Source organism: Musca vetustissima, unplaced genomic scaffold (genome assembly GCF_032173495.1).
Source record: "Musca vetustissima isolate MV318-11 ecotype Yass unplaced genomic scaffold, APGP_CSIRO_Mvet_v1 utg2026, whole genome shotgun sequence".
Lineage (NCBI taxonomy): Eukaryota > Metazoa > Arthropoda > Insecta > Diptera > Muscidae > Musca > Musca vetustissima.
In genome coordinates, this window is record NW_026882717.1 from 246447 (window position 1) to 310725 (window position 64279).

Below are 64279 nucleotides of genomic sequence, written 5' to 3' on the forward strand. Positions count from 1 at the left end.
TTGACTTCGCTCTAAAATTAACAAAATGGCGGACCTCTGAAAAAATATTTTTGAAAAATCGCCGAATTTTGACCAAAAACCAAGTTAAAAAATAAGGAAGATCTTCACCGATTGGCTTTATCCTAGTTCATACGATAGCTATACACTCACAGAGAAATGTGTACAAATTTGAAATCGATTGGGTTATTAGTTTTTGAGTTATCATGCCCGCCATTCGCAAAAGAGAAAAACGCGATTAAAGTTTGAGAAGCCCTTTAGCCGTCACTTGATGCTGACACAATAAATCGGCTATATCTTCAAGAGTTCTTGAGATTTTTACTTGAAATTTTTTTGAGACATTCTTGAATTAGTGTAGAATCAAATTAAATTAAAAAAAAATGACCCCGAGAATGGGGGGTCCCCTTAAACGTAGACCTAATATATACATTTTTGCATTTGGACATTTGGTACCCAAAGAGAAAACTCTGTGCCAAATTACAGCCATTTTGACCGTAAAATGTGTCCAATAGACAAAAAATAACTTAAATCGGGAGATACTGTTATATGGGGGCTATATCAAAACATTTTCCATTTCAATATTTGCTTTGACATTAAAGCCTATGTCAAGTGGTTCTGCAGTTAATGAGTTTATAACCAATTTTTTAAGTAAATACTCGGGTATTTACCCACGTCTTTAAAGTATCGTAAAACTATCCATTTTAAATCGATTTGATAATAGAAATCCGGAAATAGGGTGTAAGATGTTGTATTACCTATTTAATACAGTAAATACCACAATTGGGTATTTACCCAATTTACCGGGTATTTATCAAATTTACCGGGTATTTACCCACTGCCCATCTCTACTTACGGTGGAAGGTATAGAAACATCGGCAGATTATTACTGCTTTTACTGACATTATTTAATTCAATCGCAAAATATCCCTATTTCCATGATAAATTATTATTTCTGGTAACGCTGCATGCATCACACAATCCGAGAGATAGAAGTTCATTCCTAACATCATTATCGTCATCACACAACATAATTATGATGTTTTAGAGTATTGCTCTTATGTTCATCATGTTGCATACAACATTATATATATGTATGTATTGCTATCAGACCGGATGCAAATGTTTGATAAAACAAACTCACACACTTATGCCTCACAATGTTATTGGTTGAGTTTAAACGTGCTCACTCACTCACACCCACCCACTCACTCAAACAAAACACCACATTTTGATACCCTTATTCGTATACAACTTGTTCTTTCATGTTCTTCCTTTTTGTTCCTATTTCCATTTCTGCTGCTTCTGATGCTGTTCAGTTTATATCAGCAACAGTTCTTCTGCATTTGGTTTCAGTTGTTGCGGTAATGTGTGTTTATTCTTCTGCCAGTGGTGCTGATTAGCCGCATATGTGAAGAAATTATTTGTTTTTTTTTGATAAAGAAATAACATTTAAAACTACAGTTCGCTAATCCGGATAATTGATTGACACCAATCCGGATTACCGAGATTTCCGGATTTCGAGTTTTATGAATTGGTTTAAATTTATAATAATTTGATGATAATTTAAGTATTTTTGTTTTTATTAAAAATGAAAATTATTCATTTCAAAAATATGAACTTTGAATATAATAGGTACCATTTTCAATTAAATTTGCAACGATTTTTTTATTAAAATAAAAAGTAACGTATCTTTACAATCCGGATTTTTGAGTCAAATAGGTATCAATCCGGATTATAGGATACGCAATGGGTTGTGAAATTCCGGATTAATAATCCGGATTGTTGAGGTCCATTATCAAGTTTATACTGTATTAGGAAATATGTACGATACATATGTATAAGAAATTGCATTATGGAGAGTACAAAAGCAGTACGAGACAGACTAGATGGTACTTTTTATTACTTTGGGTATAAAGTACATAAGATTCGCCGATTTAAATCAAACATTACAACTGTCATCTCTAATGATTTTAAAAAAATCCATACACATGTTATTCTGCTATCTATACAAAATGTCATGGCATGAACAGTCGATTCTTTCGGGGCAATTTTCAATCATTTTGTTTAACACATATTGGAAAGGTATACAAGCCAAAATTTTAAGAATGTTGTATAGATCGCCCGACGAAAAACTTCGCGCCCTGGAATTGTCTCTTACAATAAAGTCATATTCGCTCGAGTTGTGTGGCAACCTGTTGAAACCACATATTCTCCAAGTCAGTCAAAATAAGTCGTTTAGCATATGACCATAAAGCTCCGAATTGACGGTGTCGGTCATTTTCGAAGAATTAAGGTCCAATCACACCCTCGGAGCAAAGAACGATCATACCTTTTGCAAAATCTCGAAATAAGTACCGAAGACCAAATGATCCAACAAAATATATATACTTTCGATCAGAATAAAATTCTATGTCGATTTAGGAATGTTCGTCTGTCTATCAGTCTGTTGAAACCACAATACCTTAATATAGAGCTCTGAAATTTTGCACAGATAAACGTACCCCAATATTCGGTATTTTGGGAATTTTGGAAAGGGGTATCAACCAATAGGCTGTAATTTGGCATTTGGGTACTCTATGTGTTACACATCTGCGAAGAAAAATAATTACTATTGACCCAAGGTTCATAGTAACCCCCAATATCTTGTACTTTGCAGATTTTGTACCGGGCTTTCAACCACATTGGCTGTAATTTCTTCGATTAAGGTTATAATTGTGGCCACTAAATATAAACCAGTCACTACCAAAACCAATAATAGTCGACTTAGGCCAGAACCGAATATACATACGAAATTTCCAGAATTTCAACCACATTGGCTGTAATTTCTTCGATTAAGGTTATAATTGTGGCCACTAAATATAAACCAGTCACTACCAAAACCAATAGAAGTCGACTTAGGCCAGAACCGAATATACATACAAAATTTCCAGAATTCATTAATGGAAATTATTGAAAGATGAAATTGGGAAAAATCGGTTCAGATTTTGATATAGCTCCCATATATATTTTCGTCCGATTTAAGGTAAATGGTGCACCAGAGTCCCTATATACCTTTCGAATTGCACGAAATTTGGCACAGCGTAATGAATAAGGTCAAGAATGATGTGTGCAAAGTTTCGCGAAAATCGGTTCAGATTTAGATATAGCTCCCATATATATCTTCGTCCGATTTAAAGTAAATGGTGCGCCAAAATCCCTATATATCTTTCGATTTGCACGAAATTTGGCACAACATACTAAATTAAGTCTAGAAGGATATGTGAAAAGTTTCGTGAAAATCGGTTCAGATTTAGATATAGCTCCCATATATAGCATCGCCCGATTTTAGGTAAATAGTCCACTAAAGTCCCTGGAAATCTTTTGATTTGCACGAATTTTGACATAGTGTACTGAATTAAGTCTAGAATGATGTGTGAAAAGTTTCATGAAAATCGGTTCAGATTTAGATATAGCTCCCATGTATAGCTTCGCCCGATTTTAGGTAAATAGTCCACGAAAGTCCCTGGAAATCTTTTGATGTGCACGAAATGTGGCACAGAGTTATGAATAAGATCGAGAATGAAGTCTGCCAAGTTTCGTGAAAATCGGTTCAGGTTTAGATATAGCTCCCATATGTATTTTCATCCGATTTAAGATAATTGGTGCACCAAAGACCCTATATATCATTCGATTTGCACGAAGTTTGGTATAGGGTACTGAATTAAGTCTAGAATGATGTTGCTAAGCTTCGTGGAAAGATCCATATCTAGACCGATTGACACAACGTACTGATGTTATATAAATTAGTGTCTGGCTGGTTTTTACAATGAAAGCACGCATTTCTAATTTTAATTTGATTAATATATAAAGGTGGACCGATATTAATATTTTTCGGGAGAGGGATTTGATACTCAATGAGTACATAACTATATATTTGCATCTGTTGTTTGTCCATTGTACACATTTTAACACGCCATACACCCAATAGAAAACAACAACAAACGCTTATCGCATTAAGGCTTCATTATTTAAATAATTATACAGTAGAACACATTACGGCGAAAGAACAACTGATTAAGAAAGAGGGATTTTAAGAAAGAAGGTTTTACATCGGAAGGTTAAATAAGAAGAGGTTGCAAGACTTAAGATTTTTTTATTATTGTTGTGTTTTTGGCAATATTTATTACCAAAATCTTAACTCCTAATCGATTTATTAAAGCCTTCTTTGAAGTGCTCTTCAAGTTATACTTCTTTACTACATGTCAAATATTCTACAAAAAAAAATCGAAAATTAACATAAACGTCTAGTATTTTGGACAACAAAATTATTTTTTTTTTTTTTTTTTTTTTTTTTTGTTAATAATAACGCCCATAACAATCTGTTGTTCTTTGACAATAATTTTCGAAGAAAAAAGCTCGCCAGTGTAATCATTTCTATTCAGAATAACTCCCTGTGATATCGCATGACACTATTATATGTGGGCCAAAGGAGATAACAGAATAAAATTCTCAAACATTTGTTTGTAAACCAAATGTGAAATAAAAATAAGAAACAAAAAGTGCGACATAAACCTTTTTTTTCGTAAAACTGATTGTCAGATGGAAAGTTAAACGAATAAAAAATCGTTTTCGATGCTTCGATGATTGTTTTTTGCTTTATTGATTTTTGTGCGCTATGCTTGTGATGTAATTAAGTTTGTAACATCACGATATATTGTTTCTAGACCGGTAATGGTGTTATGTATTACAAAGGATATTCTACGAATTACAAATGAAATGTTATGTGTTGCAATTTAAATATTTGGAAATTTAAATGGAATTCTTCATGGCTTTGACGTTTCTAGACCGGTAATGGTGTTATGTATTACAAAGGATATTCTACGAATTACAAATGAAATGTTATGTGTTGCAATTTAAATATTTGGAAATTTAAATGGAATTCTTCATGGCTTAATTATACAAGGTAGTCTTATGCAGTCATATGTTTTCAATTTTTTCATAAATTTGCCTTTAAATGAAAAAATCGTCATTTGAAATGTACACATATCATGTGTTCAGTGCAAAAATTGCTAAATAATTTATATGTATTTATAAATATTTTGATGTTCCCTGCCTCTAAACCTTATAAATATTAGATGTAACCAACCATGGTTAAATCTTGAGAGCAATGATAAAATTTTATGGAATTTATTTTTCATATTATTTAATATTGATATATGAATTCCATATTAAACAGGGTTGCCATCATAAAATTTTCAAATTATAAATTATAGTAATTATGCCATATGAATTCTTACCTAAAATGCAACTAGCTCGTTCGACGTTTTCCACCACAAGGTGGCTTGTTCAATCAAATCAAAATACATATTTTGTGTATGTGTGTGTGTTGTTTTGAATACAATGTCAAATAAATTCAAAATAAATTGAAATATATTATGGTATTCCCTACTGGATTTTGGGAAGAAATCGTAACCTTTCATTCATTTTTCGCGTTTTTAGTTTTGTGTTGAAAAAATGTCAAATAAACACAAACACTTGTTGCGTATATTTATTTTATTTTTGGCAGAAGAAGCCACACGTGCATAGTTGCTTTTTTGTTAATCACCTCAAGCTGCCCTACCTTTTATTATTGTACCATGGAATACATGTATTTATATGAATGTTACCGGAATACGCCGAACGTACAAAATTTCAATTTGAACAATTTCAACTTTGACAGAACGTATTTTTCATTTTTTCTTTTGTTGAATATAAAAACAAAACATTGAGGAAATATGAAATTTCGAATGTAAACATAAAGTATTTGGTTTAATTTAATAAATTTTCAATTTTTTTTTGCGGTTTGTATTATTCGCTTGAAGATATGTATTCGACGTATTTGGGTATTGCGGCCGTACACAGCATTTTGCCATTTTGCCAAAGTGGGGAAGTTGAATATTTTTTGTACGCTTCGTCGGATAATAGGTAACGTTGTTAAATTTATTGAAAATATGCCAAATGACATACCATGGCATAACGACAGAAGGTAATTTGGAACTCATCTATCCTTTCTAATTTGGAACTCATCTATCAATTTTAAATAAAATGATAATAAATTCCATACTATTCTATGTATGGCGATTGACATATTTTCAATAAGTTAAACAATATATATTTTCTGAAGCTGAACATTGCTCTCAAGATTTAGAAATATTTATAAATATACACCTAAGTCTGTTTTTACACGGTATATTGGTTCCAGAAGAAGCCGTGTAAAAGAAGACATTGATCTTATACATAAAGGGAATTTTCATAAATTAGTGATATTCACATTTGCTTTGACCAGTAAAAATATTTTGTACGCGCTAAAGGGGAATTCACTTAAATCTTTTAGCTAGTGTTCGCAAACTATCGATACTATCGATGGTTTCAGACTTTTTTCTTTCATAAATACTTTTTTGTGATATGAACATACTTCGCCAAATATAATTTTGACAAAAAAAAATTATGTACATAAAATTTCAAATCGTGCTAAATCGAATAAAATCGTCTAAAAAAAATAAAAATATTCAATTTTTTAACCGTGTACAAAAAGATCGTGTAAAAACAGACTTAGGTGTAAATTATTTAGCAATTTTTGCCACTGAACACATGATATGCGTACATTTCGAAGGAAATTTTTTTCATTAAAAATTTCGTAAGCTGATTATTGTCAAAGGCAAATTTATGAAAAAATTGGAAAAATATGAAAGCAGGAGATTACCTTGTATAGTTATCCCATGTTGACATACATAACATTTTATAAAAATTATTTTTCATTTTATTTGAAATTGATATTTGCATTACACATTAAAAATTGTTGACATTATCAATTTCTCAAATGACACTACCTTCCAAAATTATGCCACGACAACACCAAACCTTACAAATGTTATGGAAAGTTTAAATTACATTTGTAAGAAGATTTCATTTCCTAATACACTATCTTTTTGCATTTTTCTACCCTTCACCACTCTGTGGTACAGGGTATTATGTCTTTGTGCATATGTTTGTAACAGGCAAAAGGAAACGAGATAGACACATGGTTCCTTTTGAGAATATGCATAGAATCACTTTTTAAGTCGATTTATGCATGTCCGTCAGTCCGTCCGTCTGTCTGTCCATGTTAAATTGTAAACAAAGTACAGGTCGCATTTTTGATTCGAATTGGATGAAATTTGGCACAGCTCATTTATTTGACCCAAGGACGAACCCTATTGAAATTGGGAAAAATCGGTTCAGATTTCGATATAGCTCCCATATATATTTTCGTCCGATTTAAAGTAAATGGTGCACCAAAGTCCCTAAATATGCTTCGATTTGCACGAAATTTGGCATAGCCTAGTGAACTAAGTCTAGAAAGATGTGTGTTAAATTTCGTAAAAATCGGTTCAGATTTAGATATAGCTCCCATATATAGTTTCGCCCAATTTTAGGTAAATGATGCGCCAAAGTCCCTATATATCCTTCGATTTGCACGAAATTTGGCGTAGCGTAGTGAACTAAGGCTAGAAAGATGTGTGTTAAATTTCGTGAAAATCGGTTCAGATCTAAATATAGCTCCCATATATATTATCGGCCGATTTTATGTAAATGGTACACCAAAGTCCCTCAATATGCTTCGATTTGCAAGAAATTTGGATTTATAAGTAAATGAAGAACTCTAAATGTAGCCCAATGCACAAAACATACTGAAATATGTGTAACCTAACATGTGACAAGTTACTATGAAATCGGTTTAGATTTCGATATTTTGCTTCAAATTTATTTATATAATTTTGTCCCATTGTAAGTAGCAACTCTATATCTGACCAAAGATTAGTATAGATTGCAGAATGACATGTTAATGATCCTTCAAAAATGCGACGTCTGTTAGGATTCCATCTGTTAAATATACCCAAAGTGGTGAAGGGTATCTTATAGTCGGCCCCGTCCGACTTTACTACTTTCCTTACTGGTTTTAACTTCGTTCTTTGACTAGACAGAGTACAAAATATGCCTGGAAATCACGTAGGAATTTCATGTAATTTCTCTCCTCGATTTGGAATGCATTTAGTTTTTGCTTATACATACAGGTGTGTTCATAAAAATATTAGTGATCAAAGTGAATATTACAGCCTGTTTTTGTAAAATTCGAAACGAACGAATTCGAGTGACTTACGACCAAACACCTTAGTTTTGAAAAATATGTCATTTATTTTTGTTTTGAATCAAGACAAATTTTTTTACATAAATAAAGGTTTGGTAGTAATTCGTCCGAATTGTTTCGTTTCGAATTTTACAAAAACAGGCTGTAAATAAAACAAAAAATAAAGACAAAGATAAGCAAAAGTAGCTGTTTTATAAACAAGAACTATACTGTGATTTGATATTTAAATTAATTACCATTAATTTAGTTAATGATATTAATTTTTAGTGGGAAGAGGAAAACCTTGCACGGCAAAATGATTTTAATAAAGCTAAGAAATGAAGTATGACATAATTACAGAAGGTAGTCTCATTTGAGAATATGATAATAATATGAAAAATAAAATAATAAATAAAATTGCAGCAAAAAATTAAAAAATTCGCTGTTGCAAACATAAATTTACTGTGAAAAAAATTAATTTCATTTAAATTTTGAAAGCTGAATACTGTCATAGGCAAATTTATGAAAAATTGGAAACATATGACTGCATGAGACTACCTTGTATAATTATGCCATGGAAATGAAGTAAAAACGTACAAAGAAATGGAAAATATCGTTCGATGCAGTGCTACAATGGTATTTAAAAATAAGAAAAAGACTGAGCAAGATGGCCGTGGACGTAGCACTACAATTTTGGAGGATAGGTGTATGGTGCGGCACAGTAGGATGAAGGTTTCATCCTCGGAAATGATAAAAACTAATTTAAATCTACAAATCAACTCTATGACAGTACGCCGGAGGTTAATAGAAAATAATCTATATGCCGGGTACATTTATACCTTTTTTTGAATAAAAATGCTGTAAAGTTTTCAATAATGGAGATATTTGGATCAAATTTTGAGGAATCATGATAACCAATTTTTAAATAGAAACATGGTACAATAATACAAGGTAGGGCAGCTTGAGGTGAATAGCAAAAAAGCAACTATGCACGTGTGGCTTCTTCTGTGAAAAATAAAATAAATATTCGCAACAAGTGTTTTTGTGTTTATTTGACATTTTTTCCACACAAAATATAAAACGCAAAAAATGAATGAAAGATTTTGATTTCTTCCAAAAATCCAGTAGGGAATACCATAAAATGTTTGTTTCATCTATATATATAACATAGAAAAAAATTTGTTTGTTTGTTTGTATGTTACCGATAGACGCAAAAACCGCCGAACAGATGTTAATGAAATTTACACTGTATGTCATGACATGGCCTGAAAGTAACATAGGCTACATAAACTTCTAAAATTCCGCGTGGATCCAAAGTTATAGCATCAATACTAAACATACCTTAGTATTTCTGAACATGTAATATGCGTATATCTTAAGAACGGTTGCAGATATCATCTTCAAAATTTGTCTGAATAATGTAGGTATAAATACACATCATGCACAAAAATGGGCGTGGTACGATTAGGAATAAACGCACTCCCCTTTGCACTTAAATAATTTACATGTAGGAAATAAAAAATGTTTGGTCTCTAGACTCAAAACCGTTAAAGAGATTTTACTGAGATTTTCACCGCATGTCTTGCCATCCGAGTGAAATAACATAGGCTATATAAACTTCTAGAATTTCGCGTGGATGTGGAGTTATGGCATAGAAAGTAATTATATCTCCGAAGTAACATTCTACTCTTATATCTTAAGAAGGTTTACAGATTCCCACTTCAGAATTTGTCTGAGTAACATGGTTTCAAATAAACATCATATCTACACAATTTAGCGTGGTACAATGGGAGAAATGTTCTCCCCATTGCATTTAATTAATCTACATACAGAAAATGGAAATTCTTTTTGCTGTAGACACAAAAACCGCTGAATAGATTTTACTGAAATTTTCGCAGTAAGTAATGCCATCCCATCGATAGACAAACTAGATAAACTCCAAAGTTCCGAATTGATGCGTAGTTTTATCATCAAAAGTAATCATACCTCTGAAGTAATATCTATTTTCTATACATATGTATGTATATCTGAATATCTTGAATAAATCAATTTATAAAAATATGTATGATATTCAGATAATCCACCTTAAATGACCAAGATTTAAAAAATTGTTCCAAACCAGGAATTGTGGACTTATAACTTTTGTTCCTTTTATCATTATCAGCAATGATAATTACCACCAGTTCAGTAATTCCGCTAATGTTTGATATTTTTCATTTCTCCATTATTATCACATATTGGAATAAAATTTGTGTAAAATGAAAAATTATTGACATAATAATTTTTTTACATTTTGTCAGTTTGTGAAAAAATAACATTTCTATTTTGAAACTATTTTTAATTTCAAACATTCTACCACTATTGAAGAAACCGACTATGAATTGAACAAACGTATGCAATAGAATGATAAGTACGAAATCTGTAGTGGATTGTCATCATAGATGACATAAAAGAAAATGTGGCTATTACTTGAGAAATTATGTTTAGTTGATCAAACGGATATGGCTTGAACTAATATTTCGATGATATATAAAGGAAACGACTATCTCAGTTGCCACAAATTCTATCTTTCTAAGGTATGTGTAATTCTAAGGTATGTGCAATTAAGACAAATGCTAAATTTAGGTTCTGTAAAAATGTTATAATGTGATAATGCAGTCCTTTGAAAACTTTTTTGGGCAATGAAATAAAATACAAAATTCAATCATAGTAAGGATTATATAGCAGGGATTTAAAGGATATTAATCGGAGCGTGGAAGGGATCCCAGCCATATAACGGGGAATCAGATGAGAATACAGACATAAAGGTTGGTGGTAATGGGAATGAATGATTTTTGATCGATTAATGAAAAACATGTGAATATTGGAGAAAATAGATTAGTGTATAATCCTACTGAGACAAGTCATAATATCATCATTATTTAAAAATGTATTTCTATTGAATCGAATCAAATAAATTATACATTAACCAGCTGTTACAATATTATTACTGGTATTACACTATCTATACGAACAGTAATGTTCGAATTTGTTGCTACTAAAATACCTATGTATATCGTGCATATTTATAAATATTAGCTATTAAACTGCATACATATATTTTTCCTATGGTAATCACCATGGTATAATAATAGAAGGTAACAGCAAGTGTTGTTGTACAAAAAACGATACAACAACCACATGGAAATTTGTTGTTGTAAGTTCTACTAGTGTCAACTCATTTGACAGAAAAATGTAAACAAACAAACAAATTATCATCAAATTATTATTTTTTTTTTTTTTTTTTTTTTGAAAATGAAATATTTTCGAATCCTCAAAATAAAAATTGAAAAACATGAATGAAAATCTTTCAAATTTATATTTCTATCGCGTCCACATCTGTCCTTTAATTGTGCAATTGCCACATATATGTATAACACATATGAAAATGCTGGGAATAGCGAGTTATTCCTTGAAGAAAGATTTGCTTCCTGAAACTTTCCCAGCAGGCAGATTGAGTAAATTGAAAACGGGAGCACATTTAATAAAGAACAATTTCAAATTGTATGCGTTCCCAATTTTCCTGTTGGGTGATTTTTAAAAACATAATTTGTCAAATTCATATTGACACTAGTATTACGTTGGAATCAAATCAGCTGGGATTTGCTGTTACCTTTTATAATTGTACCATGGGTAATCACTTTAGTAGGGGCAGCGAAGCGCCACGGGTCCAGCTATTTATAATAAAGTAATTACTTCCAGACGAACGTGTTAAAAACATCGTTTTCATTTCAATTAAAATTGAATATATTTCAATTTATTTTGAATTTATTTGACATAGTATTCAAAACAATACACAAACATACACAAATTATGTATTTTGATTATAGGGAACAAGCCACCTTGAGAAAAAATTGTAATCAGTTGGTAGCTGTGTCCTACCTTGTAATAATTATACCATGAATAGAAACAATGTAAAAAATGTGAATCTATAATTAACAAATTTTAATATATAAAAATCCTTTAAACAGTGACCATGTCAACCAGTTTAAATTTCTGTCGTCTATTTTCATAAAATTTTATACCTACGAATTCGATATAAAATATGAATTATTTATATTTCTAAAACTTAAAAATTTTCGCTTATGAGAAGTTCGGAGAACTGAAATTATTTTCAGTTAACCGAACTCCGCTTAAGTGAAAACATCGGATAACTGAAACAAACATCCAAATTTTTTTTCCATCTCAGTAAAGCGGAGTCGACTGTAGCAAAAAATGATGTAAAATATTATGGACAGATGATACCAAAATTATGTTATAAGGCGGAACAGACAGTATGTTCGGCATCACCTAAACACTGAATACCAATCTCAGTACAAAGTCAAAACATGTAGGGTTGAATATTATGGCTTAGAACCAATCCCAATGATTAATGGTATATTGGTTAGAACAGTATACTTTGGTATCCATATGCCTGTTATTAAATGTCCATTAAATTGGCAGGATAACGGTCCTAAACATACCAGCAAACACGCAAAGGACTAATTTGTATCCGAAAGGAATGACGTAATGTCACGGCCTACGCAGTCACCAGATCTTAATCCTATAGAAAAATTGTTGATAGATCTAAAACGATGTGTGACCAATGCCAAATCAACAACAAAAGCCGAACTATGGGATGTAGGTCAGCCCGTTTGCTGGGCTGTAATTTAAAATAAAGGATTTACAAAAAAATACTAAATAAGTCATTGCTTTTATCCAAAATTGTTTGTATTATTTTCGTTTTTAATTACTTGTTCGTTTTTTTTAATAGAACAAAATATTTTTTCCCGGAATAAATGTGATGAAAATAATAAAAAGAAGTAAAACTAATTATTTGCGCAATTAAATTAGAAAAAAAAATTGTTTCTGAACAATTTTACAGTTTAGTATTTACAACCCAACTGCACAACTATTTTAATGAACAGCTATGTAAGAACACCGAAATTCCGTTTTCATGAAACTTAATACATTGGCAAATTTGCGAGTAATGCTATCAACGGCCGTTGTCAGGACCAAATTAAAGACTCACAAAAATTTACGTAGTACAAAAGTGGTCATGTATGTGTGTGTTGAGGTTTATTCTTGAAATCACCAGCATTATTATGCCCCAAAGAGGAGATGCGTTTTATGTTCAATATATCTCTGTGTTACACAGTATTATGTGTTTGTACTTAGAATCCACACAATTAGAGATCCCGTTTATTACATTTTTAAATATAGCTAATATTTATACCCTTCACCACACTGTGGTACAGAGTATTATGTCTTTGCGCCTGTTACAGCAAAAGGAATAGAGATAGACCAATGGTTCCTTTTGAGAATATGCATAGAATCACTTTCTGTGTCGATTTATGTATGTCCGTCCGTCCATGTATTTTTGTGAACAAAGTACAGGACGCATTTATGATCCGATTTGGATGAAATTTGGCACATGTCACTTATTTGGCCCAAGGACGAACCCTATTGAAATTGGAGAAAATCTGTTCAAATTTAGATATAGCTCCCATATATAGATTCGTCCCATTTTAGATAAATGGAGCACCAAACTCCCAATTTTTGTCCGATTGAGAGAAAATTTTGCACAGAGTACTGAATTAGGTCTAGATTGATATATGCCAAGTTTGTTTGAAATCGGTTCAGATTTAGATATAGCTCCAAACTCCCAATATGTGTCCGATTGAGAGAAAATTATATGCCAAGTTTGTTTGAAATCGGTTCAGATTTATATATAGCTGTCATATATAGTTTCGTCCGATTTTAGGTAAATGGTGCACGAAACACCCAATATTTGCCCGATTGGGACAAAATTTTGCACAGAATACTGAGTTAGGTCCAGACTGATGACTGCGAAGTTTTGTTAAAATCAGTTCGGATTTAGATATAGTTCCCATATATAGCTTCGTCCGATTTTTTGTGAATTTCGCATAGCGAATGCAATTAAGGAAAAAAATTATGTGTGATAAGGTTTATTGAAATCGGTTCAGATTTTGATATAGGTTTTATATATTTTTTCGTTCGATTTTATGTAAAGGTTGCACCGAAGGGCCTATGTTCAATTGGTTCAAACATCTATCTAGATAGTACATTTAATTCAGCTCGATTCCATTTCAATGGTCTGTTCTATCTACAGGATATTGTAGATATTAACATCTCCTGTATGTACCCAATTGTGAAAGGTAGCATATAGTCGGCCCCGTCCGACTTTTGAGCATTCCTTATACACGAAGTGTAGGAAATTTTGGCAGGCCGTCTTGTTTAAACATTTACATTATTACCGACCTTCTTTTTAAAGGAATATGGACTGATGATTGATCCGACCTGCAGGCATTGGCAGTTTTTGAATCTCCTTAGATTACACGCTGAACAAAATTCGCTTCCAAAACGTCAAATCTTTATGCAGTTTTTATTTTTATTTTTTCCTATAGCATACAAATGGTTATCCCACATGACATTTTTTATACTAAAAGAAAAGTTTCAAAAAACATGTGTATAGAGTTTAAAATTTAAATTGTCAATATCCCAAAGTTGTCCACGCAGTTTCCTTTGCACATTTTTCCACACAAATGCTTACCGTTAATCAAATGGAAATATTTCCTACTTTCCTTCCAAAATATTTGTTGAAGTTGTTTCCATTACGTTTTATTTATCTTTTGCAAATATGTGTCTATGCTAAGAAGATCTGGGATAGCGACCCAAAACCATTGGATATATGTATACCATTACAATGTTGCATGTATGTACATGTACGTATACGCTATGTGGCGCTGTTGATAAGAAACGGAATCAAATTTAAAAACTATCAATGTAATCACGCAAATGTGCAACATAAAATTGCACTCATATCACAAAAAAAATGAATAAAAATTGTAAGAAACTGTGAAGTGGTGTGAGGGGAGAATCAAAGCAAACAACATACCAACATAACAAAATCAATGCCACACATGTTCTTTGAAGATATTACAAACTATACATACACCAGTGTTGCCAAAACTTCGTTGGGGAAAAATGCTAGATTTTGTTGAAAAAAATGCTAGAAAGTGCTAAAATTGTTAAAAAAGTGCCAGAAAAAAGTGCTAAAAATTTCTAGAACAAAATTGTTAATATTTAATAATGAAATATTAATCAGAAACCCCATTTATTCTTAACGGTTATTCGTTGTCGATTTAACCATGTTCGTCCGATTGAGGTCGCAATATTTAAGTCAGAGCTTTGGAATTTTGCACATACGTTGGCACTACTGCTATGAGATTTGATATTGGAAATGGAATATATCGGTCGTTTTTGGGTACACCATACCCCAATATTTGTTTTTTAAGCTTTTAGGCACATTTTTATACCCTTCACCACACTGTGGTACAGGGTATTATGCCTTTGTGCATATGTTTGTAACAGGCAGAAATAATCGAGATAGACCTATGGTTCCTTTTGAGAATATGCATAGAATCACTTTCTGAGTCGATTTAAGCATGTCCGTCCGTCCGTCTGCCCGTCTACCCATGTTAAATTGTAAACAAAGATTTTAGGTAAATAGCCCACTAAAGTTCCTATGTATCTTTCGAATTGCACGAAAGTTGGCACAGCGTAATTAATAAAGTCTAGAATGATGTGTGAAAATCGGTCGGCTCCCATATATAGCTTCGTCCCATTTAAGGTAAATTGTGTACCATCTATCTTTCGATTTGCACGAAATTGGCATAGCGTACTGAATTAAGTCTAGAATGATGTGTGCTAAGTTTCGTGAAAATCGGTTCACATTTAGATATATCTCCCATATATATATATATATATATATATATTATATTTTATATATATTATATTTTGTATATTGTGTTCTACCTGGATATATAGTCTTTTTACTAGAACTTATCAGTATTGGTCCACTCTTAAGGGTAGCCCTCATCAATTGCTTAATTTGATTGTTTAAATTTTGTTTTTTTTTTTCTATTTTTTGTTTTAATGGGATTTGAAGTCTTCCTACTAAAATATAAATGCTAATAATGTCCAAATTTGGTTAAGGTAAATAGCTGTAATTTTACATTGCGTACAAATATGAATACAATTATCAATTTTCGTCCCATTTGCGTACTTTTAAGGGCTTATAATCTCATTCCCAACAGCGACTTTAATATAAAAAAATATGTTTGTCGGAATTTTTCTATTTGGTATTTATAAAGGGGTACGCTCGCCTTTTCGGTAATCTAAAGTGGTTATAACTTGGCATTCGGGATTCCCGCTGAATAAAAACCTTAAAAAAAAATTCGTAACAAATTAAAAAATGCTAAAAAAAGTGCTAGGTGCTAGATCAATTTTTTTGGTGCTAAACGAGTTCAAAAAGTGCTAAATCTAGCACTAAAAGTGCTAAATTGGCAACACTGACATACACATACATCAATCAACATTCGCGTTCTATACCAAAACGAGGAAAAGAAAAAAATATTTCAAAATCGCTCTCAGTGTACAAATAGTAGAAAAAGTTCAAGAATAATCCAAAATTAGCTAAATATTGGAGTAAAAGTTTGTTTTCGTATCTGACAAACATATCCGGTTAAAAAAAGATTGGAACTGATAAATTAATTTAATTTTGTAATTTCAATCATAACTGAACAGTTACCAGTCGTAAACCTATTCATTTTTTTAAGAGGAATATTGCAATCACATCAATATTGAAGTTGTTGTAACTATAATAGGAGCTATATCTATATCTGAATAGATTTCAACTAAACTTGCCACGCGTTATGTTATAGTAACATCAGTACGTTGTGCAAAATGTTGTGCCAATCGGACCCACCTGGGGAGGCTGTACTAACTTCAGTACGTTGTGCAAAATTTTGTGTCAATCACCCTAGATTTGGGATTTTGGTGCTCTATTTACCTAAAATCGGACGAGAATATAAATGTAGAAGCTATATCTAAATCTGAACCGATTTCAACGAGACTTACCAGAGATTAATTTAGATTAACTATAGTTTATTGTACAAATTTGTGTGGCAATCGGACAAACATTGTGTCTTTAGTGCACAATTTACATAAAATCGGACGAAAATATATAGGAGCTATATCTAAATCTGAGCCGATTTTCACGAATTTTTACGCCATGCCAAAATTCGTGCAAATCGAAAGATTTGCAGGGACTTTGTCGCACCATTTACTTAAAATAAGGCGAAGCTATATATGGGAGCTATATCTAAATCTGAACCGATTTTTACGGATCTTAAATGCGACCTGTACTTTGTTTACAATTTAACATGGACAGACAGACGGACGGACGGACGGACTTGCATAAATCGACTTTGAAAGTTATTCTATGCATATTCTCAAAAGGAACAATGTGTCTATATCGTTTCCTCTAGCCCGTTACAAACATATGCACAAAGACATAATACCCGTACCACAGTGTGGTGAAATTAATTTTAAACACGTAGCAAACATTTGAAGAAGATCTATTCCAAGGCGTATTTAATATGGTGTATGTGACAATCATATGGTTTCAAACTTTTTTCTTATTGTTTGTAAAGTAAATTGTCAAAAACATTTTCAATATTACATTTCGATTTCAAAAATGGTCTTTAAATGTAGTATTTTTTAATAATAACAATTAAAGAAATACATTCATAGAGGCGGACGGAAAGGAAACATATGCTTAAATCAGTTATAACCCCGTTCGCCGATTGGTCCACATATTTAATGTTATGTGTTGAAATCTGTCCATAAATCCCAGCTACTCATGAAATCGAGGAGATTATGTTAGCCTATATTGGAATCGGCCCCTTGGTGCTTGTCACAATCCTTGTCGGAGGTTAAATACGCACAATTCCCATGATTCCCATGATAGTCTTTGGCCGGGGACTGAAATTGAAGGACATACAATTTTCTTTAAGAAGGCAAAATTTGGCTCCATAGAAAAAATAGATTGTAATTCACAATTGGTCTGTTCCCGTACTGCAAAAAATTCGGTCTGACGGGAGGTGGCCTTGTTTCTAAACTGCTTACTTAGACCATAGTAGCATCTGTTGGCCATCACAATCCTTCTCCGAATTTCTAAACTGACGTCATTCGTATTATTTATGGCGGTACCAAGGTATATAAAGTCTTTAACTACCTCGAAGCTGTTGTTCTCAAGTTCCACAGTTGGTCTGAGTTGCGCGTTGATACCATCAGCTTGGTCTTCTCGCCGTTTACTGCCAGACCCACTTTAGCAGACTCCTTTCAATTTGTTCAAAGGTGGCTGTTACCACTCGGAATGTTCGACCCATTATATAGATGTCATCGGCGTAGGCGAGTAACATGTGTTGTTTGGTGTACAGAGTGCCATTTCTGTTCACCTTTGCGTCTCGTATGACCTTTTCCAGCAGGATGTTAAAAAGATCACACGACAAACTGTCACCTTGTCTGAATCCTCGTTCGGTACTGAAGGACTCCGATAGGTCCTTTCCTACTTTAACTGCTGACCTTGTGCCACTTAAAGTTATCCTGTATAGCCGTATTAATTTAGCAGGAATGCTGAACGCAGACATGACTTTAAACACCTCTGAACGGATAGGGCTGTCGAATGCGGCTTTATAGTCGACAAATAGGTGGTATGTGTCGATGTGTTTTTCGTGGATCTTTTCCAGGATTTGGCGCAGAGTGAAAATCTGGTCAATGGTGGATTTTCCAGGTCTGAAGCCGCATTGGTATGGTCCGATGATGTCATTGACAATTGGCTTCAATCGTTCACACAGCATACTGGATAGCACTTTATATGCGATGGGAAGGAGACTTATTCCTCTATAGTTGGCACATATCGTATTGTCTCCTTTTTTGTGCACGGGACACAGGATGCTGAGGTTCCAATCATTGGGCATGCATTCATCTAGCCAAATTGTGCTAATCAGCTGCCTTGAATAGTTTGGCTGGTAACCCATCGGCTTCTGCTGCTTTGTTGTTCTTGAGCCGATTAATTGCTTTTATGACCTCACCTGGGCAAGGTGGTATACACTCTATACTGTCATCTATTGGTTCTGGGGTATCCACTTCACTGCTATTATTTGATACTAGAAGCTTTTCGAAATGCTCCTTCCAGATCCTGAACACACTGTCTGTATCTGTCAGCAGGTTTCTTTCTTCATCTCTAAAAAAGGATGTGCCTGCACAAAGCCTTCGGTTTAGTGTTTTACTCGTTGGTAAAATTTCCGAACTTCATTCTGACTCCTGTACATCTCGATTTGCTCACGCTCACGTTTTTCTTGTTCTTTTTTCTGAAACACGTTTTTCCTCTCTCCTTTTCTCCCGATAATTCTCCATCATGTTACGTGTTTCTACTGTCTGCAGGGTTGCCCTATACGCTGCGTTTTTCACATCAGTAGCAAAGCGAACACTGCGCCTGTTCTGTACAACGTGCGCACATTCCAAGTGCATATTCGCAGATCGTGGTCCTTTATACGTTTGCGGGGGTCGTCAACATTAGGGGGCTTTGGTTTTCTTTTTCACAGCTTTTTCATAGTAGGTTGGGTTTTCCGAGAGTGGGCAACTAACCCGACGCCTCAACCAATTTTGTATAGTTCTTATGGGTGAACTCGCGGCACATATAAGCTCACTATTTCATCGGGTGATGAGAATAGCTCCCCAGGTGGCGTCCACAATTGAGATGAAAGAGGGACCAAGATAAGCCTGGACTTCGCCATGTTAAAGCCAATCATCTATCTATCATCCCCTACGCCACTCTTGAAACTATGGCGGCACAAATAATAGAAATGAGCCTAAGAGTCTAAACGCAACCAGAGAGTCACGAGTCAGCGTCATACTTTTTCGCCGGCGTGAAAACCAAACGAAAGAGTTAGCGTTAGCGGCACAAAATGTCAATTATTTGTTTTCATTTTCTGACAGAAAATTTTACGTTGTGCAAACCAAAATCAATTTATTATTTAATAAACAATAATGTCAAGGAACTTGGATAAAATTATCGAAAAAAAATATTTTTCTTCCATTTTATTATTAATTCGTTAAAAAACATCCACAATCATTGAAAATATTTGTTTTTTCAACAGCACTGCCATATGTTTTGATATAAATTCTCATTGAAATTTGGTAGCACTGTTGATTTTTACCTAAAATATGGCAACTCAATTGAGAGCAAGAGAGAAATTTTGAGTATGACGCTGAACAAACCTCTTTAGAGTCTAAACGCAACCATAGAGTCTAGAGTCAGCGACAGTCGTTTGCCGTGTGTTTCTTATAGGCAACGGGAAATCGCGACGGCTGACGTTCGCGTCTAGCGGCATGACGCTAGAATAGATTTTATTCATTTTTGCTCAGCGTCATACTCAAAATTTCTCACTTGCTCTCAATTGAGTTGCCACATTTTAGGTAAAAATCAACAGTGCTACCAAATTTCAATGAGTGCTACAAAATTTCGACCCTTAATTATGATGTAATTACTTAGTTCCCCATACAAATTTTTCTGGGCGAACACCGATTTTTGTACGTAGTTCAATTCGAATCACTCTCCAAACAACAAAGAGATTCGTCCCATCCCTAACAATTGAGAGCATTTATCGAAAATAAATTAATTTTGACAGCTGGAAAATATTTATAAAATTTTCAAACTTTTTCAGTAAAATTGAAAATGATGAATGAAAAGTAACAAATTGTCTAGTTTTTATATATGCAGCAGGATGTAAATTTTGTCATCTTCGTAATGCAATATGCATTTCCTTCCCTTTGGTTCTAATTAGCGTGCAAAACAAGAAACAAATGTGGGGAAACCCAAACAAAAATTCTCCAATTTTTTATTTACATATACATATGTGACATTTGAATTCAGAAAATATAAAATGTATGAAAACAACAATATTTTCAGAAAAAAATTGAAAACATGAATTAAAAGTAAATAGATATGGGTTCATGCTATAGTCAGGAGAAAGAGAATTATTTTTTCTATTTAGATCCATATTTGATTCAAGCAAATATGTTACAATTTTGGTGTAAAACAAGAAACAAAAAGTTTGAAATAAAAAACTCTGATGACATGAATTAAGAATAGTGTTGTATGAACGGGTTAATTCATGTACATAATTCTGAGAGCCAAGGTTATATAAGGCACTTGATCTAGTTTTGGTAAGAATATTACGATAAGTTTTTTTAACAATTCCAATATTCCATTTGCTCCATATCAAGTGCACAAATTTGTTGTCTAAAAATACTGAACATTTTGTAGGGAAGACGCCAACAACCAACACCAACCTCTACATCAAATTTAATGTTTTGTGTTATCTCTTTCGGCAATTGTTATTCATGTAAGACATATTTTCCGCACCAAAGGATATGTATATGTATGCACTCATAATCAGATAATAGATGAAGAATATAAATTTTAAGATCAAAAAAGCGTGTATTATTCAAATAATATACTCAAATATAACAATAAAAAATTAAACATTTTGGAAACTTTGGTAGTTTAATGTTTTTTTTTACCCTTCACCACACTGTGGTACAGGGTATTATGTCTTTGTGCATATGTTTGTAACAGGCAAAAATAATCGAGATAGACCCATGGTTCCTTTTGAGAATATGCATAGAATCACTTTCTAAGTCGATTTATGCATGTCCGTCCGTCTGTCTGTCTGTGCATGTTAAATTGTAAACAAAGTACAGGTCGCATTTATGATCCGAATTGGATGAAATTTGGCATAGTCACTTATTCGGCCCAAGGACGAACCCTATTGAAATTGGGAAGAATCGGTTCAGATTTAGATATAGCTCCCATATATATATTTTACCGATTTAATGTAAACGGTCCCTATATATCTCTCGATTTGCACGAAATTTGGTACAGCCTAATCATTTAGGGATATGTGCCAAGTTTCGTGAAAATCGGTCCAGATTTAGATATAGCTCCCATATATAGTTTCGTCCGATTTCATGTAAATGGTGCCCCAAAGTCCCCATATGTCTTTCGATTTGCACGAAATTTGACATATCGTACTGAATTAAGCCTAGAGTGATGTCTGCCAAGTTTCGAGAAAATCGGTCCAGATTTCTATATAGCTCCCATATATAGTTTCGTCCGATTTCATGTAAATGGTGCCCCAAAGTCCCCATATGTCTTTCGATTTGCACGAAATTTGACATATCGTACTGAATTAAGCCTAGAGTGATGTCTGCCAAGTTTCGAGAAAATCGGCCCAGATTTAGATATAGCTCCCATATATAGTTTCGTCCTATTTCACGTAAATGGTGCCCCAAAGTCCCCATATGTCTTTCGATTTGCACGAAATTTGACATATCGTACTGAATTAAGCCTAGAGTGATGTCTGCCAAGTTTCGAGAAAATAGGTCCAGATTCCTATATAGCTCCCATATATAGTTTCGTCCGATTTAATGTAAATGTTGCCCCAAAGTCCCTATATATCTTTCGATTTGCACGAAATTTAGCATAACGTACTGAATTGAGCCTAGAATGATGTCTGCCAAATTTCGTGAAAATCGGTCCTGATTTAGATATAGCTCCCATATATAGTTTCGTCCAATTTCATATAAATAGTGCACCAAAGTCCCTATATATCCTTCGATTTGCACGAAATTTGGCATAACGTACTGAATTGAGCCTAGAGTGATGTCCGCCAAGTTTCGAGAAAATCGGTACTGATTTCTATATAGCTCACATATATAGCTTCGTCCGATTTCATGTAAATGGTGCACCAAAGTCGCTATATATCCTTCGATTTGCACGAAATTTGGCATAACGTACTGAATTGAGCCTAGAGTGATAACTGCCTTGTTTCGTGAAAATGGGTTCAGATTTAGATATAGCTCCCTTTTAATTTAGATTGATTTTAAGTGATTAACGCACCAAGGAACCAATAGGAACAAAACGTTCTGAAATTAGTATAACCTATGTAGATAAATATCACATATTTTATTTCATCCAATTTCATGTTAATAGTCCTGTTTAATATACCCATAGTGGTGAAGGGTATCATATAGACGGCCCCGTCCGACTTTACTGCTTTCCTTACTGGTTTCTGTTGGGCTTTAACATATTTTAATAACGTAATCCAAGCTTAGTATATATATAATAAACAAATATTTTTGAAGGACTACAGAGACTTAATTTTGTTTAAAGATTTTCTTTTATAAAATAAAAATTTTTAAAAGGAATAAATAACGGTGATTTATTTCAAGAAAATAACAATTGCTGTAGGAGATCATGCATATAGATTTGAAATGTAGAAGAAGTTGTTGTCTCTTCTTCTTCTCTGCCATTCACAGCGTAACAAAGCAATGGTACTATTACAATTGAAATCGATTAATATTACTACGACTTCCGTAAAAAATATTCCATACAGGGGAGAAGAATTAATATTTGAAATATCAAAACCTAATTTACTTTTACTATATTAGACACGTTTTCGTACAAATATAAACTACGATGCTACAGTATATAAAATATAGTAATTTTATTTTAATTCAGTGATTCCGTTAGAAATATTGCAACGGATACTACATTTCAAACCAGCAATTTTTCAACGAAGTCATCCAAACAATTTAAAGATCAGGAAACTCAGACTAAGTAATTTGTCAATCAATAAATGAAAATGAGTATGTTGTAATTACCTTATTTATAGTCCAGTATTTTTTGCCGCTGAGACAGATAAATATGCGGAATTAATTAAGAGATTGGAAAATGAGAACAAAGAATTGAAACGGGAGATTTGGGAGGCCAATAATGTCTTAGATTTGATAAAAGATATATTTACAGAGGGTCAAGTTAAAAAGATGAAATCGAAAACTATGGTAAGGTGGCAGTGGACAGACATTTCTAGCGCCATATGTTTGCACACTGCTGGGCCCAGAGCGTACCAACACTTGTACAAGAAGGGATTTCCTTTACCCAGCATATCGACCCTAAAAAATTGGTGCAATAAAATATGTATCGATAAAGGCATATTGTGGGCTTCTATCGAATTTATGCGGCAGGTCAATTATATGACAAAAGAGGAGAAAATTTGCATACTATCATTCGACTAGATGAAGGTTGCTGAAACCTTCGAATACGACGCTCAACGTGATTTAGTACGGAAGCCGGCAAATTACGTACAGGTCGTCATGGCAAGTGGAATCATGAAATCGTGGAAACAGCCAGTTTTTTATAGCTTCGATTGTAAAATGACGAAGGAAATTTTATTCGATATTATTTCGATTTTAAAGGAGGCCGATTATCTCGTTGTGGCTGTGGTCTGCGATATGGGCCCAACAAATCGTAAATTGTGGCGAGATTTGGGCATAACGCCAGGTAAGTTTTCTATGCGGGATATTGGATTTGACGTACAAACTCAAACGTCTTCAAATTACTCATTAGATAATTGACTCACAATCCACTTGAAGCACTAAAAACCAGAACAATGATATTATCAGCTGTACCTTAGCCATATTATTACCCAAAGTCTAATTTATTTATAATGTAGAAAAACCATGGTTTCGTCACCCAACAAGTCCTACAGAAAGAGTATTTTCATTTGCGGATGTTCCCCATTTAATAAAACTACTCCGAAACCATTTTATTGATACAGGACTGTTAATTGGCAATTCAATTATAACCGCGCGGACTATTACCGACTTATTGAAATGCACAAACACAACTGATACCTCAATAACTTATAAATTAACAGAGGAACATCTTTCAGTCAAAGGAACAGGTTCGTGTTGAATATTATTTAAAAATTCAATCATTTCAAGATTTTATATTAGGAAGGCAAAAGGTCAAACTGGCTACCCAGCTTTTTTCACATACCACTGCAAATGCTATAAAAAGATGCTATTCATTGGGAATGGATATATACAATGCTGTGGACACTGCCGATTTCATACAATTAACCAATGACTGGTTTGACGTCCACAATTCGTCGCCAGGTACAATTGGGTTACCTGGAAAGGTAAATTATTGTATAATAAAGTGAAACCCATATACTCATTTAATTTTGTAGGAGGCATTCGGTAGTGACCTGCCAAAACAAAAAACGTACTACAACGTATGAACGAAATAATGGCTTTGCCAATAATACCAAATAAGAACAGTTTAGAAGTCTTCCAAAAGGGAATTCTTATTTCTAATAATTCATTAATGATGCTATATGATTACCTTCATAATTATAATATTAAATGTATCTTAACACGACGTCTAAATCAAGATACCTTGGAACATTTTTTGGAGCTATACGCAGCAAAGGCGGTCCTTCACCACAGGACTTTAAATTCAGACTGAGGAAATACATATTGGGTAAGTTAGTAGGCATTTCCCTAATATAAGTAAGAAACGCATGTCTCCCCTCAGCACGCAACACGGAATTGCTCCCATGCACCGGTAATGTCGACATTGATGAAACCAGCGAGTGGATCTGTCCCAATGATTCTGCAATTTTGTATGAGAACTTAAACTGCCATACTCAACAGTCAGAATTGTCAGATTATGAAGAACAGCAGTTGACCCAAACGCCAGACATATCCGACATTTATGAAACTAATGTAAGTGACATTGGTATTCTTCAAGAAGATGCTTTGGAGTATATTTCAGGATATATTATTCGAAAGCTGAGTCTTGAAGAATACAAATGTCACGAACCTTCGTTTACTTGGATTGATCATGTGTCAAAAGGGTCACTCTTGAAACCATCAGATCAATTCCTATCAGAAATAAAAACCTTGGAAACAATTTTTAACACAATTAATGGAATGACCATATCGCATTCGCATAAAATTAAGCAACGTCTCGTCGAAAAAAGCAAAGACGTTGATTTACCTGTTAAGGTAAAAGAATTCTTTTTCAAATGCAGGATTAATTTTAGAGTGCGTCATTTAAATAAACGGCTTAAGGTGCAGAAAGCCAAACAGAGGATTATGGGGTACAAGAAATTGTTGAAAATCAATTTATAAAAGTATTTTAAATTACTGAAAACTCTCATAAAACTTCCTAACCTCCATTTTTTCTTTTTAGGTTGAAATTGCTTGTCCCAGTAGTTACAGATCTCAGATAAATAAACATAACATGTTAAACGTGTTAAATAAATTTATGTATTTAAATATTAGCATTAAATTCATATCTAAATACTTTTTTACTCAAATACTTATAAAAATATGTTAAATATTTTAAAATATATTAGTTAAAAACATATCACATGTATGGTGTTTTTTATGAAGATTGCATCTATTTAGATACATAGAATATAAAAAATGAAGAAATACAAAGTATTTGTATATATATATATATATATATATATATATATATTCCACGAGCTGATATATGGGATAGAATATTAATTAAACTAGTTACGTAGATGAAGCTATATATTATACATACTATAGAGTTTTTGGTCAATAAATCACATGTAGCCGGGCACAATTATATATGGGAGCGGTAAAATCTCTTGACAAATGTCTGTCTTCATTCGTTTCTTAGATACAATGATATTAGTTTAGTAAACATGACTGATAGACAGATTTTTTCGGGAATATTAATAGAATCGAATACGTTTTTAAATAAAAAGATTTAAATATTTCTGCAAAAACGTAAAGAATATGTTATATACATATGTATATTTATTAATATTGGTAAAATGGGGGTAATCATATGTATTCAAAATGTTCGATGAAAACGTTAATTCATTTCCACTTTAATTTCCGATACGTTGTAAAAAACTCCCGAAGAGGTGTGAGGAACATATTTGCGATTATGGTAATGGTAAAATGGAGGTAATCATATGTATTCAAAATGTTCGATGAAAACGTTAATTCATTTCCACTTTAATTGCCGATACGTTGTAAAAAACTCCCGAAGAGGTGTGAGGAACATATTTGCGATTATGCTTGGTTGCATAATCGGCATTCTTGACCTGCAAGACACTAAGTATATTATAATAATATTGTTTGTAAATATATACTTAGGGGATTAAGTACAATTAAGGCCGGCACATAAAACTTCAAATGCAGTCTTGTCTGCAAAAAAATTTCAGCTACCAAAAGAATACGCTTAAAACATATCTTTACATACCACCATTTCGGGAAGTATGTAAATCACACAACATTTCAAATCTGAACTTCCAAACTAATATAAACTCCTGCGTAATGCGAAATGATGACAAATTTGACGAAGAGTTGAAATTGTACACGCGTAAACAGCGCATCACACAATAATTTGATTTGTTGCAACACAAATATGCATAATGGAATATAATAACTAATGTCATCGAACAAAATATGTATATATTTTTTTAATTTCTTGACAACAAAGTTGACAATGAACACAAACACAAATAACAAAAATATCTAGGCGAAAAAATATTTATTTCGCCTCGGCAAAAAAAATTGACGTTAAACTTAAGTTTTTTCTATGCATTCGCTTTCTGGCCGACCTTATATAGGCCTTGCTGAGAGCGAACTACGTTGTTCGAATGCCCGTCAGAACATGGCATAACTCTTTCGTTTGGTTTTCACGCCGGCGAAAAAGTATGACGCTGACTCGTGACTCTCTGGTTGCGTTTAGACTCTTAAGCGTAACGCGGTCATTGTGCGGACCCTTTAACAAACTATTTGAACTCACTCAAGGTATATTTAATAAGGTAGCCGCATCGGCCCAGCTGTTGGACAAATAAATGTCAAAAATGTTGTTGTAATGTTGAACCAAAAAATTAAAAAATAAAATTATGAATGAAAATCTCCGAATTTCGAAGAGCTTTTTTGGCAATACTTTTATTAACATTTTCTACAAGAATTTGTGTAAAAAAATCTTGCCAATCTGTTTGTTTTGGCAAAATATTTTTGACATATCAAAATACAACAACCGATGTTTGTTGTAGAAATTCGCCGATGCGGCTACCTTGTATATCTACCTTGAACTCACTTTTTTATCAGAGTGACAAGGGTATTTTTATAATAATAACAAGATATGACAACTTTGAGAATATTGTATATCAAAAGCTTTTTTTATTGAGAAAGCTTTAATTTCATTCAAGAACGCATTCTCAACAATTTCAATTGTTTTGGTTTTCTGTGACAGTAAGCAACAGTTGTTTGCCAAAGCATCTTCAATTAGCCGGCAGGTAGTGGTGGCGGGCAGTATATTTTCCTATTCAGACCCTACTTACATACATAAATTAGATTTTTTAAATAATATATTAATACGGTGTTAATTTCATGCGATGAAATAAAAATATACAACAAAATATTTGTGGCGTTTGTTTAATTTTAAAGATTTTAAATTCGATTTAATTTGAATATAAGATTCTTAATTTCTACTTTTTTTAATTTTAGGACATTGAACAAACATTCCACAATGATGAGCACCCCGAAAGTTCCCTATGTTACCCATAATAATGGCAGCAAAATGCAAGCAATCGGATTGGGCACCTATACTGTAAGTAAATACGAAAAGATATGGTCAATAAAATGCATTTTTAAAACCTTTTTACTAGAAAGTGTCATTGGGTCTCATGCATAAAACGTGAGCTTGAGCTCGGACTCGATTTTTTGAGCAAAAGGTGCTTGTCGTATGCATAATAAAATTTAATGTATTTACTTTTACTCACTGCTCACGTTTGATCTCCTCTTGCTCAGTTTGAACTTAGAAATTGATGTTGGATGAGATTGTTCTCATTTTCATATGCATAAAAACAAGCTTTTGCTTAGTTTTGTGAGCTCTTGCTTAACTTTTGTTGAGCATGCCTCTTAGTTGACTCGCGTACACTAAAAGGAATAGTTATCAGTGATTGTGAACATAATTTATCACAGAAAATGATTTTGGAAAAATATTTCATGAATATTTTGTGTTGAAGCTTGACAATAACCCCCCAAATATAAACTAAAACATGTCAAAGATTGGTTGCGGGAGTCAAAAATCCGGGTTTTATGATGGCCAACACAATCATCAGATCTTCACCCTATAGAAAAATCTTTGGAGCATCATCGATAACAAAATCAAAAGGGATTCACTAACAAACACACAACCTCTTCCCAAAGGTTCAAGACGCGAGGAAAGGATCAAATTTTGGATCGTATATGTTCAATGTCTCATAGGTGTGCTGCCGTAATCAAAAAATAACGGTTTTGCTGTCGGTTACTAGCAAAATTTGATTTTTTATAAAAGAGAAAAAAATCAAAATTGGGTCAATTTAGTTTTCCATAGAATCATTTTTATTTAAAAAAAACTTTCACTATATTTCAAAAAAACTTACGGGTCATTAATTCAGTTTGCAATTTCAGTTGCTTTAGTTCAGCCACCAATGTATATCATTTATGGAGTCTCAGGTGAATATTTCGAGATGTTGTAAACGGAATAAAAAGTTGAAGAATATTAGCCAAGTATTTGCAAATGTTTGGGTTTTAACAGACGGGTATGGATATAATTGATCTTTATCAGGAATATATGTATATATACATATCCTTTAGAGTGTCTTCGACAAATATTTCGATGTGTGGCGTATATACACCCCGTCTTATGGTACATATTATAATAATATAAACCATAATAATATAACCCGTTATTTCTATTCCTAATGCTTGCTTCATTTCATTGACACATGTTTCTATTGTTTATTTTTTCATATTTTTAATGCTTGGTAACTGCCTTTTTTCAAAGTAAATATTTATTTTCTTTAATTTTTGTTATACTAAAAATGTAGATATATCGTTAGTTTCTATTTTATTATTAGTATTTACTACTACTTCTAATTCACTTCCACTTGACGACATGTTTGCACTTCAATTACAATTAGAAGTTTGACCTCAATTTGCTCAAGTATTTGCAATTGGTTTGAACTCATTTTTATGCATACGAAATTGAGCAAAAGCAGTTGCTGTTCGATCTAACTCAACTTACGAGCAATTACTTACTTGACTCAACTCATCGCTTTTGCTCGTTTTTATGCATGAGACCCAATGTTTACGATCAATTGTCGCTTGTCGTTTCCACCACTAGTACTGCACCCAAAGTCAAAAGGCATATAATTACAGATTAATAAACTATTCAATTAATATGCGGCGCTCTTCAAGAAAGATAGTGAATTTGTATTCTAGTTGCGATAATTCTTATCTTATAAGTTGTATGTGTGTATATGAAGATGTTTTCAATTAAACTATCAGCTGTTGTGAGCATGATTATCTCAAAAGATTGTACAGTGAAAGAGATTCGCATTGTTACTGTTTATAAAATCGAACGGCCGGTCGCAAACCTTGTTTAAAATTTTATGACGCTTTTTGTACTATGTATGTATATATTCTTGATCAGAACGCAATTATATACAGATTTACCCATGCGTCGTCTGACCGTTACAATTTTGTATAGCCCCCATATGACGTTAACTCATGGTCTGTAATTTAGTATTTCGACTTCTCATTGGGTAGCAAATTATCAATATTGGTGCATTTTTAGGTTACAAACATGATAGCTCCCAAATTTACGGCCAAATTAGCTGTTGAATTCCCATTGGTTTGCACATCTTTCAGTCGAAAATTGTCGATATTGTTCCACTTTTTCGCCCCCATTGTTGCCGCCATATAAAAATGTGTATCGATCATAAGTAGTATGAATGTCCACCTAATGGTGGAGGGTATAAAAAGATCGTTCCGATCAAAATCAATAATCATGGATGATTAGGATATGAAAAGTGAATTGTCAAAGCCTGAAGTCTAATATTGGAGTTCGACATATGCATCTTCGGAATTGCTCTTTTTATGCCTTTCCCCACACTGTGGTGCATACGACTGTAAAAGGCAAAAGGAAATGGGATAGACACATGGTTTGTTTTGGGAATATGCATAGAATCACTTTATGCGTCGATTTATGTGTGTCCGTTTGTCTGTCTGTCCATGTTAAATTGTAGTACAAAATGCGTACGTCCCTGGCTTCCATATATATTTTCGTCCGATTTAAGTAAATGGTGCACCAAAATCCTAAAGTTTGTCCTACAACTTTGCGCAATGTATCAAGATGAGACTAGAATGACGTTGTTGCGTTTTGTTGAAATTGTTGCAGATAAAGACATAGCTTCCATATACAGTGGTGGTCACGTAATTAAAACATTTATTGTGGTAAACATTTTTTGATCAGCCTTCGAATCGTTTGAAGTATTTTTGATTTTTTTAATTCAGAACACTTCGATATATTGCACTTAAGAGATTTAGTGTGAAATAGAAAATTATTGCATGCAATGTTTCAAAAAATAACGGTTTTTATGAAAATACATCGACTTTGAAGTGGCCACATAATTAAAACATTGAGTAATTTTTTACTTTACTGCATTTTTTCGAAAATATTTTTAAAAAAGCTTTTAAATTTTGTTAAATTATGTAAACTAAGCGCCGATAAAATCATTTACAGAACAAAAAAATCTGTAAAATCTGTCATAATTGCCAAAAAGTTGTACAGTACACCTAACATTTAGAAAATCACCCTTAAGGGCCCCATACACTATAAATCATGCCGTCATGCCGATGAACCCCTTTGCGTATATGTGAGATTGACTAGTGTATGGCAAACTCTTCAATCACTATTCAAAAAAATCGATTTTTGTCCCAAAAATTGCATTTTGAGTCGTAAATTCAGTTGTTTTTTTATTCCGTAACAATTCTATTGTTTTTGTACACAAAATTATTTACTGACAACTTTCAAAATGAATATTATTCACCAGATTGATAGGGTTTAATTTTCAAAATCAAAACTATTTTGATTTTCTTCATGCATTGTGTGTGTCACACATACATAAATAAACTTTCAAAAAATAAAAAATACTATGATAAATGCTGTACGGCATGATGCAAGGTAGATATACAAGGTAGCCGCATCGGCGAATTGGGAACATGATATGTCAAAATTGTTTACCAGGCGAATAATACTAATTTCGCCGTGACATAAAAAACTCGAAGCAAATTAAATTCAACCAATCAGAATTAAACATTTTGAAAAAAGAAAAATATTTGTTTACTTTTTGAAAATTGAAAATTTTTAAAATAAATGAATTTTAAAATATCAAAATGATTTTTGATAGAAAGATACATCAAAGTGCGCTTAAATGTGATAATGTTGGTGACATCGGATGTAGTGAGAGATAACAAGATTTAAGCTATTCTTTACGTAGTTTTGTCATGCCCTCACATGAAATTTTTGAAAACAATGTATAAAGAAGACAAAAAGGTCCTATCGAACCAAATCTTCTTTTCGATCCCAACGTCTTGTATTTGATTCCATGGTCTTCTTAAAGAAATACCATCTCCATAGCCTACCGCTATGCCTTTTTATCCTTTTTTTATTCTTTATTTTCAAATGTATTTCAATTTTTAAATTTTTGTTTGGAAATGGGTTTGAAAAAAAAAAATCAAAAACAACAACAAATTGTTATGACATATAATGTTACCATCAGCTGGTTTGATACGGTTACCTTCTTAATATACCTTGGCATGATGTATAGTGTATGGGGCCCTTTATTATAGAAAATAAAGGTCGGAATGCACCAGAAATTGCTAGAATTAGTAGAAAACCATAAATAATTCTCAAAATAAATAAATATATGAAATAAAAACTCAAAAAATGGGAATTAACCTAAAGGAACGATTCAATTTCGATAGCCTATATTGAAGAAGGTCGGAATATTTTTGCAGTATGTGAGAAAATATCGATTGATATTGGCATTTTTTATATCAAATCGATTGTTCGAGCAGTATAGAATGTATTTCATCAAAAAATATATCACTCACAATGGAACGAACATAGATCAAGGCCTATGTGGACGAGTAAACGTTTCGGGCACACAGCATCATGTTTGATGTTCAACTCTTGACCCTTAATATCTATTGAACATGACAATATTTTTCCAAAATAATATTTTTTGAATAGAATAACTTCCACATAATCTATTTTAGCCTCAAAGAAAAAAAATTTACAGTTTGACAAATATTTGAAGTCTTATGTTGAGCATTAATAATGTTGCTGTGTGCCAGAAACTTTTACTCGAAACTTTTTGATTTTCTAAATGTTAGGTGTTCTGTACAAATTTTTGGCAATTATGACAGATTTTACAGATTTTTTTTTCAAAAATTTTTATCTGTAAATGATTTTATCGGTGCTTAGTATACATAATTTAACTAAATTATAGAGCTTTTTTTAAAATATTTTCAAAAAAATGCAGTAAAGCAAAAAATTACACAATGTTTCAATTATAAGGCCACTTCAAAGTCTATGTATTTTCATAAAACGGTTATTTATTGAAAAATTGCATGGAATAATTTTCTATTTTCACAAAAATCTCTAAAGTGCAGTATATCGAAGTGTTCTGAATTAAAAAAATTTTCAAAAATACTTCAAAAGAACCGAGGGCTGATCAAAAAATATATACCACAGTAAATGTTTTAATTACGTGACCACCACTGTATATTTCGAAGGGGTCTGATTATGAGATTAAATTTTCAATAGACTATTCGGAATGCTGCAGCATTCCGAATAGTCTGTTTCAAGTTTGCTTTAAATCATGTTAAATAAATAATGTTTGTTCAATTTCATGTCAATGTTCCTTCGAAAAGGCGACGACGTTGAATGTACTTAAAGTGGTGAAAGGTATCATATAGTCGACCCAGTCCGAATTTTCTACTTTCCTTACTGTTTGTGAGAAATTGTGTCGCCTTTGTGATTTTATTGAGACTCAAAACACTAAACAATTTAAAAATTCAACTTCTTCGAATTTGTGTATATAAAAAAAAAAAAAAAACAAAGTACAGTCGAAATCGCTTTTAACGACTGCCAAGGGACTGGCAAATTTTGTCGCTATAAACCACAGCTATATAAAATAAAGTGCAGATTTTTAGGGATTATTGAATACCTTCATTATGACAGATATGTCGTTATAAAGTCCTATTTATAATTTGTGAACCTCAAATAACATAACATAGACCCATTTTCCCTTTAAGAATATACTTTGAATAACTTTTGAGCGATTTAAGCATGTAAGTCAACTCACGCATTTATGAAAGAAATTTGCAGATCGCAGACATTGCAATGAAATGAATTCTAATCACGTCCACTTTTCATTAAGTAGTTTAAACTCAAACGCCAAACATACTGTAACATGTGGTAGCAAAACATTTTTTAACATTTGTTTTTACATCTTTTACTCCTCTTTTTTATAACATTAAAACCGTGCTGCATCCTGTTGAATAAACTTAATGTTAACTTGGTGCGATTTGGGCGTTGTTGTTTTATTGGTTTTTAATGGATGACCGACCCCTACCTAAAACCTTTAAGTCATTGGGTGGTGATTGCGAACGTGCTGTGCGCGATGCAATTGATGTTGGCTATAGACACATCGACACCGCATATTTCTATGAAAATGAACATGAGGTTGGAAAAGCCGTGAAAGACAAAATTGCCGAGGGTGTCATCAAACGAGAAGATATTTTCATCGTTTCAAATGTAATTAAAAATAATGCTGCAAGCTTCAGATTTTCGCTTTTTGTGAATGAGATGTGAAAATGATTTTTTGTTTTATCTTACAGCTATGGTGTCATTTTCATGAACCTGAACGTGTTGAATACGCATGTCGCAAATCGTTGGCAAACTTTGGTTTGGATTATATTGATTTATATTTAATGCATTGGCCCTATTCGTACGTTTATCGTGCGTGATGATGTTATGATGCCAACCAATGCCAAAGGTGATGTTGAATTAAGGTATATAACACTTTTTTGAGTATTTGAAATCTATATATGCCAACTCCGAAATATAATCTGTAAGGAAAGGAGTCCAATCTTGACTAGTGTCATTCTAGACGTAATTCAAAAAGTTATGTGAAATTTACTTGAAAACGGATGTTAATCTAAACTACCAATCTAAATATAAACTGTTTTTGATCAATTGCAATAGGGTATATCCTTGGGCCAATTGATTTAGAAAGCGTTTCAAATATCATCAAAAGTAACTATGTATGTTTCTTGTTTTCTTTTGCATGTTGCAAACAAATGTCAATAATTGATGCTAATAATTTAAATTTCCAATAGAAGACATGATGCCTAATGGATCCTTGCAAAATATATATTCATAGCACATTTTAAATATTTTTTAAATTCAGGATATCACAATGAATTTATGGTTTTTTTAATAAAGGCTAATTTATTTATTACTTTTTTTATTCTCTTTTAAGTGATGTCGATTATTTGGACACCTGGAGAGCTATGGAAAAACTGCTAGAAAAAGGTTTGGTCAAGAATATTGGTGTATCTAATTTCAATTCGGAGCAATTAGCCCGCCTATTGGCTAATTGCAAAATCAAACCAATTCATAATCAAATTGAATGTCATCCCGGTTTAAATCAAAAGTCGTTAATTGCTCTCTGCAAAAAACATGATATTGTTGTAACGGCCTATTGTCCACTCGGAAGACCAGAACCAGCCAAAAAATTACCCGTTTATTTATTCGACGATAAAGTAAAGGCAATTGGTGAAAAAAAAAAATATATATATATAAAAGTCCCGAGCAGGTGGTATTGAGATATTTGGTAAGTAATTGTTATTATTTATTTCCGTGAGAATACATTTATGACATTATTATTTTGCAGTTTGAACTTGGTGCTGTCCCCATTCCAAAGTCCGTTAATAAAAATCGTATCGTTGAAAATTTTAATGTTTTTGATTTTAAACTTTCTCCCGAAGATCATAAGATAATGGATTCATATAATACCGGTGATCGTTTGATTCCCATGGAGCATGCCAAAAAGAGCCCTCACTATCCATTCAATATTGAGTATTGAAAACAATATTCAGAACTTATTTATAATTTCATATTTTAAAAAGAAAGTGCTTTAAATGTGCTTTGAAAAAATAATTAATAAAGCTTAAATGTGCATAAAGAAAATCCAGTACAGATATAATCTACAAAATTAGTACTATAACTAAATTTGATGCTTGCTTAATTAAAAAATCGAATTGGACATAATTTAATCAGGATGCAATTGATTACAATAGATCACTCATCTATTTTCTTCTCGTGGATGATCACAATGGACCTGACGGTCTGAGAGTGCTGCAGCCACATAAGTGACTGCACATCCCCAACTCTAACCTAACCTGTTGTAACAGTTCGGCTGTAATCATATGATTTTCCCTATAGATGTGGTAGAAGTATTAATAATTTGTTCTAATGCGTTCATTACCGTGTGTGGAAAGTGTGTCCGGCCAAGGATTGTCAACTCAGCAACAGCAGTTCAAACTATCTTTAGAAGTTAATTCTACAAACCCATTTGGTAACCATAATGCAAATTTCAGAAATTTTTAATGGATAATTATACCCTCAGCCTTATGGCTAATGAGGGTGTATACATTTGACACGGTGAAAATGTGCATCATCGAAATATTGGTTCTAGACCCCATGTTACTTTGGACCAAATCCGTGTCAGAACATTTTGATTTCATCCAAATTTTGCCCATCTTATTATTTCTTTCAAACTTAGTTCAAGTTTGAAGATGGGGAATATCGGTGCACTCCTTCTGGTACCTCCCACCCAGGGACTAGGCCTAAAATCGAACCTTAGAAGAATTCCACATGGGCCGAAACTCGATCTCTTTTACTGACATTTTGTGTCGATGTTTTTAGTAAAGATAATAGTCCCGTGTTATTTGACCCGGAAATTCGGGTACGGGTACCCGGTTATATCCGGTTCTACGGATCCGGTTAATATAAAATGGGTATCATTATAAAGGTTTTAAAAATACCTTTCCATTATGATGTGGTTATCTTAAACCATTTTGGAGATATAGTCAAAAAACTGGGTTTTGGTCCCCGATTTTTTTTTTTTTTTTTTTTTTTGATTAACTCCATAAAAGTCGAACTTGGGTCCATTATAGCCCCTCTCCAACCCAGACTCTACTGATAGACCACGATTTGCCCTTTACAAAATGGTGCGATATGTGGCTGTATCTGTTGTGGATCAAAAGATATGGGCCTCAGAACCCTATAAAAACAAGGTAAATATTTTTACATGGCAGAATCTCCTTTTAAATAGCATGGTGTTTTTTGAGTGACCGGCCTTCGGCCGGGGATTTAAGACTTTCTCCTATGGACAGATGCCAACACCGGCTATGCGACAGAAACTCCTTCTAAATAGAAATTTTTTTGTAAAACCGGCCTTCGGCCGGGGATTTAAGACTTACTCCTATGGACAGATACCAACACCGGCTACGCGACAGAATCTGTTGTTAAATAGAATATTTTTCGCACCATTTTGGAAAGGGCAAATTGTGGTCTATCATTTGAGTTTGGGTTATCATTTGAGTTTGGGTTTTTACTATATCTCCAAAATGGTTTGAGATAACCTTTTGGTGAACGGCCTTCGGCCGGGGATTTAAGACTTTCTACTATGGACAGATGCCAACACCGGCTACGCGACAGAAACTCCTTCTAAATAGAATATTTTTTTGTGTAGCCGGCCTTCGGGCGGGGATTTAAGACTTTCTCCTATGGACAGATGCCAACAGCGGCTACGCGAAAAATAGTAAACAAATCGGGGCCAAAACCCACCAAAATGGTTTTAGATAACCCTGTCATATTACCACTCATTGGAAAGGTATTTTTATAACCTTTAAAATTATACCCATGTTATTAACCGGATCAGTAGAACCGGATATAACCGGGTACCCGTACTCGAACTTCCGGGTCAAATAACCGGGTAACCGGGTACGCCCCCAAGAAAAAAATATATCCCCATAATAAGGGTAAAAATACCTACCTCTGGAAAAAATTTCAGAAAAATCTGATCGTTTTTACTAACCTAGAGTTAAGCCCAAACCTTTGCTTGGAAAATATTTTAAATTGTGGCTCAAAGGAAATCAACGCCGCATCATTACACACAGAGTATAGTGGTAAGTCTTCTCTCAATGTTGTGCTCTCGTGAGTAGAACTATTTTGAAGTCCAAAAAAAGCTTTTTTTCGCGAGCGATATCTGTTGAATAGATTTAGTTTTAGTATTTGTTGTCATTTCTTTAAGTAGGTATTGTTTGTCCACGGGCGACAACACTTCTTGAAACTTCTACAGAACTAACTGGAAATAAATATCATCCTCTTTACCGCAGTTTCTATTTCGGCAAAAGACAATTTTCAACTAATTGCAGTAAAATGGCTCCAGTTTTGGCACCAAAAGTAAAATTGAACAATGGTTACGAAATGCCTATTTTGGGTTTGGGAACGTATAAGGTAAGTTGTGATTTTTATATTATGATGTATGTATTTGCATATTTGCTTATATAGACGCCCTTCAATGTTACATTTCATGTAAAATTTTTGGTTGATTTATTTATAAATTTGTTTTTTAATTGCTTTCAATTCCTTTCAAAGCAAATGGAAATTATAGCGAAACCGGCATCAACGGCATCAAAGCCTTGATCGGCATTTTTTACTTAGCGTGGTTTTATATTTGTCGGGATCGAGATCGGTGTTGAGAGTTTCTCTCTCTTGAGAGAGTAATTAGAGTTGCGCTATTTTTAATTTTGTAATAAGCGTACTTTTTCTTCACAAAAGTTACGAAATTATATAAACGTACCAAAACAAAAATAGATTTTTTTATTATTTGTGAATACATTTACGCTTAAATTATAACATATATTATTTATGCAAATAACTGGTATAAATATTGGCCAATATTTCTCAATAATTATGATTTGAAGTAGAATTTTAGGTACCTTTTCGTACTTTTTTGTTCCTACCTGTGGTAATGTTTTCCAACACAAATCACAATTTACCACTGAGAGAGAGAGAAACTCTCAACACCGATCCCGATCCCGACAAATATAAAACCACGCTTATCAAATTTCCAGTGTTACCGTATTATGAAATTTCAATCAAAAACAGTGGTAGTATGCAAATGCTATGTTTACATTCGACATTTTATACTTTCCAACATAAGGTGATGTGTATATTAAATTTGTCATTCCGTTTGCAACACATCGATATATTCACCGGGGAACCCGTAAAGTAGGGGAGAGGGGGCACCTTTGAACAGCGCTCATAAAATCTTGGATTACATTTTATCCGACCCGCTACCACATTTTTGTATATGGCAATCTTGTTATTTATATGCGTAAACCACTTTGGCTAGCTTTTTCAGTTGTCGACAAATTGTACATGGGTGACCATATTTTCGCAGTGTAATTGTAAACTTTTATTCTTTTGGTTTTTTTTTGGATTATACATTTCCGTCAAATGCCACGAGCGGAGTTTTTAACTTTTGGCTTCGATTTCTCAAAATTTCAAATGGGATAATAACAGTACGTTTACATTTAACCGGATTTCGTTAACCCAGTGGGTTTCAATTGTCATTTCATATATGTCAAATAAATCCTCATAAAGTAGGTTAACCCGGTAAAAAGTTCTAATGTACAAGGAGTTTAAGACTACGAAATTAACTGTATTTTTCACCATATTAATTTTTGTTTTTATGTCATTTTATGTTTTAATAAATTTTGATCTGAATTTTTTAATTTTCAAAAATTTTTTGAAATTTTTTTTTAATAAATAAATGCATTTCTGATATGTTTGAATAAAATACAGTTATATTTTAACATAAACACTGTATAAAAACCAAGCTTTGACTTCCTTAAAACAGCAATAAAATATTTATATCAAGCTTAAAGCATGTCATATCTATATTCTATGTAAATGTTACATATCTACCTATTAGTTAAAATTTATAAATTTATAAGATAAGAAACCAAAAATTATAAAATAAAAAATTTTATGAGGCTCGAAAGCAAAAAGTGTTCAAAGGTGCCCCCTCTCCCCTATATATATATTCTCGGTCAGAATATAGTTCTATGCCGTTGAAATCATGATTCGACATTTTATACCCTCCAACATAAGGTGATGTGTATATTAAATTTTGTCATTGCGTTTGCAACACACCCATATATTCACCGGGGAACCCGTAAAGTATATATATCGCAATATTTGAGAGCTTTGTAAATGCGGTATATCAGTCCATATTTTGGTATAGCCTATATAATGGTAGCCCCAAATATTCGGTATTATGGGGATTTTTTTACACATTTTTTAACGGAATTGACATACAGAATCAGCTTAATTATACATTTTTTATTCACATTGGTATGTTGGAGAGCTTTTTCTCGTATTTCAACCAATTTGGGAGCAAATAATATTTTTGGTATTCTCATTGAATAGAAAATCTCCTTACCAAAATTTTGTCAACATTGGCCAATGTATTATTATTCGGTATTTTTGGCTGTTTTTGGGCACATTTTTAACCGAATCAGCTCTAAAATGATTTTTCAGGTTTCGTTGGGTGTCAGCTCTTTCTACTAAAAATGATCATTATTGTTTCAATTTTTAGGAAAATCCCCCCATATACGGCATCATATCCGAATTTCGGTTTTTAGGGGAGTTTGAACAAGTGCTTCTCATTGAGTAGGAAATCTCCTTACCAAAAATTATCAATATTGGTCCAATAAAATGGTACACCCATCATTCGGAATTTTGGGAGGTTTTTGGCATGTTTTTAACCGAATTCAGACTAATTGGATTTATCAAATTTTTATGGGGTTTCAAATCTTCCTACTAAAAATTATCAACATCAGTTTATGGTTTGGTATAGCTCCCATTCTTTTTTTCGTATTTTGTAGACTTTAGCCATATTTTCCAACCGATAATTTGGTATAAAGGGTTCTGGAAGGCAGACAAATTCGTGTGGTGTACATGTAGGTCCAAGCTTTTATATTAATAAATTTAAGTGTCTGTAATTTGGAACAGTATTTTTGGAGAATGAACATAGTCCCCATATAAAAGTCCCGATCGACTTAAGGAACTTAAAATGTTCGACCCGGCCGAAGTTAACGACGTTCTTACTTGTTTCCATTACATATAGTCAATTTACATAAGTTGAATAAAGCAGCTGAACTTAGATCTATAGATGGTACAATTTGTGAATTGTAATGAAATATAAGCCACTAAAAATAGGTGTCTTCAAAAAACCTTTCAAAATAAAAACCATTGGGGATTATATTAAGGTTTCTACCTCAACTCCATACCATAACTCCATCTCCTGCCTGCTTAACCGTTGAAGGAAGATTTTCTTTATTTAGCACAATAATAAACTTTCGTCGAACTATATATATATATATATATATATATATGATTTTGGTTGCCGTAATTTAGTGATTTTCTGTTACTGAGGCTAAATAGTGCTCTTCTCCAGTTCCAGCAAAGGGTAGCCAAACATCTTCGAAGTGCTACGAATTCAGCTATTGTGTCACGCTTTATTCAAAAAAATAAATACAATTGTGTGATGTAATGCCGAAAAATGTTGTTTGGCTTTAGCGATTTGTTGATAATGGTTCTGGAAGATTTTGACATCAATCCGCTCCTTTATGTCTTTAATATTAATTTAATTCTTGGCGGGATAAACTTAAGTTAATTTTTTACTTGCACGTTTTAATGTTACGAGAACAAAATATGAAATCCAATTCAATTTCTATACTTAAAGCTGAAGAAATCTAAATGCGAAAATGCTGTACGTGAAGCTCTGAATATAGGTTATCGTCATATTGATACAGCATTTCTCTACCGCAATGAAAACATTATCGGACGTGTCCTAAAGGAGCACATTGAACAGAAACGTATTGAGCGTGAAGAGATATTTTTGGTTACCAAATTGTGGAATATTCACCATGAACCACATAGTGTAAAATATGCATGCCGTAAACAGATGGAAGCTTTATGTGTTGATTATATACATTTGTATCTTATGCATTCGCCCATTGGATATAAATATGTGGATGACGAAGCATTAATGCCTCACGAGGATGACAAAGTACAAACAAAGTATGTTTTGTATAGTTACCAAAGACTTGTGAAAAAAAGTAATTTGTTCTTTAATTTCAAGTGATGTTGATTATGTTGAAACATACAAGGCCATGGAGGAATTAGTCAAAATCGGATGGGTGCGTAGTTTAGGATTATCCAATTTCAATATATCACAAATGCAAAGAATATTGGATAACTGTACAATAAAGCCTGTAACAAATCAAGTGGAATGTCATCCGGCTCTGAATCAATTGAAATTAAGAGAATTTTGTTCGAACATAATATCATAGTGACGGCCTATTCGCCTTAGCTAGACCAAAGCCTACGAAGCCATTGGCTATATTTTATCAATTAATGGAATTACAACAAATTGCCGACAAATATCAAAAGTCTAAAGCTCAAATTGTTCTAAGATATTTGGTAATCTTAAACCCCTCTAGCATTTTGTTATAAATTCAAATAATGTATGATTGATATTCTTACAGATTGACATAGGCACAGTCCCCATACCAAAATCTGCGAAATCGGAGCGCTTAATTGAAAACATTGATATTTTTGATTTTCAATTAAATAAAGAAGAAATTAATGTTATAAATAATTTCAATAACAATTTACGTTTGTGGCGCAATGAGATGACCAGTTTTCATCCTTATTGGCCATTCAATGAAGCCTGAATTATGCATAGTTTATATTACTAATTAGCGAATAATGTATAAAATTTAATTAATAAATACTTAGAGCTATTATAATATTAAACAACTGTATTTTATTGTACTTAAATATATGTATACTTCTCCGCCAAATATAATATTTTATGAAAATATTTGAAGAGGTTTTAGGTATAAGACATTCTTAAAGACTGAATGCAGGATTTTGAATTATATAATATAATTATATTATCAATTAAATGATTAGTTAATATTTGAAATGCAATTTTCTTCTAATTTATCTTATAGTCCAAAAATAATGAAGGAGAAATTGCTGTTAAACATGCCATAGATGTTGGCTATCGTCACATTGATACGGCTTATTTCTATCAAAATGAAGCTGAAATTGGTAAAGCCATTAGAGATAAAATTGCTGAAGGTGTTGTAAAAAGAGAGGACATATTTTTGGTGACCAAGGTAATGATATTTTTGTAAAATCACAAGCTAATTGTTATTTAATGTAATATTCGTCGTTGTAGTTGTGGAATATTCACCACGAACCTGAACGTGTCGAAGGTGCATGTCGCAAACAACTGGAATTACTTGGCTTAGATTACATTGACTTGTATCTTATGCACTTGCCCGTGGGTTACAAATATGTAAACGAAGAAAGTCTCTTGCCCAAGAATGAAGATGGTGTCTTGCAGTTATCGTAAGTTGTTTACATCACAAAATATTCTTGTAAAATATTATAATGTATAAATTTAAATTTCTTAGTGATGTCGACTATTTGGACACATATAAAGCCATGGAGAAGCTAGTAAAACTTGGCTTGGTACGTAGCATTGGTGTATCCAATTTCAATAGTGAACAATTGCAAAGAGTTTTGGATAATTGTGAAATTAAACCAGTAACCAACAAAGTGGAATGCTCGCCCGCATTAAATCAACGTAAATTAACGCAATTCTGTAAAGAACGTGATATTACCCTTACAGCCTTTTCACCACTTGGCCGGCCAAAACCTTATAAAAAGAAGCCAGAATTTTACTATTCAGATAAAACCAAGGCGTTGGCTGATAAATACAACAAAACTCCCGCACAAATTATTTTGCGTTATTTGGTATGGTAGAAACGTAATTAATTAATTTATAAATAGACATATTTAATATTTAATTTGGTACTTTTTAGGTTGATATTGGTGTTATTCCCATTCCGAAATCATCTAATCGCAAACATATTGAAGAAAATTTCAATATTTTCGATTTCAAATTGTCACCAGAAGATATTGCCGTTATGGACACATTCCATACTGGTGAACGTTTGGTGCAATTTAATTTAATCAAGGCACAAAATCATAAATACTGGCCACTCAGCATTGAATTTTAAAGATTGTTGTACAAATTATTTAAGTCATTTCAAATGTGTATATAATACATCGATTGTATTCAGAATAAAATTGTTATTTCAATAAATATTAAAAAAATGCAATGAGTAAGTGGGAGGGGACCGATGATTATGTTACCGTACATTATGTTAAGGGCTTGTAACTTTACATACATGTATTTGAAGACATAAAAAGGAAAAAATAAATTGCAAAAATATTTTTTTTTTTTTTAATTAATGAAAATTCATTCTTTTAGACGTAGTGAATTAGTTATTAATTTCTCTTTCGAGATGAGCTACATGATCGGAGTTGCAATGAAAAGGAAAGCCAGAGAGATACTGCATTCCCACCACTATGCGACGCGTTTCGCCATATGGGGCAATGTGCCTTACAAATGTCTTTACTTGATAAGTTATATTTATGTCAAATATTGTTGCGAAATTGCATTTACGAATTAAATTCAACCGTGTCAAGGTTCGGACGTTTGGCATCACACCAGAACATTCCTTTTCAGAGCAGATGTTTCTTGTAGTGACGGACTTTTTTCCATACAGACTACTCTGGTATGAGCTAGGATTATTGACATCGCTCGATAATTTGCAAAACAGCAGACCTATTTTTTGGAAAATACGATATTTTCGACAAAACGTCAAGCTGGAAAATGTGGAAGATCTTGACAGATTACATTTATTCTAGTTTTTGAGTTATCGTGTCCGCCATCCGTAGAAACACTGTTTTGAGAAAACCACTTTTAAAGTTTGAGAATCTCTTGATGCTAACAGAATAAATCGGCTATATATTCACGAGTAGTTGAGATTTTCACTCGGAATTTTTAGGTTCAATTTAAATAAAAAAAATCAATTTTTTGAAACCGAGAATGAGTGGCACTGTCCATATCGGAAATTATATCAAAATTAAGAAACGATCTACTAGAGTTTTTTTCAGTCGTTTTTTATGGCAGGTACCTTACAAGGATCATATTAACATGCCTTGATAATAATTGTTATTACAACATTATGGGGAATACAATTAGTTTGTTAAAAAAACGTACTTACTTGTATACACTATACACAGAAACATATGTAATTACTATGTATTTAAGCAAACAGACTATTCCGCCACCATAATAGTTTATTACCAGGCTTCATATTTTTACGGAAATCCAATTTATGCTTACATACATATTAAAGTTACATTTGTGTTTGTTTCCATGAATAATTGGAAATTCATATTATATTTACGTACACCGGTGAAAACCAATCCTTTTATCTATCTTTTATTTTTAATATGTCTGATCCATAACCCATAAGAATGTACAAATGTTTACTACAATAACAATTATTCTTGATATATTTATTTATTTTATATTTCATGTTGCCCAGAGTAAAGTGATTGACTGACTGACTGATTTAACGATTCATCAACGCCCAGACAAAACGGCTGAAGCTAGAATCTTGACATTTTGGGTGAGGGTCACTCTTGGCCCAAATGTGACGGATAAGGCTGGGTTTTGGAAATTCGTACTAGAAGGGTACGAAAAGTACTAAAAAGTACTAAATATGATATCATTTGTATTTGGCGAACCAGTAGAGCTAGAACTCTGAAATTTGGATTGAGGGTCACTGATGGAGTGTAGGACAGATGTACCAAAGGGTTTTTGGAAATTCGAACTACAACTATCTGAAATGTACGAAAATGTACTAAATTTGGTACAATTCTGTAGCATGAAAACGGATAGAGCTAAAAACTTGAAATTTGGAATGCGAATTAGGGTTGGGAAGTAGGGTCGATATAAGGAGATGGTTTTGAAACCGTGTACTCATGTGTACGAAAAGTACTATATGGTACTATATTTGGTACAAATTTGATTTGGAGGTACAAATGGAGCTGGAATCCTGAAAATTGAAAGTAACATTACCGTCGGAGTATAGGATTGTGATATGTACGTAGTTTTGGAAATTTGTTACTTATGTGTACGAAAAGTACTAAATCGTACTATAATTGGTACAATTTGGATTTGGGTGAACCGATAGAGCTGAAACAATGAAATTTGGAGTTAGGATCATTTTAGGGGTGTAGGATTGGGGTCAGGACTCAGTTTAAGACATTATTACTTATGGGTACTAAATGGTACTAAATTTGGTCAGGATCACTGTCGACGTGTAAGATTGATATATGCAGGAAGTTTTCAAATTTTGTACTTATGTGTACTAAATTTGGTACAATTTGAATTGTGGTTGAACCGATACAGTTGGAATCCTGAAATTTAGATTTTGGAGCACTGTGGGGGTGTTGGTTTGGGTTCAGTTGGAAGTTTTTGAAATTCGTACTACTGTGTACTAAATTTGGTACAATTTGTATTGTGGGTGAACCGATAGAGTTTGAATCCCGAAACATGGATTTATGATCACTGTGGGGGTGTATGAATGGGGTGTGAAGGAAGTTTTGGAAAGTTGTAATAATGAGTAACAAATTTGGTACAATTTGAATTGTGGGTGAACCAGTACAGTTTGAATCCTAAAACTTAGATTTAGGATCACTGTGGGGTGTTAGTTTGGGTTAAGTAGGAAATTTTGGAAATTCGTACTACTGTGTACTAAATTTGATACAATTTGGAATGTGGGTCAACCGATAAAGTTGGAATCCTGAATCTTCAATTTAGGATCAATGTGGGGGTGTAGGATTGGGGTATGTAGGAAGTTTTGGAAATTGGTACAACTATGTACTAAATTGGGTAGACTTTGAATTATGGGTGAACCAATAGTTTTTTGAAACCGAGAATGAGTGGCACTGTCCATATCGGAAATTATATCAAAATTAAGAAACGATCTACTAGAGTTTTTATCAGTCGTTTTTTATGGCAGGTACCTTACAAGGATCATATTAACATGCCTTGATAATAATTGTTATTACAACATTATGGGGAATACAATTAGTTTGTTAAAAAAACGTACTTGCCAAGGTATACACTATACACAGAAACATATGTAATTACTATGTATTTAAGCAAACAGACTATTCCGCCACCATAATAGTTTATTACCAGGCTTCATATTTTCACGGAAATCCAATTTATGCTTACATACATATTAAAGTTACATTTGTGTTTGTTTCCATGAATAATTGGAAATTCATATTATATTTACGTACACCGGTGAAAACCAATCCTTTTATCTATCTTTTATTTTTAATATGTCTGATCCATAACCCATAAGAATGTACAAATGTTTACTACAATAACAATTATTCTTGATATATTTATTTATTTTATATTTCATGTTGCCCAGTCTTTCCACCTTAAGGCTGTAAGCTACATTTCACAATCTATACTAATAAAAGAGTAAAGTGATTGACTGACTGACTGATTTAACGATTCATCAACGCCCAGACAAAACGGCTGAAGCTAGAATCTTGAAATTTTGGGTGAGGGTCACTCTTGGCCCAAATGTGACGGATAAGGCTGGGTTTTTGGAAATTCGTACTAGAAGGGTACGAAAAGTACTAAAAAGTACTAAATATGATATCATTTGTATTTGGCGAACCAGTAGAGCTAGAACTCTTAAATTTGGATTGAGGGTCACTGATGGAGTGTAGGATAGATGTACCAAAGGGTTTTTGGAAATTCGAACTACAACTATCTGAAATGTACGAAAATGTACTAAATTTGGTACAATTCTGTAGCATGAAAACGGATAGAGCTAAAAACTTGAAATTTGGAATGCGAATTAGGGTTGGGAAGTAGGGTCGATATAAGGAGATGGTTTTGAAACCGTGTACTCATGTGTACGAAAAGTACTATATGGTACTATATTTGGTACAAATTTGATTTGGAGGTACAAATGGAGCTAGAATCCTGAAAATTGAAAGTAACATTACCGTCGGAGTATAGGATTGTGATATGTACGTAGTTTTGGAAATTTGTTACTTATGTGTACGAAAAGTACTAAATCGTACTATAATTGGTACAATTTGGATTTGGGTGAACCGATAGAGCTGAAACAATGAAATTTGGAGTTAGGATCATTTTAGGGGTGTAGGATTGGGGTCAGGACTCAGTTTAAGACATTATTACTTATGGGTACTAAATGGTACTAAATTTGGTCAGGATCACTGTCGAGGTGTAAGAACTTTATTGAAGTTGTTGCAACTATAATAGGAGCTATATCTATATCTGAACAGATTTCAACAAAATTTGCCACGCGTTATGTTATAGTAACTTCAGTACGTTGTGCAAAATTGTTTGCCAATCGGACCCACCTGGGGAGTTTAATGCACCATTTATATCTAACTTCTAGGCTATACTAACTTCAGTACGTTGTGCAAACGTACTGACACGTTTTGTGTCAATCACCCTAGATTTGGGTTTTTGGTGCTCTATTTACCTAAAATCGGACGAAAATATATATGTAGAAGCTATATCTAAATCTGAATCGATTTCAACCAGACTTACCAAAGATTAATTTAGATAAACTTCAGTTCATTGTACAAGATTGTATGGCAATCGGGCAAGCATTGGGTCGTAAGTGCACAATAAAATCGGAAGAAAATATATATAGGAGCTATATCTAAATCTGAACCGATTTTTACAAAACTTAACACATATCATTCTAGACTTAATTTAGTGCGCTATGCCAAATTTTGTGCAAATCGAATGATATAAGGGGACTTTGGTACACCATTTACACTAAATCGGGCGAAATATATATGGGAGCCGATTTACAGGAAACTTAACACGCATCATTCTAGACTCAATTCAGTACGCCATGCCAAAATTCGTGCAAATCAAAAAATTTGCAGGGACTTTGGCGCACTATTTACCTAAAATCAGACGAAACTATATATGGAAGCTATATCTAAATCTGAACCGATTTTTACGAAACTTAGCACACATCATTCTTAATTTAGTGCGCTATGCCAAATTTCGTGCAAATCGAAACATATATTGGGACTTTGGTGCACCATTTACATTAACTCGGGAGCTATATCTAAATCTGAACCGATTTTTACGAAACGACATTACACAATTCACATTAAATCGGACGAAAATATATATGGGAGCCATATATAAATCCGAACAACTTTTTTCCAATTTCAATATGGTTCGTCCTTGGGCCGAATAAGTAACCTGTGCCAAATTTCATTCAATTCGGATCATAAATGCGACCTGTACTTTGTTTACAATTTAACATGAGCAGACAGGCGGACGGACGGACTTGCATAAATCAACTTAGAAAGTGATTCTATGCATATTCTGAAAAGGAACCATGTGTCTATCTCGTTTCCATTTGCATGTTACAAACATATGCACAAACACATAATACCCACCACGAAGTCCCTTTTTAGAAAACGTAAAACAAACATTTTATTTAGTTTCATAACACATAAACATTTTCAAGCCACTATATTTTAAATCGCTTTTCAAATTTTAATTGTTCTAAAATTATGTATATTGTTTCATCCATGTCTGTTTCAAAGAGCTCTTAAAGTGTAGCGGCACAAATAATAGAAATAAGCCTAAAGGGGTTTGCAGAATGGATCCGTTAAGCGTAACGCGGTCATTGTGCGGACCCATTAACAAACTATTTCAACTCATTTTTTTGTCAGAGTGACAAGGTGTATTTTTATAATATAATAAGATATGGCAACTTTGAGAATATTGGATATCAAAAGCTTTTTTATACTGAGAAAGCCTTTTGAAATGTAATTCAATTTCATTCAAGAACACATTCTCAACAATTTCAATTGTTTTGGTTTTCTGTGACAGTAAGCAACAGTTGTTTGCCAAAGCATCATCAATTAGCCGGCAGGTAATGGTGGCGGGCAGTATATTTTCCTATTCAAACCTACTTACATACATAAATTAGATTTTTTTTTAAATAATATATTAATACGGTGTTAATTTCATGCGATGAAATAGAAATAGACAACAAAATATTTGTGGCGTTTGTTTAATTTTAAAGATTTTAAATTCGATTTGATTTCAATATGTATAAGTTCGTTCTGAATTTAATTTCTACTTTTTTTAATTTTAGGACATTGAACAAACATTCCACAAAGATGAGCACCCCGAAAGTTCCCTATGTTACCCATAATAATGGCAGCAAAATGCAAGCAATCGGATTGGGCACCTATACTGTAAGTAAATACGAAAATATATGGTCAATAAAATGCATTTTTAAAACCTTCTTACTAGAAAGTGTCAATGTTTACGATCAATTGTCGCTTGTCGTTTCCACCACTAGTACTGCACCCAAAGTCAAAAGGCATATAATTACAGATTAATAAACTATTCAATTAATATGTGGCGCTCTTCAAGAAAGATAGTAAATTTGTATTCTAGTTGCGATAATTCTTATCTTATAAGTTGTATATGTGTGTATGAAGATGTTTTCCACTAGACTATCAGATGTTGTGAGCATGATTATCTCAAAAGAATGTACAGTGAAAGAGATTCGCATTGTTATTGTTTATAAAATCGAACGGCCGGTCGCAAACCGTATTTAAATTTTTATGACGCTTTTTGTACTATGTATGCATATATTCTTGATCAGAACACAATTATATACAGATTTACCCATGCCCGTCCGTTATAATTTGCATATACATTACTGCTACTCCTAAGATGTTTACTATTGAAAATGAGATATTTCGATACACGTTTTTGTATAGACCCCATATAACGTTAACTCCCAAATATTTGGTATCATGGTCTGTAATTTAGTATTTCGAATTCTCATTGGGTAGCAATTTAGGTTAGACCCCCTATAATGATAGCTCCCAAATTTTGTCATTTTGGGAAGTTTGAGCATGTTTTACGGCCAAATTAGCTGTTGAATTCCCATTGGTTTGCACATATTTCCGTCGAAAATTGTCGATATTGGTCCACTTTTTAGCCCCCATTGTTGCCGCCATATAAAAATGTGTATCGATCATAAGTAGTATGAATGTCCACCTAATGGTGGAGGGTATAAAAAGATCGTTCCGGTCAAAATCAATAATCATGGATGATTAGGATATGAAAAGTGAATTGTCAAAACCTGAAGTCTAATATTGGAGTTCGACATATGTATCTTCGGAATTGCTCTTTTTATGCCCTTCCCCACACTGTGGTGCATACGACTGTAAAAGGCAAAAGGAAATGGGATAGACACATGGTTTGTTTTGGGAATATGCATAGAATCACTTTATGCGTCGATTTATGTGTGTCCGTTTGTCTGTCTGTCCATGTTAAATTATAAACAAAGTACAGGTCGCAGTTATGATCCGAATTGGGTGACATTTGATACAGCTTTCGATTTGCACAAAATTTTTCATAGCGTACTGAATTAAGTCTAGAATGATGTGTGTTAAGTTTCGTGAAAATCGGTTTAGATTTAGATATAGCTCCATATATATTTTCGTCCGATTTTAAGTAAATGGTGCACCAAACTCCTAAAGTTTGTCCTACAACTTTGTACAATGTATCAAGTTGAGACTAGAATGACGTTGTTGCGTTTTGTTGAAATTGTTGCAGATGAAAACATAGCTTCCATATATATTTCGAAGGGGTCTGATTGTGAGATTAAATTTTCAATAGTGCAGCATTACGAATAGCCTGTATCAAGTTTTCATTAAATCATGTTAAATAAATAATGTTTGTTCAATTTCATGTCAATGTTCCTTCGAAAAGGCGACGACGTTGAATGTACTTAAAGTGGTGAAAGGTATCATATAGTCGACCCAGTCCGAATTTTCTACTTTCCTTACTGTTTGTGAGAAATTGTGTCGCCTTTGTGATTTTATTGAGACTCAAAACACTAAACAATTTAAAAATTCAACTTCTGCGAATTTGTGTATATAAAAAAAAACAAAGTACAGTCGAAATCGCTTTTAACGACGGTCAAGGGACTGGAAAATTTTGTCGCTATAAACCACAGCTATATAAAATAAAGTGCAGATTTTTTAGGGATTATTGAATACTTTTATTATGACCGATATGTCGTTATAAAGTCCTATTTATAATTTGTGAACCTCAAATAACATAGACTGCAAGAATCTACTATTTTTTACTCCGATAACACTTTTTTCCTTTATGATATCGAAAAAATAGTAAAATCGAGTAGATTCTTGCAGTACGGGAAAAGACCATTTGAATAACTTTTGAGCGATTTAAGCATGTAAGTCAACTCACGCATTTATGAAAGAAATTGCAGATCGCCGACATTGCAATGAAATGAATTCTAATCAACTCAAACGCCAAACAAACTCTAACATGTGGTAGCAAAACTTTTCTTAACATTTGTTTTTACATCTTTTACTCCTCTTTTTTATAACATTAAAACCGTGCTGCATCCTGTTGAATAAACTTAATGTTAACTTGGTGCGATTTGGGCGTTGTTGTTTTATTGGTTTTTAATGGATGACCGACCCCTACCTAAACCCCTTAAGTCATTGGGTGGTGATTGCGAACGTGCTGTACGCGATGCAATTGATGTTGGCTATAGACACATCGACACCGCATATTTCTATGAAAATGAACATGAGGTTGGAAAAGCCGTGAAAGACAAAATTGCCGAGGGTGTCATCAAACGAGAAGATATTTTCATCGTTTCAAAGGTAATTAAAAATAATGCTGCAAGCTTCAGATTTTTGCTTGTGCTGTTTATGGATGCAAATTGTGAATGAGATGTGAAAATGATTTTTTGTTTTATATTACAGCTATGGTGTCATTTTCATGAACCTGAACGTGTTGAATACGCATGTCGCAAATCGTTGGCAAACTTTGGTTTGGATTATATTGATTTATATTTAATGCATTGGCCCTATTCGTACGTTTATCGTGGTGATGATGTTATGATGCCAACCAATGCCAAAGGTGATGTTGAATTAAGGTATATAACACTTTTTTGAGTATTTGAAATCTATATATGCCAACTCCGAAATATAATCTGTAAGGAAAGGAGTCCAATCTTGACTAGTGTCATTCTAGACGTAATTCAAAAAGTTATGTGAAATTTACTTGAAAACGGATGTTAATCTAAACTACCAATCTAAATATAAACTGTTTTTGATCAATTGCAATAGGGTATATCCTTGGGCCAATTGATTTAGAAAGCGTTTCAAATATCATCAAAAGTAACTATGTATGTTTCTTGTTTTCTTTTGCATGTTGCAAACAAATGTCAATAATTGATGCTAATAATTTAAATTTCCAATAGAAGACATGATGCCTAATGGATCCTTGCAAAATATATATTCATAGCACATTTTAAATATTTTTTAAATTCAGGATATCACAATGAATTTATGGTTTTTTTAATAAAGGCTAATTTATTTATTACTTTTTTTATTCTCTTTTAAGTGATGTCGATTATTTGGACACCTGGAGAGCTATGGAAAAACTGCTAGAAAAAGGTTTGGTCAAGAATATTGGTGTATCTAATTTCAATTCGGAGCAATTAGCCCGCCTATTGGCTAATTGCAAAATCAAACCAATTCATAATCAAATTGAATGTCATCCCGGTTTAAATCAAAAGTCGTTAATTGCTCTCTGCAAAAAACATGATATTGTTGTAACGGCCTATTGTCCACTCGGAAGACCAGAACCAGCCAAAAAATTACCCGTTTATTTATTCGACGATAAAGTAAAGGCAATTGGTGAAAAATATAACAAAAGTCCCGCACAGGTGGTATTGAGATATTTGGTAAGTAATTGTTATTATTTATTTCCGTGAGAATACATTTCTGACATTATTACTTTGCAGATTGAACTTGGTGCTGTTCCCATTCCAAAGTCCGTTAATAAAAATCGTATCGTTGAAAATTTTAATGTTTTCGACTTTAAACTTTCTCCTGAAGATCATAAGATAATGGATTCATATAATACCGGTGATCGTTTGATTCCCATGGAGCATGCTAAAAAGAGCCCTCACTATCCATTCAATATTGAGTATTGAAAACAATATTCAGAACTTATTTATAATCTCGTATTTTAAAATGAAAGTGCTTTAAATGTGCTTTAAAAATACAATTAATAAAGCTTAAATGTATATAAAGAAAATCCAGTATATGTACATATAATCTAGAAAATTAGTACTATAACTAAATTAGATTCTTGCTTAATTAAAAAAAAAAATCGAAGTGGACATACTTTAATCAGGATGCAATTGATTACTATAGGTCTCTCATCTCTTTTCTTCTCGTGGATGACCACAATGAAACTGACGGTCTGAGAGTGCTACATCCACATAAGTGACTACACATCCCCAACCCTAACCTAACCTGTTGTAACAGTTCGGCTGTAATCATATGATTTTGGCTATAGATGTGGTAGAAGTATTAATGCGTTCATTACTGTGTGTGGAAAGTGTGTCCGGCCAAGGATTGTCAACTCAGCAACAGCAGTTCAAACTATCTTTGGAAGCTAATTCTACAAACACATTTGGTAACCATAAAACAAATTTCAGAAATTTTTAATGGATAATTATACCTTCAGCCTTATGGCTAATGAGGGTGTATACATTTGACACGGTGAAAATGTGCACCATCGAAATATTGGTTCTAGACCCCATATTTCTTTGGACCAAATCCGTTTCAGAACATTTTGATTTCATCCAAATTTTGCCCATCTTATTATTTCTTTCAAACTTAGTTCAAGTTTGAAGATGGGGAATATCGGTCCACTCCTTTTGGTACCTCCCACCCAGGGTCTAGGCCTAAATGCGGGTTATAGTTCGTTATCGAACCTTAGAAGGAATGGCAATGATATGCCCCGTGCTGCTAAAATTTACTATCTTGTCGATGCATCATCTGCAACTTGTAAGAATGTTACATTTTTTATTACGATTACATATTTTCCTTTATTATATCGAAAAATAGTAAACATTTGGTCTGTTCCCTTACTGCAAGAATCTACTCGATTTTACTATTTTCTTCGATATCATAAAGGAAAATTCGTTATCGGAGTAAAAAGTAGTAAATTCTTGCAGTACGGGAACATACCAATTAGTAGGTTCTGACAATACGGGAACAGATTTATTGATATGCCATCCATCTTATAATAGTATTATCAGTATATACGGGAACACACTAATAACAAAAAGCTTTCGTATTTTTGTACAATTGCATGTTATCATGACAGAACAATAGCACCTGGCTGCCAATATTGCATTTGACAGACAGACGGCATTTGCTTACGACATGCATCAGAACATTAACAGGTTCCATAGAATGCATCTAAAATTGTTAACGCCTAGTATTTGGCAGCAGACAAAACTATTCCAGAATTCTGCCCACAGCCAATTTAAACGTTTACTAAATAATACAAATCTTTGCTTGGAAAATAATTTAAATTGTCGCACAACAAGAACAACAAAGGAAATCAACGCCGCATCATTAGACCCAGAGAATAGTGGTAAGTCTTCTCTCGATGTTGCGCTCTCGTGAGTAGAACTATTTTGAAGTGCAAAAAAAGCTTTTTTCGCGAACGATATCTGTTGAATGGATTTTGTTTTAGTATTTGTTGTCATTTCTTTAAGTAGGTATTATTTGTCCACGGGCGACAACACTTCTTGAAACTTCTACAGAACTAACTGGAAATAAATATCATCCTCTTTACCGCAGTTTCTATTTCGGCAAAAGACAATTTTCAACTAATTACAGTAAAATGGCTCCAGTTTTGGCACCAAAAGTAAAATTGAACAATGGTTACGAAATGCCTGTTTTGGGTTTGGGAACGTATGAGGTGAGTTGTGATTTTTTATATGTATATGATGTATTTGCATATTTGTTTATATAGACGCCTTTCAATGTTACATTTCATGAAAAATTTGTGGTTGATGTATTTTTAAATTTGCTTTTTAATTGTTTTCAATTCCTTTCAAAGCAAATGGAAATTATAGCGAAACCGGCAACAAGGCCTTGAGCGGCATTTTTTACTTATCAAATTTCCAGCGTTACCGTATTATGAAATTTCAATCAAAAACAGTGGTAGTATGCAAATCATGCAATGTTTACATTCGACATTTTATACCCCCCAACATAAGGTGATGTGTATATTAAATTTGTCATTCCGTTTGCAACATCGAAATATTCACCGGCGAATACTTAAAGTATATATATTCTCCATCAGAATAAAGTTCTATGTCGTTGAAATCACGATAGGGACGCAATATTTGAGATAGAGCTTTGTAAATGAGGTAGACCCCATATAATGGTAGCCCCAAATATTCGGTATTATGGGAATTTTTTACACATTTTTTAACGGAATTGACATACAGAATCAGCATAATTATAATTTTTTTTATTATTCCAAATATTTGCTAGTCGGCGTTCACATTGTGAGCAAATCACGCAAAATTTTGTTTGCTGTCAAATAATTTTGTTTGCCCAAAATCAGCTGTTTTTGTGTTTGCCATTGAAAATTGGTCTGTTCCCGTACTGCAAGAATCTATTAGTTTTTACTATTATGTTCGATATCATAAAGGAAAAATGTGTTATCGTAGCAAAAAGTAGTAGATTCTTGCAGTACGGGAACAAACCAAATATTTTGTGTTCAGATTATGGCAAAGAAATGTTTAGGTGTATCTGGTTACTTTTCCAGTAACATTTATTCAGTAAGTACTAGTTCAGAGAGTAAGCCATTTTTACTCTCTTTTGTGATAAAACTGAAAAAAGTAAACAGACAACATTTAGTAAGATTTAGCAAATAAACAGCTGATTCAAGAAAACATTTTGTTTGCGCCAAAATAAACAAACAAAGGACGAACAAAATTATTTTGTATTGCATTTAATATTAAAAATATAATGAACAATAAAAGAAAAATTGATTTGGTATGTTCCCCGGGAACATTTAAGCTTCCTGCATCAACACATTGCCCTCTTTCTGGAACATTCCTAAAAATATACTTTCTAATTTATTGAAACTTTGCATAACTTACGAATTTTCTTCCATTTTCTGTAATTTTTATACAACTTAACTTGAAATTGAACTTTTCAAATTAAAAAAATGTTTTGAATAATTTTTGTGTTTGGTCGTAAAACTGCTGATCCGAAATTGGCTGAGTTTGCGAAATCTTACTGCACAAAATTCTTTCAGTAAACTCCAGTAAGTTTGTTGTTGTTGAACGGTCAATTTTGCTCGCTCACTTGACTCTCTTTTACTGGATTTTTGGGTAAACAGACAACATTTAGTAACATTTGGTAACAATTGTTACCAAATATCGAGTAAACAGACAGAGCTATTATTCGGTATTTTGGCATTTTTAACCGAATTAGATCTAATATGATTTTTGAGGCTTTCAAGGGGTGTCAACTCTTCCTACTAAAAATGATCATTATTGTTTACATTTTTAGGAAATCCCCCATATCCGAATTTCGGTTTTTAGGGGAGTTTGAACAATTGCTCCTCATTGAGTACCAAAAATTATCAATATTGGTACACCCATCATTCGGAATTTTGGGAGGTTTTTGGCATGTTTTTAACCGAATTCGATCTAATTGGATTTATAAAATTTTTATGGGGTTTCAAATCTTCCTGCTAAAAATTATCGATATCAGTTTATGGTTTGGTATAGCTCCCATTCCTTTTTCCGTATTTTGTAGACTTTAGCCATATTTTCCAATCGATAATTTGGTATAAATGGTTCTGGAAGGCTGACAAATTCGTGTGGTGTACATGTAGGTCCAAGCTTTTATATTAATAAATTTAAGTGTCTGTAATTTAGAACCGTATTTTTTGGAGAATGAATAATCTACTACCACAAAAGGCCAAAACATAGTCCCCATATAAATGTCCCCATCGACTTAATCAATTTAAAATGTTCGACCCGGCCGAAGTTAACGACGTTCTTTCTTGTTTCCATTACCTAAAGTCAATTTACATAAGTTGAATAAAGCAGCTGAACTTAGATCTATAGATGGTACAATTTGTGAATTGTAATGAAATATAAGCCACTAAAAATAGTTGGCTACAAAACTCCTTTCAAAATAAAAATGAATGGGAGTGTTATAAGTAGCCTCAATTTTACTTTTTGCGTCTTGTCCTATTTTCTGTTACTGTACTGATCCATTGTGGATTCTATTAAGGTTTCTACCTCAATTCCATACAATAACTATAATAACTCCATCTCCTGCCTGCTTAACCGTTAAGTTTTAATATTTAGCACATGGGGTTCTTTATGAATGTGCTTGTACTGAAGGATAAATAAATTCAATTGTGTGATGAAATCCTGAAAAATGTTGTTTGGCTTTAGCGATTTTTTGTGTATGTTTCTGGAAGACTTGGACACCAATCCGCTTCATTAGATATTTAATATTTATTTAACTCTTGGCGGGATAAATTTAAGTTAATATTTTACTTGCACCTTTCAATGTTACGAGAACAAAGAATTTTAGTATGAATTCCAATTCAATTTTTATACTTAAAGCTGAAGAAATCTAAATGCGAAAATGCTGTACGTGAAGCTCTGAATATAGGTTATCGTCATATTGATACAGCATTTCTCTACCGAAATGAAAACATTATCGGACGTGTTCTAAAGGAGCACATTGAACAGAAACGTATTGAGCGTGAAGAGATATTTTTGGTTACCAAATTGTGGAATATTCACCATGAACCACATCGTGTAAAATATGCATGCCGTAAACAGATGGAAGCTTTATGTGTCGATTATATAGATTTGTATCTAATGCATTCGCCCATTGGATATAAATATGTGGATGACGAAGCATTAATGCCTCACGAGGATGACAAATTACAAACAAAGTATGTTTTGTATAGTTACCAAAGACTTGTGAAAAAATGTAATTTGTTCTTTAATTTCAAGTGATGTTGATTATGTTGAAACATACAAGGCCATGGAGGAATTAGTCAAAATCGGATGGGTGCGTAGTTTAGGATTATCCAATTTTAATATATCACAAATGCAAAGAATATTGGATAACTGTACAATAAAGCCTGTAACAAATCAAGTGGAATGTCATCCGGCTCTCAATCAATTGAAATTAAGAGATTTTTGTTCGAAACATAATATAATAGTGACGGCCTATTCGCCCTTAGCTAGACCAAAGCCTACGAAGCCATTGCCTATATTTTATCAATCAATGGAATTACAACAAATTGCCGACAAATATCAAAAGTCTAAAGCTCAAATTGTTCTAAGATATTTGGTAATCTTAAACCCCTCTAGTATTTTGTTATAAATTCAAATAATTTATGATTGATATTCTTACAGATAGACATAGGCACAGTCCCCATACCAAAATCTGCGAAATCGGAGCGCTTAATTGAAAACATAGATATTTTTGATTTTCAATTAAATAAAGAAGAAATTAATGTTATAAATAATTTCAATAACAATTTACGTTTGTGGCGCAATGAGATGGCCAGTATTCATCCTTATTGGCCATTCAATGAAGACTGAATTATGCATAGTTTATATTACTAATTAGCGAATAATATATAAACTTTAATTAATAAAAACTTTGAGCTATTATAATATTAAACAACTGTATTTTATTGAACTTAAATATATGTATACTTCTCCGCCAAATATAATATTTTATGAAAATATTTGAAGAGGTTTTAGGTATAAGACATTCTTAAAGACTTAATGCAGGATTTTGAATAATATAATATAATTAAATTATCAATTAAATGATTAGTTAATATTTGAAATGCAATTTTCTAATTTATCTTATAGTCCAAAAATAATGAAGGAGAAATTGCTGTTAAACATGCCATAGATGTCGGCTATCGTCACATTGATACGGCTTATTTCTATCAAAATGAAGCTGAAATTGGTAAAGCCATTAGAGATAAAATTGCTGAGGGTGTTGTAAAAAGAGAGGACATATTTTTGGTGACCAAGGTAATGATATTTTTGTAAAATCACAAGCTAATTGTTATTTAATGTAATATTCGTCGTTGTAGTTGTGGAATATTCACCACGAACCTGAACGTGTCGAAGGTGCATGTCGCAAACAACTAGAATTACTTGGCTTAGATTACATTGACTTGTATCTTATGCACTTGCCCGTGGGTTACAAATATGTCAACGAAGAAAGTCTCTTGCCCAAGAATGAAGATGGTGTCTTGCAGTTATCGTAAGTTGTTTACATCACAAAATCTTCTTATAATGTATAAATTTAAATTTCTTAGTGATGTCGACTATTTGGAAACATATAAAGCCATGGAGAAGCTAGTTAAACTTGGCTTGGTGCGTAGCATTGGTGTATCCAATTTCAATAGTGAACAATTGCAAAGAGTTTTGGATAATTGTGAAATTAAACCAGTAACCAACCAAGTGGAATGCTCGCCCGCCTTGAATCAACGTAAATTAACGCAATTCTGTAAGGAACGTGATATTACGCTTACCGCCTATTCACCACTTGGTCGGCCCAAACCTGATGAAAAGAAGCCAGAATTTTACTATTCAGATAAAACCAAGGCGTTGGCTGATAAATACAACAAAACGCCTGCACAAATTATTTTGCGTTATTTGGTATGGCAAAAATGTAATTAATTAATTTATAAATATACATATTTAACATTTAATTTGGTATTTTTTTAGGTTGATATTGGTGTTATTCCCATTCCGAAATCATCTAATCCCAAACGTATTGAAGAAAATTTCAATATTTTCGATTTCAAATTGTCACCAGAAGATATTGCCGTTATGGACACATTCCATACTGGTGAACGTTTGGTGCCATTTAATTTAATCAAGGCACAAAATCATAAATACTGGCCATTCAGCATTGAATTTTAAAGATTGTTGTACAAATTATTTAAGTCATTTCAATGTGTATATAATACATCGATTGTATTCAGAATAAAATTGTTATTTCAATAAATATTAAAAAAATGCAATGAGTAAGTGGGAGGGGACCGATGATTATGTTACCGCCCTGTCGTACATTCAACTAACTTTAAACTAATTGAAAACTAACTTTTTTTCAATTAGTAGTGGTTGATAAATCGACTTTTTTACCTGTAACCAACTGACTATTTTTACATTGTGATGTCCTACGAAGTAGTCAATTGTCCGAATTTGCACTACTTTCAGTTAACTTTATAGTCAGTTATCCAGCAGTTAACTTATAGTTAACTTTTTGCAGTTAGCTATATATCTACTTGTTTAAATACGCTTTTAGTTAATTTTTTTTTAAACTAACTATTTGTAAGTCAAATTGTATTCAGAGAAAAGTTAGTTTTTTGCACGTTAGGTGAAAAGCCACTATTTGTATCTTGCTGAAATAAAACGAGGTTTAAAAATTTACATTATTATAAAACAACAATTTATTAATATAAAAAAAAACATAACAAGGATCACATCATTTATCACAAAGATTTTTATAAATTATTTAAACATTTGCGGTTTAATAATAAAAATAAAATTAATATTAGTTTTTGGTTTTAAAAATCTTAAGAATGGAAAAAATTAGTTTGCACATTTGTATTTTAAATAAAAAATTGTTAAAAATATTAAATTAATTATTAGTTTTAGCTATTTTGTTTTGGATGCACTTAGAGTGGATGCAACGCTTCTTGATTATTTTTAGGGCGTTGCGTAGATCCGCATCTACATCCTCAGAGCCAAGGGATCGGCAGGCATCTGTTTAAATGATAACATTTTATGAACATGTATATGATTTTAGATTTAAATCATATATATATATATATATTCAAATGAGGATTTACCTGTTAGAACATAAGGAAAGTCATTCAAACGCTTTTCCATGAATCCCCTCTAAATTAATGTCCGTTCACAATTTATTTGCCATTATCCCTGTGAGGGCAAACGTCCCCTCAATATTGTTTTCATTGTATTTATCTGTGGAGTAAAAAGAAATCATTTAATGGATACATAAACAAAATCAGAAATGTTATTAGGAAACTTACATATTCGTTACGATTATTTTCCGCCCCAAATGTCGTTTACTCGCACTTCTCATGTTTCTTTTTTTCTTAAAAAAATTGTGTGTTCAAACCACATTACATTTAACCACATTATTTCTTACATTTAATTAAAAACTCACTGTAAAACTTTAGATAAAATCACAACACTTTATTCACAAACAAACAAACGATTTTCATCGACAAATTAAGAGTCTAAACGCAACCAGAGAGTCACGAGTCAGCGTCATACTTTTTCGCCGGCGTGAAAACCAAACGAAAGAGTTAGCGTTAGCGGCACAAAATGTCAATTATTTGTTTTCATTTTCTGACAGAAAATTTTACGTTGTGCAAACCAAAATCAATTTATTATTTAATAAACAATAATGTCAAGGAATTTGGATAAAATTATTGAAAAAAATATTTTTCTTCCATTTTATTAATAATTCATTAAAAAACATCCACAATCTTTGAAAATATTTGTTTTTTTAACAGTACTGCCATATGTTTTGATATAAATTCTCATTGAAATTTGGTAGCACTGTTGATTTTTAACTAAAATATGGCAACTCAATTGAGAGCAAGAGAGAAATTTTGAGTATGACGCTGAGCAAAAATGAATAAAATCTATTCTAGCGTCATGCCGCTAGACGCGAACGTCAGACGTCGCGATTTCCCGTTGCCTATAAGAAACACTCGGCAAACGACTGTCGCTGACTCTAGACTCTATGGTTGCGTTTAGACTCTAAACGCGGGATTTGTTGTTTACAAAATTACACTTCCAAGGCGTACATTAAAATTTACGCCGTTTAAATTGAACGGCGTTGGTGGCCGATCGCCGATATTTTCATACATTTATTTTGCATTGCATAGTAGTGGCTTTGTAGCCAGTCTATACCAGCTAACTTTAAATTGGTTTTTTTGTAGTTAGCTACTCATTTGACGACAGGGCGTACACTATATTAAAGGCTTGTAACTTTACATACATGTATTTGAAGACATAAAAAGGAAACAAATAAATTGCAAAAATATTGTTTTTTTTTTTTTAATTCATTCTCTTAGACGTAGTGAATTATTTATTAATTTCTCTTTCGAGATGAGCTACACGATCGGAGTTGCAATGAAAAGGAAAGCCAGAGAGATACTACATTCCCACCACTATGCGACGCGTTTCGCCGTTAGTTAAGCGGCTCATCAGGCATATTGGGCAATGTGGCTTACAAATGTCTTTACTTGATAAGTTATATTTATGTCAAATATTGTTGCGAAATTGCATTTACGAATTAAATTCAACCGTGTCAAGGTTCGGACGTTTGGCATCACACCAGAACATTCCTTTTCAGAGCAGATATTTCTTGTAGTGACGGACTTTTTTCCATACTGACTATTTTGGTATGAGCTAGGATTATTGACATCGCTCGATAATTTGCAAAACAGCAGACCTATTTTTTGGAAAATACGATATTTTCGACAAAACGTCAAGCTGGAAAATGTGGAAGATCTTGACAGATTACATTTATTCTAGTTTTTGAGTTATCGTGTCCGCCATCCGTAGAAACACTGTTTTGAGAAAACCACTTTTAAAGTTTGAGAATCTCTTGATGCTAAAAAAATAAATCGGCTATATATTCACGAGTAGTTGAGATTTTCACTTGGAATTTTTAGGAGACATTCATAAGAAGTTATAGGTTCTAATTAATAAAAAAAAATCAATTTTTTGAAACCGAGAATGAGTGGCACTGTCCATATCGGAAATTATATCAAAATTAAGAAACAATCTACTAGAGTTTTTATCAGTCGTTTCTTATGGCAGGTACCTTACAAGGATCATATTAACATGATTAGAGAATAATTTTTATTACAACATTATGGGGAATAACATTAGTTTGTTAAAAACGTACTTGCCAAGGTATACACTATACACAGAAACATATGTAATTACCATGTATTTAAGCAAACAGACTATTCCGCCACCATAATAGTTTATTACCTGGCTTCATATTTTCACGGAAACCCAATTTATGCTTACATACATACATATTAAAGTTACTTTTGTGTTTGTTTCCATGAATAATTGGAAATTCATATTATATTTACGTACACCGGCGAAACCCAAACATTTTATCTATCTTTTATTTTTAATATGTCTGATCCATAACCCATAAGAATGTACAAATGTTTACTACAATAACAATTATTCTTGATATATTTATTTATTTATTTTATATTTCATATTGCCAATCCTTTCCACCTTAAGGCTGTAAGCTACATTTCACAATTAAATATAAATTTATTATAAAAAATAGAAGATTCTTGAAGTAGGGAACAAACCAAATATAAAAACTTCAATTTAATTAAAAAATTCAATTGAATTAATATTTTTCGACAATTCCTGTCAATTCAATTCCTATTT

General features: G+C 32.8%; 3 protein-coding genes and 1 pseudogene across 3 annotated transcripts; all 4 read left to right on the top strand.

The window, feature by feature from the left end:
- The first annotated feature begins 28451 nt into the window (after positions 1 to 28451).
- Positions 28452 to 35904, top strand: LOC133329374 (1,5-anhydro-D-fructose reductase-like; annotated as a pseudogene).
- A 2336-nt stretch (positions 35905 to 38240) lies between these two features.
- On the top strand, positions 38241 to 43993 carry LOC133329378 (1,5-anhydro-D-fructose reductase-like). Its single transcript, XM_061537853.1, has 5 exons — positions 38241 to 38342; positions 42917 to 43084; positions 43147 to 43319; positions 43385 to 43727; positions 43796 to 43993. The coding sequence occupies exons 1-5, from the start codon at positions 38265 to 38267 to the stop codon at positions 43991 to 43993; spliced, it is 960 nt and encodes a 319-aa protein (XP_061393837.1). The 5' UTR covers positions 38241 to 38264.
- A 101-nt stretch (positions 43994 to 44094) lies between these two features.
- LOC133329375 (1,5-anhydro-D-fructose reductase-like) lies at positions 44095 to 53932 on the top strand. Its single transcript, XM_061537850.1, has 7 exons — positions 44095 to 44098; positions 49756 to 49798; positions 50024 to 50126; positions 52419 to 52586; positions 52689 to 52861; positions 53332 to 53674; positions 53735 to 53932. Exons 1-7 carry the CDS (start codon positions 44095 to 44097, stop codon positions 53924 to 53926), a joined length of 1026 nt encoding a protein of 341 aa, XP_061393834.1. The 3' UTR covers positions 53927 to 53932.
- Positions 53933 to 55611: 1679 nt separating this feature from the next.
- LOC133329382 (1,5-anhydro-D-fructose reductase-like) lies at positions 55612 to 60739 on the top strand. Its single transcript, XM_061537855.1, has 5 exons — positions 55612 to 55713; positions 59672 to 59839; positions 59902 to 60074; positions 60130 to 60472; positions 60542 to 60739. The coding sequence occupies exons 1-5, from the start codon at positions 55636 to 55638 to the stop codon at positions 60737 to 60739; spliced, it is 960 nt and encodes a 319-aa protein (XP_061393839.1). The 5' UTR covers positions 55612 to 55635.
- Positions 60740 to 64279: the final 3540 nt, after the last annotated feature.

Excerpts from the sequence above, each read along its gene's own strand:
- LOC133329378 (XM_061537853.1), top strand. The coding sequence starts at position 38,265 with ATGGCTCCAGTTTTGGCACCAAAAGTAAAATTGAACAATGGTTACGAA. Across the intron at positions 43,085-43,146 it reads ACATATTTTTGGTGACCAAG|TTGTGGAATATTCACCACGA; the intron begins GTAATGATATTT and ends TCGTCGTTGTAG. Across the intron at positions 43,320-43,384 it reads GATGGTGTCTTGCAGTTATC|TGATGTCGACTATTTGGACA; the intron begins GTAAGTTGTTTA and ends TAAATTTCTTAG.
- LOC133329375 (XM_061537850.1), top strand. Across the intron at positions 50,127-52,418 it reads TCGGATTGGGCACCTATACT|TCATTGGGTGGTGATTGCGA; the intron begins GTAAGTAAATAC and ends AAACCCCTTAAG. Across the intron at positions 52,862-53,331 it reads AAAGGTGATGTTGAATTAAG|TGATGTCGATTATTTGGACA; the intron begins GTATATAACACT and ends TTCTCTTTTAAG.
- LOC133329382 (XM_061537855.1), top strand. The coding sequence starts at position 55,636 with ATGGCTCCAGTTTTGGCACCAAAAGTAAAATTGAACAATGGTTACGAA. Across the intron at positions 60,075-60,129 it reads GATGGTGTCTTGCAGTTATC|TGATGTCGACTATTTGGAAA; the intron begins GTAAGTTGTTTA and ends TAAATTTCTTAG. Across the intron at positions 60,473-60,541 it reads AAATTATTTTGCGTTATTTG|GTTGATATTGGTGTTATTCC; the intron begins GTATGGCAAAAA and ends GTATTTTTTTAG.